Source organism: Rhinoderma darwinii, chromosome 8, assembly GCF_050947455.1.
Source record: "Rhinoderma darwinii isolate aRhiDar2 chromosome 8, aRhiDar2.hap1, whole genome shotgun sequence".
Lineage (NCBI taxonomy): Eukaryota > Metazoa > Chordata > Amphibia > Anura > Rhinodermatidae > Rhinoderma > Rhinoderma darwinii.
The window spans coordinates 81,864,508-81,936,596 of record NC_134694.1 but is presented as its reverse complement, the minus strand read 5'-3'; the positions used below and the strand labels follow the sequence as shown (position 1 = coordinate 81,936,596).

General features: G+C 42.8%; 1 protein-coding gene and 2 long non-coding RNA genes across 3 annotated transcripts; 1 reads left to right on the top strand and 2 right to left on the bottom strand.

Moving 5' to 3' along the window:
* Window positions 1-4,408: 4,408 nt before the first annotated feature.
* Window positions 4,409-7,573, bottom strand: LOC142658736 (uncharacterized). Its single transcript, XR_012850162.1, has 3 exons — window positions 7,488-7,573; window positions 5,572-5,718; window positions 4,409-4,516 (listed from the first exon to the last, which is right to left on the bottom strand). It is a non-coding gene; the product is annotated as an uncharacterized LOC142658736 (long non-coding RNA).
* Window positions 7,574-9,014: 1,441 nt separating this feature from the next.
* Window positions 9,015-13,165, top strand: LOC142659561 (uncharacterized). The gene is made up of 3 exons (XR_012850343.1): window positions 9,015-9,191; window positions 11,241-11,311; window positions 12,122-13,165. It is a non-coding gene; the product is annotated as an uncharacterized LOC142659561 (long non-coding RNA).
* A 4,139-nt stretch (window positions 13,166-17,304) lies between these two features.
* On the bottom strand, window positions 17,305-49,339 carry TMEM164 (transmembrane protein 164). The gene is made up of 6 exons (XM_075835816.1): window positions 48,467-49,339; window positions 31,708-31,757; window positions 30,139-30,205; window positions 25,701-25,779; window positions 25,196-25,296; window positions 17,305-24,453 (listed from the first exon to the last, which is right to left on the bottom strand). The coding sequence occupies exons 1-6, from the start codon at window positions 48,848-48,850 to the stop codon at window positions 24,247-24,249; spliced, it is 888 nt and encodes a 295-aa protein (XP_075691931.1). The 5' UTR covers window positions 48,851-49,339; the 3' UTR covers window positions 17,305-24,246.
* Between the last annotated feature and the right edge of the window lie 22,750 nt (window positions 49,340-72,089).

Sequence of the window (72,089 nt, the reverse complement as noted above, 5' to 3'; positions counted from 1 at the left end):
CTGAGTGTCAACTCTAATACACAGCTGACACCCATAGCGTATGGCGCTCCATACATCACCCCCCACACCACGACATGCTATGTCGTGGTGTGCGAAGGGGTTAATGCGCAGCGGATGGTGCAGTGTGAAAATGACAATTTTCCACTGATATGCCATTTTCGTGCACTATATGTTGTGCCCAGTTTGTGCCACTGAAGTAAAATACCTCATAAAATATTATCCGGGTTCTCCCGGGTATGGCGATGCCAGATCTGTGGGCGTAAACGGCTGTTTGGGCACGCTGCAGGGCTCAGAAGGGAGGGCGTGGCATTTGGCTTTTGGGGCGCAGATGTAGCTTGGTAATAGTTCTGTTTAGCGTTTTGCTGGTATTTCAGTTTATAATGTGGGGGCATATGTAATCTGTGCGGAGTACATCAGGGCATATAAGAGGGTATAATAATGGGGTAAATAAATAATAATCCGCAGATATGTGGCCGGTGTCGCACTGATAAATGGCGCCCGATCTTATCTGCTTTTGGAACACTGCACATTTTGCATCGCCGTATTCTGAGAGCCAGAACTTCTTTAGTTTTTCTTCACCAGAGCTGGGTGAGGGCTTATTTGTTGCGGAACAATCTGTAGTTTTCATTGGTACCATTTTGGGGTATGTGCGATTTTTTTTTTTTATCACTTTTTATTCCATTTTTTGGCAAGCAAGGTGACCAAAAACCATCAATTCTGACAATGTTTTTTATTCTTTTTTTTTATGGCGTTCACCCTGGGCTATAAATTACCATTTTACTTTATTCGGCGGGTCGATATGATTACGGCGATACCATTTGTATATCGTGTTTTTATGTTTTGCAGCATTTGCACAATAAAATCACTTATTTATAAAATAATACATTTTTTGTGTCACCATATTCTGAGAGCCATAACTTTTTTATTTTTCAGACAAAAAAAGCTGTGTAAGGGCTTGTTTTTTGTGGGACGAGATGTAGTTTTCATTGGTACCATTTGGGGTACATGCAACTTTTTGATCACTTTTTATTGTATATTTTGGGAGGAGTGGTGACCAAAAAATAGTGATTCTAGCGTTGTTTTTTTTACTTTTTTTATTATTTTTTTTGCTGCGTTCACTATGTGGGAAAAATAATACTATAGTTTTATAGTTTCAGTCGTTACGAACGCGGTAATACTAAATATGTGTACTTTTTTTTTTTACCTAGGAACGGAAAGCCTATTACGCTGTACCCTGAGTGAATATAATGTGTGACGTTGTTCGCCTATTATGGGTGGACGGACCGTTTTTACCCTTATTTGTGGCAGTATACAGATTACTGAAGGTTAAACTTTTTAGCTTTTTCATGCAATGATCCTCCACCATAGATTGATTAAGTTTATATTTTAACTTACCAACATATTGGCATTCCCTCTTTCAAGATGGCGTTAGTGCATTCGTAAATGGATGATGCACATACGCTGCTGAGTGTATCTGTATAGATGACTCTCGCGAGGTATTCTTGGCTCTGTTCTGTGTTGTCCTGGTGACCATTAATCTCTATTTATAATCACACTTTGGGAGGAGTTCTCCTTTAATTTGATAAGTGCTGCCAACAACAGAAACTACAAGTCCCAGCATGCCATCAGCGTCAGACCGCTGTGCTACAGACTCAAAAGTATGTGCCCCATTTTAATTGGTGGATTTGGGGGAATTAGCCACGCCCATTGTTACCAGACGCATCAAATCCAGTATACAGCAATGTCTATAGACAAATATTAACACTAGGGTACGTTCACACGGAGTGTTTTTGGACGTTTTTCGGGCCGTAAACAATGACGACAATTGAACAAATTCCCCCATATTAAATGTATGAAAAAAATAAAAATGTATTCAATAGATTATTTAACAAACAGGTGTGTTCTGATAGTGACTGATCCTCATTGTGTGCGCAGGCATTGCCTCCTTTTGATTGATTCTTTGCACAACTTCGTAAACTTAGGGAGAATTTCAACAATGCATTTTGGGAAATTGTGCATAACGCATCCCCCCCCCCCCATTCAGATTTGAATAATTTCCTGTGCTACATTGGTTGATTTCTCCCTAACTTAGATAAATGTGCCATGGAAGGTGTCCCTGTCAGAGTTTGTTTCTATGTTATAGGATGTATTGTTCTACACTTGTGGAGGTCCTGCAGCCTGGAGTCTTACTCTGAGCTGCTACTGTGTGTGGTGGTAGGAGGACTTCTGGTATGACTGGTGCCGGTCACGCTAAGGGGCAAGTTGGTTCCTCAACCATTTAATGCAAAAGATTTTGTTATATATTAAAGAGTCCAATTAAGAATAATAAAAAAATATTTGGAATGATGAATTAAACGCCCTAACAAAATTTACACACTCCAATTGTTTTGTTCAAATATTTATGCCCAAATGCTCTGCTGTGCACCCCCACCACCAACCTTCCCAGCAGAATGCCACATTTTCAAGTTTTTCCTCCATTGAATTGTTCTTTTCCAAAACTTTGTAAACTTAGGGAGAATTGCAGCAATGCAATGTGGGAAATTACGCAAATCATGCACATTTCTAATTGTGGAGATTTAAATTATTCAAAATGTCTTCCAGGTAGGCGGTTCATGTATCGCGGGAATGAATTTTACACACAGTCTGCCCCGAACTGACCATCATGAAAGTACTTCACCCTGGTCACTGGCTGGTAGAGGGAATATACATGTTTGCATATTTTTCCCATGGTACATTGCTTGAATATGTGCATATTTTCCCATGAACCTCTCCTTAAATTAAGTAGATTTCGCAGTGTAGGTATCCCTGTTAGAGTGCACTTGTTTAATACAGTGTGTTATTCTGCTCTTGTGAAGGTCTTTCGCACAGATTGAGGCTCTGAGTGGCTACTGTTGACCGGCACCACTATTTCCAGTTTGTTGTATAAATGCTTTATTATAATTTATAGATTAATGAAAAGAAATAAAGAATCTTTCTCAGGTGGAAACAATATATATAATTTATGACATTTTCAGCGAATTTACACCCAGTGAGCGCCTCACCTACTAGAAACCTCTCCAGCCTCAAGCTTTTCCTCCTTGTAATTTATTATTTTTGAAAATTAGTCAATTTAGGGAGAATTTCAGCAATGCATTGTGGGAAATTATGCAAATCGGGCACTTCTCTCTCCATGCCCTGTGATGCAGAGCAGAGTCTACCCCTTACTGACCATCAGGGCATGTCTCAACCTGGTCAATGGGTGGTAGCGGGAGGATACATGGCTGCTTACTGGCAGGGATCACTTAAAGGGGTACTTGATTTTTATGAAATGACTTTAAATAGACTTCGGGTTTGCAAGGCTGGAACCATGTAATATAAATTCTGCAATAGTTTGGTGCCGAAGAAGTAATGCGCATATTTTCCCATGGTGCATTGCTTGAAACTCTCCTTAAATTAAGTAAATCTCCCACTGAAGGTGTCCCTGTTAGAGTGCACGTGTTGTTATGTACAGTGTATTATACTGCACTTGTAGAGGCCTTGCGAGCTGGAGTCTTACTCACTGGTTGATGATCTGAGCAGCTGCTATATGCGGTGGCCACAGGCCTCCTGGTATGAGTGGTGCCGGTCAAGCAAAGAGGCTTATTTAGTTTTTTTTAAGCAAGAGCTGTAAATGCTTTATTGCTTTATTAAAACTTCTATCATTATAACTCATAAAATGGTATCAGGTTCCTTACTCTTGTACATTTAAAAATATAGAAAATAATTATTTATTTATTTTCTTTTTATAATGTTTTCTGTGAATTGAGCGCTGGGCTTCAAGTGTACTAGAGCAGAACTGGACGTGTCCTGGGCCTCGATCCACCAGAATCCCCACTAGAAACCTCGCCGGCCCACAGAAGCTGCATTTTCAAGTTTTTCTTCCATTTAATTTATTCTTTTCGAAACTCAGTCAACTTAGGGAGGATTTCAGTAATGCATTCTGGGAAATTATGCAAATCGTACACATTTCTATTGGTGGAAAGGTAAATTATTCAAAATGGCTGCCAGGTAGGCGGATCCAAGTGACAAGGGAATGAAATTCATGACCTAGTACATGGGATTCTTCTCTCTCCATGCCCTGTGACACAGTCTACCCCTTACTGACCATCAGGAAATACCTCAAACTGGTCACTAGGTGGTAGCGGGAGAATACATGGCTGCTTAATGGCAGGGATTACTTAAAGGGACATTTCATTTTTATGAAATTACTTTAAATAGACTTTGATTTTGCAAGGCTGGAACAACATAATATAAATTCTGCTATAGTTTAGTTTGGTCCTGGAGGGGTAAACTCTCAGAAGGGAGAAACCACAATGGCTAAGGAGGAACTTACTGTAGAAATAAAAATACTGACACAAGTGATAATACGTTTATTACAACAAATGTCACATCAACCCGACAGTCACCAGCGCCACAATTATCATAGAACTTGTCACCTCGAGTCGTTATTAAGAACCACCCTCCAAAGAGTCACATAGAACAGCACCCTCAGTAGAATCTGCAGACGCAAAAAATTATGGATTAGTGATGTCACCCAATGACTATAGGCAGAGATCCTGACCTAGGAATTTTGTAGACTCAGCGCCCCCTATAGGTGAAGCACGTGTTTACATGTTCCATCAAAAGTCAATGAAATCCAAATCTATTACAGCTGGCTGGTGCATACTGGGAAAAGTACGTCACCACATTGTCATTATCTACTCCCCAGGCGCAACTTTATAACCGATCTCTGGCTGTGCGCACTATTGGTTACTGGGAAAGCTGGGTGACAATCAATATAATGTAATTACAGATCCTGATGGGCTTGTCACCCAGCTTTCCTGCAGCACTAAATATCAAATCTACCTAGATGCACTAAATCTGGAACGTAATATATCATTGGACACGTTAACCATTCAGGGGCCTGGGAAAGCTGTGTGACAACCAGCATGACGTCCGTTATAGCTGTTGTCACCCAACTTTCCCAGACTCTTGAATGAATTCTGAACTTACCAGACAAATTGTCTCATCTCGAGTCATAGATGTCGTAATTCTCATTTATACTAGAAAAGCACAAAACTTAAATATAATTAAAAAAAAATTAAAATCAATCAATCATCTGCTCCTAGAAAAGCTGGGTGACCATAAAACAGGGGTTTCCACCCAGATTTCCTAGAGCCCTGAATGGCAAATCTACCTTGTTATGTGTTGATCCCCTTCACTGCAGAAGTGGGAACATTTGCCATTCAGAACTAGGGTGGCACGATGCATCGAAATATCAATACCATTAATTTGTTTATTTAGTATTGTAACACATGAATGTAACAACTGGCAAGATGAGACGCGGCCGGCGCCATGCTAATGAGCAGCGGCGCCGGCCCCGTAGATAGAGAACATGGCGGGTGCACTGCACAGCACCTGCCATGTTCTGTCTTCAGTGCCGGATTGAATTACATCATGCTGACCGCGCGGGCACAAGTGTGCGCACGCGATCAGGAGCACGGGCAATGGCTCTTAGGGTCTGTAATGGATCCCGGTTCTTTATTCCCTTCCCAATGTATGACATAGACTTACCGTGCATCATAGCCAGGCAGGGGAGGCGTGGAGCAACTCAAGGGACAATCCTGCTCCACACAACGCAAGTGTCGGCGCTATACGTTGCATTCAGAAAGTCTTCAGACCCTTTCACTTTTTTCACATTTTCTTATGTTGATCCTTGTGCTAAAAAAATAAATAAAATACAAGTTTTTTTTCCCCCCTCGTTCTGCGCTCAGTACCCCATAATAACAAAGTGAGAACAAAATGTTAGTTTTCTTTGCTAATATATCGAAAAGGAAAAACTAGAACCTTGCATTGACATAAGTCTTCTGCCCCTAAGGGTATGTTCACACGCAAACTCAAAAACGTCTGAAAATACGGAGCTGTTTTCAAGGGAAAACCACTCCTGATTTTCAGATGTTTTTTAAGCTACTCGTGATTTTCGCTGCATTTTTCACGGCCGATTTTTGAGTTGTTTTCTATAGTCTATGAAAAACGGCTCCAAAAACGTCCCAAGAAGTGACCTGCACTTCTTTATCGCGGGCGTTTTTTTTACGCGGCCATTTTTCAAAACGGCCGCGTAAAAAAACGTCCCGTCGGAACAGAACGCAGTTTTTCCCATTGAAATCAATGGCCAGATGTTTGGAGGTGTTCTGCTTCCGATTTTTTTGGCCGTTTTCCAGGCGTTTCCAGCCCAAAAAACGTCCGGAAATAGGCCGTGTGAACATACCCTTACTCAGGATTAGGTGAAGCATCTTTGGCAGTGATAACAGCCTCCAGTCTTCTTGGTTTGATACGACAAGGTTTGTACATCTGGATTTGGGGATTTTCTGTCAGGTGACGTCGGTGGAGGCCATAATCAGGTCTATCCAGAGATGATCAATTGGTCACAAGTCAGGGCTCTGGCCGGGTCACTCAAGGACATTTACAGAGTTGTCCCCCCCGCCTGGTCCCCCTGAATATCCTGCGTTGTCCCCCAGCCTCTCCTGCGTTGTCCCCCAGCCTCTCCTGCGTTGTCCCCCAGCCTCTCCTGCGTTGTCTTGGCTGTGTGCTTAGTGTCATTGTCTTGTTGGAAGGTGAACCTTCGCCCCAAAGCACTCTGGATCAGGTTTTCATTGAGAATATCTCTGTACTTTGCTCCATTCATCTTTCCCTCATCCCTGACCAGTCTCCCTGTCCCAGCTGCTGAAGAACACCCCCTAGCATGATGCTGCCCCCTCCACCATGCTTCACTGTAGGGATGGTATAGGGCAGGTGCCTGGTGTCCTCCAGACATGACGCTTAGAAAAAAGTTCGATCTTGCTTTCATCAGACCCCAGAATCATGTTTCTCACAGTCTGAGGTCCTTTAGATGTTTTTTTGCAATCTCCAGCCGGCTTTCATGTGTCTGTTACTGAGGAGAGGTTTATTTCTGACCGCTCTCTCATAAAGCTCAGCTCGGTGGGGTAATGCAATGATGGTCGACCCTCTGACAGCCCATCGGCCCCCCGCAATGCGATCTCTGGGTGCCAATGGTTGGAAGAGCCCCCATCTTTGTACTCCCATTAAGTCTTGCAGTATATAGTGCTAGTGATCCAATGATCGCTGGTTCAAGTCCCTTAGTATCACTAATAAATATAATTTAAAAAAAAGTAAAAATCCGTTAAATAAAGTTTTCTGTTTTTTTACATACCCAAAAAAATATATATATATATATATATTAAAATTAATTTATTTTTTTTATCCCTAAAGCATTGTAAAAATAAATAAATAATAATATCACCGCATCCGTAAAAGTCTGAACGTTCAGGGTAAGTTCACACAAAGCAGAAACGCTGCGTAAAAGCACACAGAATATCCGCCCTGGTTGCCACTGGGAATTCCGGAAGAAAACCTGCATCAAATTGTGGAGCATTTTTTTGGCCGGAATGTCCGCTGCGGAAAACCACTTAAAAAAAGTGTTTCATACTTACGTAGCCATGGCAAAGCATCCTGATGTTTCATCCTACATGACCGCTGCAGCCTGTGATTGGGTGCAGCGTCACATGGGATGAAAAGTCATCCCAGGAGGCTGGCCTAGAGGAAAAACCACAGAATTCTGGGTAAGTATAAGATTTTTTTTTTCTGAGTTGCAGGGGCTTTGTTTTGCGACGGAATCGCTGCGAACTCTGCGAAAAAAACGCAACATCTGTTATGTGTTGTGGATTTTACCTCCCCAATCCAATTCAACGGGGAAAACCCGCAACACAAAAGCAGCGATTATGCAAATACAGAGGACATGCTGCGGATTAAAAAAAACACGCCGCAGATCAATTTTAGCTTTTTTTGGCATTTTTTTCAAATTTATTACGCAGCGCGTGGAGGAGGTTTGTTCATATCTCACCCGCTCTGCTGCTACTGTATTATGCTGCCAATTTTACACAACTAATTACAAATCTGTAGTATTTACGCTACGTGTGAACTGACCCCTACAATATAATATTATTTAATGCGCACAGTAAACACCGTAAAAAAAAAAAAAAAGTAAACCGCCAGAATCTTTGTTTTTTGGTCACCTCATCTCCCACATAAAATGTTATCAAAAACATGTCTGTACCCCACAATGGTACCAATGGAAACGGCTCGCCGCACAAAAATAAATCAAGGGGGAAATAAAAACGTTGCAGCTCTCAGAATTAGTCGACACAAATTTTTTTTTATTTTTTACAATTCGTTTTTTCTTTGTAAAAGTAGTAAAACATAAAAAAGAATATACATTTGGTATCACCGTAATCGTACTGACCCGCAGAATAAAGTTAACATGATGTTTTAATTGCACGGTAAACATCGCAAAAACATTTTCCACCCCACAAAGAATTTTTCCCCAGTAACATCACGCGGTACAATAAATGGCGCCTTGAAAAACTACAAGTCCTCCTGCAAAAATCAAGCCCTCATACGGCTATTTCGATGGAAATGAAAAAAGTTACGGTGTTTGGAAGATGGGGGAGGAAATTTTTTTAATGAAAATCTGAAAAATTGCTGCCGGCGGTAAGGGGTTAAATAGAAGCGGTCGCCCCCTCACAACTGATTTTCATCCCATTTATTAAAACATGTTCATACGGCTTATTTTTGACCGTTTTGCTGGCCGAAAAATCGGAAGCAGGATGCCTCCAAACATCTGCCCATTGATTTCAATGTGAAAAACTGCATTCTGTTCCAATTTGCCCGTTTTTTTTATGCAGCCGTTTTGAAAAACGTCCGCATTAAATCAATTAAGGTCAAATTTATGTAGAAATATAAAAAATTCTGGAGGGTTCACAAACTTTCAAGCACTACTGAATAAATATATATATATATATATATATATATATATATATACGGTATATATATATATTTATTTTATAGGGTTGCAGTAAATGTAAATCTTTCATTGGGTGAGCGCCACCTTGTGAACTCCAGCTGCACTACAAAGACATTTGGGTTGCTCTGATTTTTTGATGTTTGCAGAGATTATTGTAGCTGCAGCTTCTCATATTCTTCTGCTGTTCCAGGTTACCGGAGACTAGGACAGTCTACCCGGCTGACGTGCTGCTGTTTGGGGGGATTCTAGCGTTCTATAATCAAGAAATCAGGGACATGTTCCGCCTGAAGCGGTTTGTAGACACAGATTCGGACATCAGGTTGTCCCGAAGGGGGTGAGTGTCTCAGAACTAACGCTCTAAATAACGTCTGTTGTATATACTGTATAGGCAGATACATAGAAAACAGGTTTTACGTTATACCTTACAGGAACTTTCACCTGTGCTCATCGTCGCCTCCTACTGAGTAATGTACTTTGTATGTATGACCTGCCATGTATATCAGAGGAAAATAAGTGACAACTGCGGAGCACATTTATGGTTTAGGTTAATGGTACCAAATTTACCATCATTAAGCTTTTTATACAAACAACTAATTAGACATGGAAGGACATAACTACCTACAATACTGCCCCCTATATACAAGAATATAACTAATATAATACTGCTCCTATATACAAGAATATAACTAATATAATATTGCCCCCTATATACAAGAATATAACTACTATAATACTGCCCCCTATATAGAAGAATATAACTACTATAATACTGCCCCCTATATACAAGAATATAACTACTATAATACTGCCCCCTATATACAAGAATATAACTACTATAATACTGCCCCCTACATACAAGAATATAACTACTATAATACTGCCCCCTACATACAAGAATATAACTACTATAATACTGCCCCCTATATACAAGAATATAACTACTATAATACTGCCCCCTACATACAAGAATATAACTACTATAATACTGCCCCCTATATACAAGAATATAACTACTATAATATTGCCCCCTATATACAAGAATATAACTACTATAATACTGCTGGCGTCCGTGTGCAGTCCGTTGTTTCACGGACCAAATGAATGAGAAGGCCGAGACTGTTCCGTCAAACGGAGAGTAGGGCCGGTCATATTTTTGTGAGAATGCCCACACGGTTCCGTTAAATAACAGAAGTGTGCGTGGCCCCATAGAAATGAATGTGTCAGGGGGCTATCCTTAAAAAAAAAACTAAGAATATAACTTAAGTGGGTATGAGGACTTAGGCGATTGTGAAAAAATTTATCGGGTAGGAATGCTTTCAATAATAGAAGGGTAAATATATATATATTTTTTATCAGTCACCAAAATATAAAAAGTGAATGAACAGAAGATAAATCTAAATCAAATCAATATTTGGTGTGACCGCCCTTTGCCTTTAGAACAGCATCAATTCTTCCAGGTACAGTCTTTACAGGAACTCGGCCGGGAGGTTGTTCCACATCTTGGAGGTCTAAGCGGTTACCCTAAAAAGGTCCTACATGCAGCACAATTATCAAACACCCCTCACACCAGGGAAAAACCAAAACGTATCCCTTTCATTCATGTTTATCACCCCTGCGCACACAAGATTCATCGCATTAGGAAACACTGGCCCCTACTTAGAGAGGCATACCCGCAAGTCACAGAATTTAAATCCCCCTTACCATGCTCTAAAAAAACCTCGGACAAAATTGTCAGAGCAGACATCATCAGATCATCCAAAAAAAACATCCAGACAAACATTCCTGAATACACCCAAGATGGGAACATTTCCATGCAGATCGTGTTTGCAATGCTCACATATCATCAAGGGAAATGGAATCCATCACCCTCTATCCGGCCAGAACATCCCGATACGAGACCATTTTAATTGCAATACCAATTATGTTATTTACATGATCAAATGTCCCTGTGGTTTAGCATACATAGGGGAAACCACCCAACGGATCAAGGAGAGGATTGGCCAACATAAGTCAAACATACGCTGTGGCAAAACGCTACTACCCATTCCCGCACATTTTTCCAAATACAAACATAACATCTCACAGTTAATGTTCCAGGTGATCGAACATGTTCCAGCACCTAGAAGAGGGGGGGGGGGGATAGAATCAAACAACTCAAACGCAGGGAAGCATTCTGGATACACAAACTCTAGACCCTGGAACCTAAGGGTCTTAACAGGGAGTACGATTAGCAGTTTTCTCTAAAAACATCCACCAGAATATGTTGACTGTACATCTGCGATGCTTGTATTAACGTATAGTACTGTGACGGACTATTACTTTACTGTATCTGAATGTAAATGACATATCAAGCATAATAATCTGCATTTTCTCCCCATCACAGACCCGCTAAACCTTTCTGTACCGGAAGGGGGACTGCTTTCACGACCATCTGACCTATCCACCATTGACACGGTATCCTTTATATAATAGGGAATACTAGAGCCAACCAATTTTCATCCTGTCTCCACTCTCCACAACAGGTTTACCATCTGTCATGTTTACAGTAGGAGGTTACCAAATTTCCAATAATCAAAATTTCCCGATCCAAAAATATCACCTCCAAGTTTCACCTGGTCTTGATAAGACATTCATCGTTTTTCTACACACACATATTACCTTATTTTTTTTATCCTGCATGGCCGCTTCTGTACCGGAACGGCGAGTCTCTGGTCTGCATCACACGTCACCTTGACAACGCCGGCCCAGATGGCGCTCTGCGCACACGTTCCACGTCTCCCACTGTCTCCACCGTGGAACGCACGGCCATCTTGCCGAGCATTCCAAAGCAAAAGCGCTGACACCACACATGACGTCCCCACAAGCATAGGCGCCATATTCCCTACCTTCAGGGTATATATGGCATGATCTAAGTAGGGAATACTAGCGCCATAGAGAGCGGTGAGTCGCCAATTCTATCATAGTAGCGCCAGCATAATCGCTAAACCAGTTCCTAGTACGGTTCAGGTATGTCTAAACCTTATTTATCAGCATCCAATAGTGTTTCTTTATCTTAAAATGCATTGTTTTTTCATAGTTCTTTTCATTGTGGTTCCATTTACTACTTAATACTTTGATATACGTATGTATTTTTTGTTTCATCATGAATGTATCCGACCTTAGAGTCCACCCGGTCTACATTTGGCGTTTTACATAGGTTTCATATAAGTGTATCTTATAGTCCTTTCATTTTGATATTGACGTATTCCCTTAACTGCCTCCTAGATAACTACTTCCCGCGGGTACCCACATCCACCCTCATGGTGCATATACAATTGGCACATCGACACCCCTGGCCCATTGGTACTATCAACACCCACTTGTTGACCCTGCAAGACCACATTTAGATGGAGCAGATTAATTCACTATTACATACCTACATATATTTGCAGCTACACATATAACACATTGTGTCTTCATAATATGACCTATATTTCATTTGGTGCGCTTACGGTCTCAGGATGCTTGACACCTTTCCTTCCTTTTTTATTACCCAACATTGTAACTGTTTCTTTGTATATATCTTCTTCAATGCAGTCTATGTATTACACATCCTGTATTTTTGTATGGAATTTGTGTAATATGCTATAATTACCTGTTTCTTTTTTTAAATCAATCCGATTTTATTAACACAAACAATAAGACATTGACAATCATACATCATTTGTATCAGAATCATGTACAATAGTTCCATCATGACAGAAAAATCCCCAACATTTCCTCCCCCCCCCCAAGCCCAGCACAGCACCCAACAGTATCTCCAACAGTAACACTTGATACATAAAAGAAAAACAGTTCCATTAGCAATATCCCCCCCCCCCCATCTGCTCTGAAAGTGACCGCTGCTGGTCCCTTAGAGGACTTGCATCCGTATTCTGCTCAGTTCAGAGGACACCACCCCACCACAGGCCAACCATCTGCCCCACTGCTTATCAAATTTCTTCTCATTGCCCCTTTTCGAAAATATTTTATACTCCATCAGAATGTTATGGTTTAGCATTCCCACAATTTCCCTCTGCACGGATGGTTCCACGTCCAGCCAATGTTTCTATATATGTTTCTTTAGTGCCCGACGAAGGTCTCACGACCGAAACGTTGCACATGTAGCCACTGGCATATATTGAAAAAAGAAAAGATTGAAATAAATCTACGCTAAATATTCCAATTGTGTGTCTAATAAAATTCTGTCTACAACTGGGTTGGGACTCTATTTCGAGCACCTGAGAAAACGAGTGCTGTCTGAACAAAACCACACATGTCCACTGCGATGTTGGATTCTAGCACAGGCAATAGCCCCAGATACCCCTACTCCCCACATTAGTAACTCACGCATGATTCCTCATGTGGATCCCTTTGTTGAAATGCTGGGAGGAGAGTCTGTGGGAGTCGCCAGGACAGGACGTCATGGAGATCGCATAGTAGGACATACCCTCAGCCAATGGCCGGACTTCCTCGTCCTCTGCTGTGACAGGTGGCACTTCCTCGGCGATGTTGATTAGAAGCCCCCTGCTGCTCTACCAATCGTCGAGAGTGGGAGGGATATATGCTCCACAAATTCGCTTCACCAATCTATGCCATTTCCCAGCCCTCCCTCCCCCGCCTGAAAAAGACACTGGTTTTTATAGTAAGACTAAGTTTACTTGGCATATTTTACAGGCTGAAAAATACTAGGCTCATATCAAGAGAAATCGGCCTCTGAAAACAAGGCATTTACTAGCGTATTTTTAAAGCGTTTTTTTTTTTTCATTTTGCAAGTGTATTTTGAGGTGAGTTTTTGGAGCGTCAATGGGAAAGACTTCAATGAAAAAAACAGCTCGAAAATAGCTACAAGAAGTGACATATGCTACGTAAAAAGACGCCTAGTGTTTTAATTCAGCAGTGTAAAAATACGCTGTGTAGTTCATACAAGGCGTATTTCCCATTAAAATGAATGGCTAGCTGTTTGCAGGCGTATTTCAAGTGTATTTTGATGCAATTCGAGTGTTTTACGCCTGAAAACATGCTTGTGAACATTTTTTTTAAATAGCCTCACCCCTCCTTCCCGCAAGCAGATCTAATGTGCCTAGTGGTATAAACGGCCCTGCTGACCATTAGAATTTAGCAGAGTCTCCTGACTGATAAATTGTCAAGCAAACATCTTTTGAAATTAAAACTAGAACACATACTTTGTCCACAAATAACATTTTATTTTCAAATATTAACAAAAGTTTTATTTGAACAATTGCAGTAAAAACAAGTTAGAAACCCCATACACATACACCCACTATACAACACAATAGTCAGACAAGGATATTACACTTCGTTGGAATAAATAGTAAAAAGGGAAGGTTTTCTATTAAACACATTATAGAGATTGATGTAGGATTATAAAACAGATACTGTACAAATGTTTCCACAATGACAACACGGAAACTGCCTTGGCTGGGTCTCTCCTCTAATGTACTTATCCCTTCCACTAGATTTAAACTAGGTTTCCTATTTTTTTCATTCAGACATTTCAGATGGTCACATTGGTGGGAGTCCTAAATGGAGAGATGGCAGCATTAATCTCTGCCACGTTACACATGTGCCACTATTCTAAATAGAACTGACTCTGAAATTGACGGGACATCACTGAGGATCCCATCTCCAGAAACTTCACTAATGTGATCTTCTAATATATCTGAATACTAAAAAGTAGAAACCCTCTCGGTGCAGTCACACGTGGCTGAAAATCAATACTATTCATCTTAATGGAATTGTTTCGGCAGCAGGCGCATGGATGTCTGCAAGCTTCATTCAGATGAACGGAACAGATTTTTAGACGCAGAAAATTTCTGCAACAAAATCTGCCGTGCGTGGATCCACCCAAAGAGTGGCGGCACATCGGTTATTGAGCCAGTTCCTGTGATATCTTTAGCATGTAAAAGTTTCTGTCACCACCTAGGTGCCACCACATTTTAGAGGAACAAAGAGGAGTCCCATTAGTCTCCCACTATTTTGTTTAGCAATAGACATGTTTTATGCTTATAAATGCTCCATTTTAGGGTGGAATCATTAGACTACAGGTAACATCAAAGTAGAGATTTCAGGTAGCACCTAGTACCCAAGTTATGTCCCTTTATGGAGTGTTCCTATGAATAAAATTGAAAATATATAAAAATGCGTATATTTTGGCACTGCACTAGATGGCACACCTTTATATACAAAGCTTGTCACAAGAGCTATGCTAACTAATACACTGAACCAAGCTACCATCAACATCTATTTCCAGAGAGATCTCTAATGGATAGCGAGGGGAGGGGGGGGGGGGGTCTGCCTGAACAGGTATTACTCCTTGACCTTCTGTTGAAGTATATCTCAGATCCAAGGAATAAAAAAGTAACTACAATTAAGCAAGGACATGTTTATCAAGTGGGATTTAAAAAAAAAACAAAAAAAAAAACAAGTTACACAAAGTTTTATCCATTTTTTTGTCACCCATTGTATGCTTCGCTTGGACCGCATGGGCATTTAGGAGTGGCATTTGCATCAATTACCATCCCTTTCCCTCTTGTGAAGTCTCAGAATGACTTCCTGACATATTCTATGAAAGATTTATAGGACAAACCATAAAACAAGGATATGCCATCACCCCCACCGATTCTGAGCGACTTTGGCTGTGCAGTCGCCCTGTACGGAAATAAATTTGAGTTGTGAATAATTGGTAGTTAAAAGCAAACACAAACTCACTACTTACTGTAACTGAGGGTCCTGATATTATAGTACATTATGACTTCTGTAAACATGGGTGCAGACTACAATAGCAAAACCTACTAATTGGAAAAAAAAGGCAAGTCACGGTTATTCCAAATTTAATGGACGTATCATCCATTTAATGGTTAAGGTCCTTTTACACGGGCCCATTTTGGCCAGTACTTCGAGCGCCGATCAACGAGACAGCTCGTTGATCAGCGCTCGTTTGCTCCTTTCACAAGGAGCTAGTATGGGGACGAGTGCTCGTTACTCCGATCACTCGTCCTCATACATTTCTATCATGTCGGCAGCGCGTCTCCCTGTTTACAGAGAGATGTGCTGCCGACAACGATAATATTTAAGGCATTTAAAATGATACAATCAGCCAACGAACGAGCGTTTGCTCGTTCATCGGCTGATCGTTGGCCTGTTTACACAGGGCAATTATCGGGAACAAGCGTTCTTGTGAACGCTTGTTTGCCTGATAATTGGCTGGTGTCAAAGGGCCCTAAGGGATTTCCCCAAAAATGTGGAGATTAATCATTGGCTAAGATGCAATGATTCACCTCCAATATGATTGTCATGGAAAACACTTCTCAGAGCTCAACCATGAAGGACAAAAGCCAATGGTTCTAGCCTTGAAAAGGTTAACAACGCCGGCTGCTTTATACCAACCATTAAACACCCAATCCTGTCCTCTTAATATATTTACTTTACTTTTATTTCTAGAAAGAAAAATACAAAATGCTTTGTCTCAATTCGAAAGGCACTCACACGAGAAGTCCCAACACTTCTCTACCAAGAACTGGAATGGGTCCTAGCACAGGGAAGGGGGAAACCATTCTCATACAACGCTTGGAAATGTCTTTTCTGTGCTGGGATTCAATAATATAAAGGGTGTGTGTGTGTGTGTGTGTGTGTGTGTGTGTGTGTGTGTGTGTGTGTGTGTGTGTGTGTGTGTGTGTGTGTGTGTGTGTGTGTGTGGAAAACGCACCGCTGACTCAGCGAGAGTTTAGGTAGTAACTCAGCTTTGATTTTGGTAGCACTTTTTCACTAACGTTTGATTCACAATGCAATTTTACGTGGAGGTATTGGAGATCAGAGATGCCATATAGTGGGCACAATTAGCACCCATTCCATCTTCTAGATGCCCATATTTTTTTTTTATAGTGTACCTGTTTTGTGATGTTCTGAGTCTGGCATATACTTATGTCACCAAATGTTTGCATCAAGGTTTCTCACAAACTGCCATAAAATGACTCCAGTGTAACATATTTCAGGAAATAATACCCTCAGATAGAAAATGTGAATATCGAAATTAAATCTGCAGCTAAACTGTAAATAAGTGTAATAAAGATTTTTCTACTGCAAACAATCTAATTTTACAAAGAGGGAATGGTATGTAAGATTAAGGCTGGATTCACACGAGCACATTACGTCCGTAATGGACGGATCGTATTTCGGACGCTAATCCCGGACCGAACACACTGCATGGAGCCGGGCTCCTAGCATCATAGTTATGTACGATGCTAGGAGTCCGTGCCTCTCCATGGAACTACTGTACCGTACTGAAAACATGATTACAGTACGGGACAGTTGTCCTGCAGTGAGGCAGGGACTCCTAGCATCGTACATAACTATGATGCTAGAAGCCCGGCTCCCTGCACTGTGCTCGGTCCGGTACTTGCGGCCGAAATACGTTCCGTCCATTACGGACGTAATGTGCTCGTGTGAATCCAGCCTAACACTTTTAGGCCCTGTTCACACTGAGTTTCTGTGACAAGTTTTTTGACGCGGAAACCGCTCAGCAAAACTCGTCAAAAACCGCCCGAAAATGCCTCCCATTGATTTCAATGGGAATTGGACGAGTTTTTTTTACCGCGAGCAAATAAAACCGCGTCGCGGTAAAAAGAAGCGACATGACCCATCTTGAGGCGGTTTCCGCCTCCAAAACCCCATTTCAATCAGTCACAAAGGATAAAAAAAAACGACAAGTTTTTTGACGCGTTTTTGTCAAACCACTGTGCAAGAAACGTCTGGAGCAGTTTTTGCAGGAGGAATTTTCCTCCTGCAAAAAACTCCGTGTGAACACAGCCTTACACAGGCTGATGATTGGGGGAGCGGAACGCTCGTTCCTGCTCATCAACCGATGTAAAAGGGCCCAGTGGTGAGCCGATAAACTAGCAGCAAGAATCATTGTCGTCAGAAGCACAGCTCCTTGTGTAAACAGTGGAAGTGCTGCCGACAATGATGCAAACTCTATGGGGACTAACGGCTTTCTACAGTACAACGACTGCTCCATACACATGGAGCTAAACATGCCCCGAGCGATGTGCTATATCTGTTCACAGTAACCTAACAAAGCATTATACACTTTTCCAATAGACTTTCTGTATGGCTTTCAAGATCTCTGCTTGCAGTGACTCAATAGTAACCATCATTGTTTACTTCCAGCGGATAAAAATCTGTCCTGATCATGTGATGGACACACGTGCGCGGTTTGTTAGTTACACTACAATTATAAGAGCGGTCTTGTAATGAACCGCGCACCTGTGTGTACATCACATGATCAGGACAGATTTGTATCCGCTGGAAGTAAACACTGAAGGTCCCTATAGAATGACTGCAAGCTCTGAAAACCGTGAGGATTTGATACAGTAAGTATATTAGAAAATTGTATAACGTTTCCTCATACAAATAATGACATTTATTTGCTGAAACTGGAATACCCCTATGAAGACCGAAAAATCTTAGGGCCCCCCCCTGTTTTTATTGAATATCCCTGCAATAGAAACATAACGATACAGCACATGGCTATATTGATAGAAACACATCACAGGTTGGCACTTTTAAGAATACAAAATGTATAGAAAACTTGTACACGCAAATCAGAAGAGGATTTTACAGGCCGTGTTCCTATTATAAAGTATAAAAAAAAATAGGACATGTCCTATTATTCTCGGCAGGTTTCTACATACGGGATTGTGTCCGTCGGCCATAGGAACAAATGGGCCCGGAATTACGGTCCGCAATTACGGTCGCATGCATGGGGCCTAAAACGGCACAAAAATTGTTGCCATCTTTTCACAATGTGATATATATATACATACATACACACACACACACACACACACACACACACGTATAAATACATACATATAGAGCACATACTACGCACGCAAATATCTACTGCTATGAAAATATAAACTATGTTTCAGATTTCATGTTAACAATTATTTAGGCGAGAGATAGAGGGGTTCATTACTAACCAGAATCCAGCTTATAGTAATCCATTTGGCCTCCTATGGTAATGTCCTATGCAGGTACATCCATACCAGAAAATGAATAAAGTGATGATGTACTCCACTATTCTCATGCAGGTACAGACAAAGGAGACCAATTGGATTAAAGCAGACATATAGCAAGAAATCTCATTTGTAATGAACCCCTTTAAAGCGTACCTTTAGTGATCTACCTAATAACCTCTTAGAATATGCACCTCAGTTTTGAATCTACAATAGAAAAGGAGTGCTGTGTTTTATAAGCTTCATTTACTTGCAGGCTGCACAACCTGCCCCTGATTGAAATGAATAGAGTAGGAGATTCAAATGACTTCAGTCCTTTACTTCCACCCCGCAGGAAAAAAATATACCCGAGAAAGATAAAAGAACTTTAATATCTTACCCAAACAGGGAGTTATAAATGGATACGGTCTCTGTAGAGGGAACTTGCTTGTTAATAAAGTCCTGTGATTACAGCAGCCTCCACACGGAGGCAGTGTGTAGAAGTGCAATAACAGGACAGGGCAAATGGTAATTGCAATGTGAGTTAGCAGCCAGTGACTAGAATCAGGCTGCAGCTCCACTGTATCTGTAACATGGCAAACAATGGTAGTAACTTCCGGGCAGTGAATTAGGAAGGAGAGGTCTGCAGCGCAAAGGACTATATTTGTGGACCATTTCCTTCAAAGCTCACAGTGCATGAGGATCTAAGAGACACTGAAGGTTTTGTTTTTCTCTGGCGCTACGCTTTAAATGGACACTAACTTTTCAAACAATTTGTGCTGATCTAATAGTATACCTTGTATAAAACGACTTTGTAATTTACTTACTGTTACTATTTGATTGTTTTATCCATGCAAATTCTGTGTGAAATTACTGCTACTAGGTGTCTCCCTTCCTGTAATCTGCTGTCCACCTCCTGGTGTAAAGCATAGTCCATCCCTGGTTAGAGAGCAGAATTGATGGGCTACAGAACAGGAGTCCTCACTGCCTGGCAATAACTATCTATGGAGAGGTGAGGGGAAGCTGGAGGAGGGAGCATGCATGTAAAACTATGGAGGGGTGAGCATGGGGAGGAAACAGAATGAGAAAGACACTGCTGGTAGGATTTCTATGTCACAACCATGCTAGATTCTCAGCTACACTGGTCTGTACTGCTGTATAATGTCCTCCATGCCGCTGCAGTGTATACATAGAGATATATATATCAGATCGAGATAGGGGGCACGATTCTCCTCTTCTATGTGTGCAATGTATAGAAGACATGATAGCCGTTAGGCTCCGCCCACTAGCTTTGAGACAACTAAGAATTAGAGAGCCTGCAGAGGGGAAAACTGTGAAATAATGCCACATATAAGTCATATAATGGCCAGAAATAGTGTTCCTATGTACACACATATGGAAGCTTATTCTGAAAAGTGAGGTACACTTCAAGTACTCAATTAAACAAGTTCTATACGTTGTCATAAGTATAACATGTACATCCATCACAGCGGCTCCTCAATCACCACTATATTGCAATATCAACAGATTATAACTAAATTAATAGTAGTTCCCTAAATAATTAACAAACTGTAGCTAAATAGTTTTTTTAGCCACAATTTATAACCAGAGTCTAAAATGTATAAAATAAGGCCAACATGGAACCAATTACAAATTATTCCATAACAGAAAAAATGGTGTATATTAATATTTAACAATGTAATTAATGTGGATATTAGAGATACTATGCATTTCAACTTTAATATAATAAAAACGGAAATATATGTATTAAAATTGGTCACGATGTGATGTTTTGCACCACTACTTATATACATTTATTCTACTTTTTAGTTTATTTTTATACACATTCATTAAATTGCACACACATCTCACACAACTTGTAGGGTTAAAAAAGAAACAATATTGTAAAGGAAGGACGGGGCCCGCTTAATATTAGGACCACATATTTGGTTGTTTGGAATGTGAAGGGTGAAGCATTGGATGTGCTTACTTTTGACACGTAAGTTATGGGGTCAACGCCAACCTGTGACCCGAGAACACATTTAGACTGGGTTCCCACAGGTCAGATACGCTTCATAGAATTATACTGCATAAAAGTATGCAGCGTTTCCGACCCAGAACCCACAGCAAGTTTCATCCAAAATAACCCACCACACTGTGGTTGTTTTTCGGACAGAAATTTCCGTTGCGTAAAGCAATGCTTGAAAAAAAAAAAAAAAAAAAAAAGAATGTTCATACTAAACCTAGGCCGTAATTAGGACGACACATCCCTCCGTTGTCGTGCAGTCCGGCCTCCTGGGAAGACGCTGCAGCCCATGTGACTGATGCAGCCTGTGATTGGCTGCAGAGGTCACATGGGATGAAATATAATCCCAGGAGGCCGGCCTGGAAGGAGAACAGAAGAAAAAGCATCGATATGACAACGCCCAGGCGGCAAGTATATGTTTTGTTTTTTTAAATTCATTTTGAGTAAAAAAAAAAAAATAATTCCCCGCTGAGTTGCAACTTTAGTGGAAGAAACGCAGCGTTTCCCCTGCAATAGTCGGAACACTTGGCTATTTGTTGCGGGTTTTACATCTTCATTGAATTCAGTGGGAAAAATCTGCAACACAAAAGCAACGAATACACAGCAGAAATTGATATGCTGCGGATTTAAATTCGGCACCACAGGTCAATTTATGAACGTTTTGACTGCTGATTTTTTTCTGCATCGTGGGCATGAGGTTTCTTAAAATCTCATTCACTTTGCTGCTACTGTAAATGCTGCGGAATTTCCGCACAGAATTCCGCCGTGTTTACACTACGTGGGAACCCAGACTTAATATATAGTGATCTCAGCATTTAACCTCAAATGAGAAATGGATACAAGCCTGGGCAAAGGGTGGCCGCCATGGCATACAGCAAACCTGGTATCTATTCCTCCCGATATGGATATGTAACACTTGACAAGTTACAATTTAAGGCCAGGATCACACACGCAATGATCAGTTTTTTTTAGCCAAACACGAGTGGACACACAAGAAAGGAGATGGGTCAGTCGGTCTAAAAAAAAAACTGCACCAAAAACAGTCTGTGATCCTGGCCTAAAGGGCCCCACTGACCACCTCACAAGCACCTCAGCAATTGCAATCCCCCTGAGCAGCTGGTGATGTAATACATAGGGCTGTAGTCTAGATGAACTAGGCTAATTTACAGGGGGAAAAAGCCTTTTTTTTAACCTGTTCCTGCCTAGGAGGACGACAAAACGTGAGCAGATGTTTATGCATCAATGTACTGGTAAAAAAACATATTGCTCACAGGAGAAATCTGTAATCTACAGATGTAGCAGGGCCGAATTTGCTATTTAACTATTCGGAGCTTCTTTGTACGTGCCCCTCTGATAAAGTTTTATCTGCAGCCCAATATAAACCCACAGATAACACATTGCTATAACCCCACGAGCCATGACAAAGTCCTAAATCTTTAGGCCAAACGTACACGATGCATATTACGTGCAGATTTGCCGCGTGTATTTTCTTGCGGCAAATTCGCAGCACAATACAGTACTAGCAAAGTAAATAAGATCCGAAGATATCTCACCTACATGTTGCAGATTTTTTTTCTGCACGTAAATTGACCTGTGGTGCGTATTTTAAAATCCGCAGCATGTCAATTTATCTTGCGTTTCTGTATCGGACGAGTTTAAAAATAAAAACGCATCAAAATTTGCATCATAAAACCGCACCTATTTCCACTTCAAAATGTAAAAAAAAAAACACGCACTATTAGGTGTGGATTTTACCTGCAGTTTTAATGTGGATTTTCATGTGCATGTAGCCTTAGATTTCCCCTGGTGAGTCCTGTAACTTGAAAGGTAAGAGATGACGTGACTAGTAAATTCTGGACACAACAAGGAAGCAGACACCAATAAGAGGGAATGGTTAGTGGGATCATCAGATGAGATTAACAACATGCACTATGCAGATTATGGATGGATTAAAGGTGTATTCACACGGTGCGGTTATATGGCTTTTATTTGCCGAGACTTTAGCAAAATCATGGAACGCTGCACCTTTCCCCTACAAACTACAGATAAATGCTTTGTATTAAACCACATAATCCTGGAGATTCTTCCATGCCACGGAGTTTCATTACTGGTCTACCTACCAATAATCTTTACGACCTATCGTTATGATATTTCATATTGCATGATTGGAGTGGTCCAACTGCGGAGGTGGCCAACAATCGCTAAAACAAAGAGGCTGCAATGTCTACAAGAACACTAGTTGGGCCCAAGCAATGAGAAGTCCTTTAAACTGCAAAATAACCATGTCACTTGGGCCATGTACAGATGTTGCAGAATTCGATTGGTCATTCAGCTCTGCGGCTGGACGTGTGTTTTTAAATGAAGTCTTTTCATTGTTGATGACACGACGCCATGCATTAGGAGGTGAGAGAATTGTGGCTTCTATGTATAGGATAGAGGTATATTTTGGCATAACATTATGTAAAACCATAGAATACTTAAAAATTGTTTAGGTCTATTTAAATACAGGCTTCAAAAAAAATCCAGATTTTTAAGGAATCATGCACACGACCATAGTTTTCGGTCCACGTGCTATCCACAAATATGCGGTTAGCACACGGACCCTTTCATTTCTATGGCCCCATGCGGACGACAGTTATGTTCACAGATCCGTGTGGGGGCCACGAATCCGGGCTGCAAAAACTCAGGACATGTCATTTTACCGACCATATTCGAGTCTCTGACATCATCGTGAATGACCGTTCCTGCTTTTTCTTTTGTGGATCCGCGAATACTGATGAGACACGGATGCACCGCGGAAGGTTTTTTTTCGGACAAATGGACTGCAAAGGATCAGTGGTTTTGTAGACCGCAAAACCACTACGGGTGTGTGCATTAGGCCTTGGACCTCCGAGCAATGATCATTCAGATGAACCCTTCATTACAGAGTGGTTTTAATGAGACACATGACTTGGTTTTTCTGTGCTGAATAGCAAAATCTCTAAATAAAATAATTCTTGTAACAGACTATGTATACAAAGTAAAAACCAGTTATGTTCCCTGTCCCTGTGCAAAAGAGATTCAGCCACCACAGCCCTCAGGTAATTCACATCTGCTGCTAGAACAAAAGGATTTTGTCTCAAGGGGCAGCAACATTTTGAGAATAAAAATCAAAAAAGATCTGAAAAAGGTATTCGACCCGGTGGTCCATTCTGTAAGGTCACTTGTTTCGGTCATTGAAAGTCCTTAATACTGTTAACCATCAAAGTGCTGGTAGCCCCTTTTAACCTCCATATGCTTATTTTGGCTCTAAAGAGGTTAAAACTGATTCTTCCAGTAGTGACCATTTAATCCACTTTCTTCCCAGAAAAGGGAATCAGCTCCACTATAAACTTGTATCCTGGCAGACCAGGCGAGAACAGGGCCACAATAAGTTTCCCGTGGATCATGGTCATGAGTGTTTGGTGCCCTGAAGCGTACATACGATACCATGGCCCATAGAAAGGATCTGAAATGGCCGGGCACAACATGTTGTTCAAGTTCACCTCCGTCATCTAAACAGAAGGTACAAAAAGACAATTAGGCCAATACGCAAGATCAAAAGTCTCAAAATGTAAGATTGATTTAAAAAAAAAAAAAAAACCAGTACAAGTGAAATGTGGCAATTTTATAGCATTTTTATCAAAAACACAGTATGCTCTAGGTATGGTGTTTTGGTTTGTTTTCAAACAGGCTTCTCTATAGAACATGAAAAAACGGCAGGAAAAATGCCTGTCTAAAAAAAATAAAATATATAAAATAAAAAATATCCCATTAAAAACATGGTGTTTTTTAATATGCGTTTCAAAGCGCCGCAAAACAACAAATGTGTGTGTAGGAGGACTTCAAAAACTTGTGTCGGTGTGTTCTGCAGGCAGACTAGTGGCATGTCACAAAGAAGAGCAGACGATTGTACACAGTATTTAGGTTGGGAGAACATGAAGAGCTCACCCAGAAAACTTATTTAGGACCCTAAATGGGCACGGAATTATAGGTTGAAGGGGGGAGAGTGCTCCTGAAAGTGTGAGATCATAGCAGCTCCTTCTGAAGCAGAGCACATGAAAAACTGACAATTGAAGATGGAATTTGCAGTGGGGGATGGGCTACTGAAAAAAAGACATCATACAGGTGAGAACGTGGCCGTAAAAACATAGTACTCAAGTAGGCACACGACGTCCAATTATGAAAATTTCCCTGCAAAATTAAGTACACTTGTATTCTTTATTCAAAATCTTTTTACAGATACTTTGTACTTACCATGCCAAGGATCTGCAAAAAGCTGAAATGGTAGAAAAACATGAGTCCAGTTGATAAAATTGCCCACCAAAAGTTACCTAGTGGCTCTGGAGTGTAGGCACCTATAAAGAGAATGCAAGTAGTTAAAAGAAAAATACATATGCAACAAATATTAATACAAGTAGAATTACATACAAATATTTATAATATACAGTAATGGATGGAACCTTTCCACTATTGAACACTAGATGGCAGCAGAATACAGCGTTTGAGAAAGGAAGAAACAAATGGGATCTATTTGTATTCCACTAGGATCACAAAAAACGAAAAAAGTATTGTCAATATAAATGTTACACAATAAAGAAGGAGGCAGCAAACAATATATCAGTTAAACTTCTTGGTATTTTCTGTAAAATACAACTTGAGATAATAACTTATAGTTACAATTCCATAAGTAAAAATTATTTTGTTAGTCCACAAGTAAACAATGTACAATAAAGGTAATCCTGGTAGCTGCGGTACGTACCTCCCTTCCTCAGTAAGTAGATGGGCACAACATACAACAGGATGTGTTGTATATAATACACTTCAATTTCAAAGGGCAACTGCAATGACACATGAAAAAGGTTATCAATATACAAATACTTTTTTCATATTTTACGCTCTGTTCAGACAAAAAAACCTAATTCAGAAGTCTGCTGGTTTGCGGTTCCCAAAGAGCAATGCATTGTGGGAGCTCAGGTGAGAAAACGAAGCTATTCAAAAATGTTAAAAAAATTCTGGCATTTTTTTTTTCCTTTTTTATAGTACAATTTCACGCAGTTGTCTTTCGGATACAGAGCTCCAAATCCCCTGCATAGACATGTAAATGAAAAAAAAATTATGTCTGCTTACAGTCACCACTAGAGGGAGCTGACTGTATGCAGTTATACATTGAACTCTATAGCTCCTAAGCTCCTCCTAGTGGTGACTGTAGGCAATCAAAATGTTATTATTTCACTATACATTTGTTAAAGCTATGTCCACACAGGGCAGATACTCTGCGTAGAAGTATCAGGGCGGCCTGGAGCCCGCAGGGATTTCTGTCCGAAAAACCGCACCAAACTGTTTTTCGCCTGGAATGTCTGCTGTGGAATGTCAGCAGGTAAAAAAAAGCCTATACTTACTTGTAGTCATGGCGACTGGTCCCTCGGACATCCTGCAGCCTGGCCTCCTGCGATGCCTGTGATTGGCTGCAGCAGTCACATGGAATGAAACATCATCGCTGGAGGCCGGGATGGGATCAGAATTCTGGGTGAGTATACTTTTTATTTTTTTCCCCCAGAGTTGCGACTTATACGGCGGAATTGTAGCTATTCCGCCGCAAGAATCGCAACATCTTCTATTTATTAAGGATTTATCTCAGAGTTGAATTTAATGGGGAAAATCCGCAACAGAAAACCAGCGATTCCGCAGCATAATTTGGCACGCTACAGATTTTTTTGGGCTAATTTTTTTACGCAGCGGGTGGAAGAGATTTGTTCAAATCTCACCCACTCTGCTGCTACTGTATTACTCTGGATTTTCCACAATGTATTTACAGGTTGAATGACCTGTGATTTCTGTCGTGCAGTGTTATATTTAACGGCCCATTTTTCAAATTTTCTCCAAATGCTGGGTTCACACGTTGCAGACTAAATCTTACCGACATGAAAGTTGGCGCAGTTTTAAAATTAAGTGCATCTAAATACGGATACCCACAATAATGCACCGCCTTTAACCACCAAACTGCTATTATCTGCACTCAATTTGATAACCGCGCTGACGTGTCGGAAAGGTTTTGTCCGCACCGCTGCTGCAATGTGTGAACCCACCTTGCAACTTTACAGTAAAGGCAACTCTATATATACTTCCCGATGAACGCGAAGATTGGAGAACGTGATAAACGGTCACGTACTCAAATTGTAGGTTTTTAGGAATACAATCAATTACTACAACTCAAGTATCAGCTGCAAAATCCCTAAACCACGGATAATTTATGTATGTATGCAGCGCCCGTCCGATAGATAGATACTGGGGTAAATGTGAGATAGAACACACAAAAAAAATAGACAAGACAATTAAAATAAGAAAAAAAAACAAAAAAAAAAAGCCTGCATTGCACACTGAGCCCGAACCAACACAAGTAAAGAAAACGTCTTGAGAACCACCATTGGCTGGATTATCTGCAGTTCATTTTAAATAATACCTATTGTTACAAAGGAAAATCGCAATCTATCCTTAGTCAGCTGTAAATATAGTCCAGCTTGAAAGGTTGTGTAACCTGCATATTTTGGTTATTTTTGTTCCCCTCTGCCGGTTTCTGTAAATTTACATTTTCCCCCTCCACGCTCGTTGAGTCAGCGGGTTCTTCCTGGTATAATGTATGAGTCAATCAGACGTCTCCTCCCTGATTCTCCTCCTCCCCATTCCCCCTATTTCACTTAAAGAGGCACATTATAAGTGCCCTGTCTCCTACATAATCTGTAATGTAGATAAGTGTTTGTTATTTTGAAAAACAATAAATTTTTTTAGCCAGTTATGAGTAATTTTATGACGCGATGTCTATTCGCACTCCCGACACTTCGGTAAAGTTTGTGTGGGGCTTAATCACAGCACTATGTGATTTCGCGAGATCACGTTGTGCTGTGTGATTAAGTCCAACAAAAACTTTACCGAAGTGTCGGGAGTGCGAATAGACATTGCGTCCTGGCTGGAGGTGATATTCACTCTCAAGACACTTCAGTAAAGTTAATGTGGGAGTATGTGACAGCACAGCGTGATCTCGTGAGATTAAGCAGTGCTGAGTACAAATGGACATGAATGGAGAGAAGTATGACGCTGATTGGTCAGCGTCACACACTTCTCTTTACAATGCCCACTTGGTCAAAAGATAAAAAACACCCAGTTGGGCATTAAGAAACTAATTAGCATAAATCTAAAATTGCTCAAAAATGATCGTTTTTCAAAAAAAGAAACACTGTGGTCATCTACATTACAGTGCCTATCCGATTAAGTAAAAGATAGGGCTTTTATAATCTGGTGACAGAGCCTCTTTAAACACTGACTGAGAAGCTGCATCCCCCTCCTCCGTCTCCATTTTACGGTTTTACACTAGCTGGATTTATGAAGATTGAGTTGGCTTTTGAACATTTTAAAGAGAAACTGCAGACAGTGAAAGGGCAAACAGGCGGCTGCTGGGAGGTGAAGAAGATGCATCTTTCCGGTACTATGTTCATATATTCAAATGTGCTATCGATTTATGAAAAATTAAATTATAACAAATGCTAAGCTTTAAAGTGTATGGATAGCTTTATTATACTTGTGAACACAGTTGGACCGACTACTGGTGTTTGTTGTGATTTAAGGTAATCTACAGTTATTAACCTCTTAAATACCCATGCAATATTGGTGTTGAGGGCCCAAAGAATTATTGTTTTTGCTTCTCAACATCCAATTTTTTTACATCAACATAGCTGTAGGAGGCCTCGTTTATTCAGAGCCAAAACGGAAGAAAGAGGAATCGGGTATATTAAGAGGTTTCACCCGATCCTAGCCTTAACCCCTTCCCGACATCCACCGTATATATAAGGCGCACGCCAGGTGGGGGAATATGGAGCGGGCTCACGGGCTGAGTCCGCTCCATAGAGCGAGTGTGTCGGCTGTGTGTTACAGCCGACACTTCCGGGTTACCAGCGGGATCGCGCTTTAGCGCGATCCCGCTTGTTTAACCCGTTAAATGCCGCGTTCAATAGAGATCGCAGCATTTAAATTACTAAAAACAGGGGGGCGACCCCCTGTAACGTCTCAACGCCCCCCCCCCCCCCCGCGGCGAGATCGGGGGGAGCCGTTGGTTCACACGGCTGCCTGGGGGTCTGACGAAGTCCCCCAGGTCCGCCATCTTGGTACTCCTATGAAGCTCTGCCTCCGGCAGGGCTTCTTAGGACACTGTCAGAATCACGATATACTGCAATACATTAGTATTGCGGTATATCGTGCAAGCGATCTAACGATCGCTGGTTGAAGTCCCCTAGGGGGACTAATAAAAAATTTAAAAATTAGTTAAATAAAGTTGTTTTTTTTGTGTAAAAAAAAAAAATCTATTTATATTAAAAGTTCAAAAAACCCCCCTTTTCCCATTTTCCCCCTAGAGCATAGTAAAAAATTAAAGAAATAAACATAATTGGTATCGCCACGTCCGTAAAAGTCTGAACTATTATAATATATCATTATTTAACCCGCACGGTGAACGCCGTAAAAAAAAAAAAATTGGAAACGCCAGAATCTCTATTTTTTGTTCACCTCATCTCCCACAAAAAATGAAATAAAAAGTGATCAAACAGTCACATTTACACCACAATGGTATTATTAAAAACTACAGCTTATCCCGCAGAAAATAAGCCCTTATACCACTTAATCGACGGAAAAATAAAGACGTTACGACTCTCGGAATTTGGCGAAACAAAATAAATTTTCTTTTTTACACGTAGGTTTTTAATTGTAAAAGTAGTAAAATATAGAAAAACCTACACATATTTGGTATCGGCGTAATCGTATTGACCCATAGAATAAAATTAATATGTTTTAATTGTACAGTGAATTCCGTAAAAATGGCGCGCAAAAAACCATGGCGGAATCGCTGTTTTTTTCATTTTCTACCCCACAAATAATTATTTTCCCGTTTCCTAGTACATTATACGCCAAAATAAATGGTGCTACGAAAAACTACAACTTGTCCCGCAAAAATAAATCCCTCATAGTACTATATAGACGGAAAAATAAAGGCGTTATGGCCTTTGGAAGGTGGGGAGGAAAAAACGAAAATGAAAATCTGAAAAAGGGCTGCGGCGTGAAAGGGTTAAAGCTCAATTTCTTTATTAGACACAAGCCCTTTAATTTTCAACAGGAATAATTCAGCATAACAAAAATAAGTATGGATTTCTTACCATTCGTGTGTTCAGCACAGGGAATAACAATGCAAGTAGGGCTCCATTCAACATATGCATCTGCAACCTTAAAAAAAAACAAAAAAACGACATCGACAATGTTACAAGTAGGTATGTAAGTGGCATCTGTGACAAATTTAGAAGGCACTGGGGAGGACATTGAATTGAGCGGGGTCGAGCATGCCCACTGCCGCTCCATTCAAAGTCTGAAAGAATGACGGAAACAGCCGAGTACAGTGCCTTGACTGTTTCCAACATTCTCGTAGACATTGGATGGAGAAGCGAGCGCATGAACGACCACCACTTTATTCAAGCTCCTCCTCACTGCAGCGGGTGCAGTGGAGGAGGATCTGGGGGTTATGGAGATTATTACTAGAGCTTCTATAGAGGGAACCAACAAACAAAAAAGGGATGTACCTTCTGGATGCACAGTAACAAAAACAAAACAAAAAAAGGTTTCCGGCCTCAGAATGTAAACCATTCAGGTTTGCCAATACTAAAAGCAAGCAGTGTTCTTAAAGGGGTTTTCCGAGTTATAACTTTTATGTGTTAGTGCTTTTAACTTGGGAATGTGCTTAGATTTGTAATGTATTTAGTTTCAAAATTGGCCCCGTTTCCCGATGCTGACGTGGGGCACGACTGGTGATGTCACTCTCTGCCCGCTGTGTTTATCAGCCGTATATCCATTACGTGGTCAAAGTATTCAAATATTTTTCCTGTTATACGACACATCACTAGTGAGGTGACGCGCCATGTATGGGCTGTTCGGTTATACAGCCGGGAATGCGCATGCGCGGTCCCTGCTGGTCTCTCGTTTGTCCACTTGTCAGACGAGAGAATAGAAGGGACAGATCATGCGCGTTCCAGGCTGTATAACCGAACAGCTCATACACGGCGCGTCACCTCACTAGTGATGTGTCGTATGCCAGGAAGAAAATTTGAATAGTTTGACCACGTAACAGATATATAGCTGATAAACACAGCGGGCAGAGAGTGACGTCACCAGTCACGTGCCCCACGGCAGCATCGGGAAACGAGGCCAATTTTTAAACTGTAAATACATTACAAATGTAAGCACATTCCCAAGTTAAAAGCACGAACACATAAAAGTTTTAACTCGGAAAACCCCTTTAAAAATGCTGAAGAATTGAAACACAAAAAAGGGTGAGATTTATCAAAACTGGTTTAAAGAAAGCGAGGTAGTTGCTCATGGCAACCAATTAGGTTGCGGCTTTCCTTTTTCAAAGAGCATCTGAAAAATAAAAGGTGTAATCTAATTGGTTGCTATGGGCAACATCTCCACTTTTCCTTTGCACCGGTTTAAGAAAAATCTCCCACAAAGTATATTAGAAAGTTGCACATTTTCTTATTATACAATGAATAAACTTTATTTAAATAAAACCGCTACACGCTATGCTTTTCTGTTCCGTTTTTAACATGAGTTTTTTTGTTTTGGTTGATTTACTACTGTAGAAAGGCACGGGAGTTTATGCAAGTTAAAAAAACAAACCCCAAAAAAAACCGCACAGTGTGAACCCACCCTTAGGAAAATATATGTAGAACACTCACCTAAATACTACTGTGGCAGCTTTACAGGGGGGACATGACAGGAGAAATATCTGCAATGTAGAAAAAAAAAAAAGTCAATGCTTTCTTTTATTTATGAAGGCACGATTGTAGTAAATACACACATTATAGAGTGAAGACATGAGCAGTGAGGCGAGGGCTTTTCTTCACCATGTGGCCCTATTCAGACGAGCGTCGTTCATGTCAGGGTGCTGTCCGAGTGTAGAACAGACAGCACACGGACTGAACACGGACACATTAAAGCCAATGGGCTAATTCAGATGTCCGACTTTCCGGCACAGACTGTTGGGCCGTGCAGAGACAATCGCAGCTTTCATACTTTGGTCTGATTCTCGCACTAGGCTCACCTATTCAAGTCAATGGGTCAGTAAACATCACAACTACTATTAGAAAACAGCGCATCGATTTACTACACAGGGTATGTCCACACGTAGTGTAAACACTGCGGATTTTCCACAACGGATTTCAATGCGGAAAATCCACAGTGTATTACAGTAGAAGCAGAGTGGATTAGACTTGAACAATTCACTGCATAAAATTGTATTTTTTTCGCAAAACAGTCTAATAAATTGACCTGCGGTGTGTTTTCTTTTTGTGTTGTCAATTTATGCTTCGGAATTGCTTATATTTTTGTTGCGGGTTTTCCCTATTGTATTCAATGGGAGGTAAATCCCTCAACAAATAGCAAACGTTGCGATTTTTGCGGCAGAAAAGCTGAAATTCCACTGCAAAAAATCAAGACTCAGAAACCCCCCCCCCCCCAAAAAACGTATATTTATCTCGGACTCCGTAGTCATGGCGACGCATCCCTCTGTTCTCTATGAAGGCCAGCCTCCTGGGATGACGTTTCATCTCATCTGACTGCTGCAGTCGATCACATGGGATCAAACGTCATCCCAGGAGGCCAAGCTGCCCAGACAACACAGACGCGTCGCCATGACTACGGAGACCGGTGTAAGTATAAACTTTTTTTGGTGCGTTTTTTTTAGGAAATCTGCAGTGGATTACAGTATTAGGCATGTAGTGGAGATTTGAATCTCATCCACATGGTGCAGAACATTTTCCACACGGAAACCAGAGCATGCTGCGAACTATCAATGTAGAAGGGGTCAAATCCGCCGCAAAATCTGCATGTAACGCACATTGATAAATGCATGTAGCCCCTTGTGCATTTTTGAAAAAATATTTGCATAGAGCCTGGGCAAGAGCACCTCAAACCAATTCAAGTGAATGTGGCCTAGTTACTGTACCTGCACTGCTGTGCCTGGGCTAGGATACCCCTTTATATTAATCTGCTAATTATCAGCCATTAATTAGATCCCAGCAATCAAGTATTATGTATATTTGAAGAGCATTGTATAAAACCTAAAATTTCGTTAAAGAAAAAAAAAAAAAAAAAAAAGTTTCCTTTAAACAGATCTCAAATTCCTACAGTAAAATCCTTTTTACAAACAAGTTATGTGGTTGTGTTTAGAGAAGAAATGTTTGTAGCTTAAACAGCAGCACTCAGATTTCAGCCTGCACAGACCAGACCTACTGCTTGTGATCGCCGCGAGCACAAAATATACTGTACTTCACCTTTACCCTGGAATAACAGAACCACGGCAGGCTATATCCCAAACCCGCAATAAAATAGGACCTCCGGTCCCTCCCCGCACAGGAGAGTGTTTGCCACAGTGCATTTCTGCCAATCACATGATAAACTACTATATTGAAAATTATTTGCTTGCAGTTTGTGGTCATCCTTTCATTGCTGTAATAGAAGTTACCTCTACGTGCACTTAGTTCTTTGTGCGGTACGACATAAAAACTGAATAGAACAGGCAGAGCTGCAGTGTAAAGTATGTGTAAAGGACAGAGTTGAAGCTTGAGTCTCTAATGAGACAGGAGGTGGATTTCAGACTACGTCAGATGCCAGATTAACAAATTTAGGCACTTATTGTTAAAATAAAGTACTGACATTACATGTCAGAAGTAGTAGGGTGGGGGACCTGGGTGCAGAAATCATCAGAAGTTACTAAAAGGAAGGGCCAAAAGCACTTGGTTGAATGCTGTGCCGCTTCAATACTCATGAACATATTTACAGGCTATTGAAAAGTATATAGGCTGTACGCCGCGAACGGCAAAAATTACCAAGAGGAACTAAAGGGGCACAGTGTTCAGAAAGCTTCTGCCCTTTATGTCTAGTGATTGGCCTCAAACACCGATATAAACTTCTGACATGTCAATGTTTTTTTATTCGGTATTACGGTTTCAATAGGTTATTCTTCGCTGTACGAAAAGTAACAATTTTCCAACATACTTTCTGTATAAATTAATCATGGTTTTCAAGATCTCAGCTTGCTGCCTTTTAATAGGAACTTTCATTGCTCGCTGCCAGGGTCACACAGGTGCACGGCTCGTTACAGGACACCAGCTCTGATAACTAATCAGTCCTGCAGAACAGATTTTTGGGTTAAAAGGTTTTCATTAAATGACAGCAAGTAGAAACCTTGATAAACTGAGGAATTGATACAAAAAGTATATTGGAGAATTGTATAAGGCTGCGTTCACATCTGCGTCAGGGCTCCGTTCCGTTTGATTGGTGATGGATCCGGTGCAAATGGTTTCCGTTTGTCTCCGTTGTGCAGGGGTTCCGTTGTTTTGATGGAATAAATAGCGTAGTCGATTACGGTATTCATTCTGTCATAACAACAGGACCCCTGCACAACGGAGACAAACGGAAACCATTTGCACCAGATCCATCACCATTGAAATCAATGGGGATGGAATCGAAAAATTTTGGTTTCTGTTTGTGTCAGTCAGGGCTCCTTTCTGAGGGAAAATTTCCACGGAACAGAGTCCTGACACAGATGTGAACGCAGCCTAACTTTTCATTACACAAAGGATGTGTAACACATTCAATGAAAAAAAAAAAAAAGAAGAAAATAATACTTTCCTGGCACGCTGTCGTGTATGGATCAGAGAAATGTTGACTCAATAAAAGCTTAAAAAGGGAACCGGTCATCAGCATGTCACCTATTAAACTCTTCACCCCTCGCTGGCCGTTTCTGTCAAAAGTTCATTGCCGTTATCCCCTCTCCTAAACTCCTCCTCCGACTGTAAATAACGGTCTGCAAACATTTTGCGCCATCTATGGTAATAATCCGACAGCCTCTTTTCGTTCCTCCTCTTATGCCTGCCCGCCCACCACCGAAAAAACTAGCCCGCGCAGAATGCGGTCATCTGAGATAGCGTGCATGCTCCTGTCATGTATAGTCCAACACCTTTCCCTGCTTCATCCAGGCCTCAAATCTAGTTACTGCGCCGCTATGGTGTCCCGTTGTGCGCACGCACCAGAACATCGATGCGCAAGTGCGGGATTTCCTATGTGCTGGGTGGAGGCAAGGAGCGGTCAATCAAAAGTAAGGAGGCGGGGTTAACTCGGAAAGGCTTGAGGAATGAGGATATGATTTTAATGCTCATTAGCATATAGCAAGAGAATACTAAAAAAGACTAAAAGGCGCAGAGCCTAATTAGAAGACAATTATAGGTTACATAAAAAAAAAATTGCACCCACTATCACCGGGTATTGCTGGTTTAATAGGTGAAATGCTGGTGACAGGTTCCCTTTAAATCTTTATTCAATTCATTTATTTCAATAAAGATTTAGGCTTCTTAAAAATCTTTTTTTTTGTAGCTGGAGACGTTTTCCTCGATCCATAGACGGCTGCACTCCAGGAAAGTCGTCTCCCCCCCCCCCCCCATTGGATTTTACACATTACAGTATGTGGATAGTGGGAATATACATTCCAGTCAATGTCCAAAGTCCGCTGTAAGCTTGTAGCTGTCGAAACCAAGCGAAAATGCTCTCTATGTGTACAAAAATCGAGCCGGTACACAACAAAAATAGATGAGCATTGTTTGTCATCTACGTGTTACCACAAGCCTGGACGATATTACCGTCTACCTCTACAGAATCGCAGGCATGCTTTACACTGCAGGTCAGCCTGGTCAGATTAGCTGTTGTAGATCAGCATTAGTCCCACCACATACTTTACCTCTGATCTCCAGTACAGCTATTGTAAAGCAGCTAAACCAACACTATGAGAAGAAAGATTACGAGGAAACTGCAACTCTCACACTCCAGCACAAGTCTTATTCACACGAGCGTATTTCACGCGCGTTAAAATAACAGATGTCACACGGACCTATGCAATTCAATGGGGCAATTCAGTGTTTTTCACACGTGTGTCCGCTGCGTCAAACTCGCTGTATGTCCTATACTTGTGTTTTTTGTGCATCACGCACCCATTGAGATCAGTGGGTGCGTGAAAACCACGGACAGCACACGGACGCACATCGGCAGGTTTCTACAGCATTGACACCCTCCCATAGACATACGGGAAGGGGTCCGTCGGCCATAGAAATTAATGGGCCCGTAATTACGGTCCATTTTACGGTGGCGTGTATGGGGCCTAGCGGTGTGCACAGTTACCGTACTTTTCCATTTGTGTGTAGAACGGACTACCACATCCCTACTGATTAGACTTTGGCCAGTTTCACATGACTTATGGATGCTTTTAAGGTGGCCATACACATTACAGTATCATCTGCTGAACCAGACGATTTCCAGCGGACCGTGTAACTTGTATTACATGTAAAGGCCGTTTTACACGGGCCAACTATCAGGCAAACGAGCGTTCACAGAATCAACTAATAAAAGTGAAGCTTACTAAACCAGCTGGCAAGTTACTGGATGAACTGGAAATATGGGAGAGAACGTAATGATCAGGGGCAAAGACATTGAAAACCACAACAGCCAAACTCTCCCCATTTTGGAATTGCTGCTTACAAATACATTTGCATTGAACAATACAAACAGGCAGGATAGATTTCAGGTTTAGAAAAGCAGTATTGATTATTATTTTTTTTTATTTTGCAAGGCATGCCAATTTTTAGACATGGTGATGTTCAAATTAGAGGTCAGATTCCAGTGCTGTTGAGGACTTAAAAATAAACTCCCGAGAGTCAGGCAGGTAGGGGATTTAGGCAACTCCCGGGAAATGTATGCAAAAAACTCTAACCTGTGGAGGTGCCAATCGTAGCGGACTAGAAGCCTATCAGACGTGTATGGGGGTGTCCTGACTTTCCACTAAGGCAGATGTCGGGGGAAAGAAGGATCAGGGATGCTGGATTTCAACATGTCCAATTCTTTGTTCCAGCAGGAGATAAGCAGCTGCCCGCGGTGTCTGGCAGTTGCTTATTCCCCTCTCCCCAGCATGAATGTTTATGAGTAGGGGGTAGTATAGCTTTCGGCCGAGCGAGCGCTTAGCAGGCAGCTATCTTTGGGGTATGTTCACACACAAACTCAAAAACGTCTCAAAAAACGGAGCGGTTTTCAAGGGAGCCGCAGCCGCAGCCTTCTCCTGTCCTGTTGAACAACAGGATCCAGGCGAATACTGGGGTTTTTTTTGGTTTTTTTTACACAATAGAAGTACATGGCAGCAGAATACAACAGCATAACAATCCTATTGCAAAGGTACCTTATTTGTAAACTCCTGTATTTACCAGGATACAAAAACGTAATGTGAACAGAGCATAACAGCCCAGTGTTAAACTTAGGCCATAAAGACTTTTCAGCCCTATTAACAGATCACATCGTCCAATAGTTGTACAGAAAGGCTCCAATGATCCCTAGTCCAGAGATTCAATAAAAAAAAAAATTACACAATGGCATCATCCCCCAAGAGGTTTGGATGAAGACGAGAGATATAGTTATGCTCATATGAGGAGGTTGTGCTAGGAGTACAATGGTTGGAGCTGCTGAGCTCGAGCCCTTCCAGGCAGATTCAATAGCTACAAAATGCGACGCTTTAATGGCGCTGCTCCCTTCGTTTGATCAAAAAATACAATAGGTCTAATTAAAAGTGTTAAGCTACGCGTTTCAGAGCCGTACCGACTCCTTCCTCAGGCATTTACACAATGTAAAATCAAACAGGTCAGTATTTAAGCATAAAAAAAAAAACAAACAAAGTGATAAGATCAAAGGTTACAATACATTTTTTTCTTAGAAGACGACCTATTCCTTGGAAGTAGCTTTAATGCCTAAAAAGCTCCCATTGAGCCTACGTAAAGAAGAAACATTACTACTGGCTACTGGTATATAGTGAATGTATGCCGTTTCTATGGCTTCCTCAGCAGTTACATTTACACGGATAACAGAAGCCTCTCCAGAACGAGATTGAGCTCTGTGACGTCTCCTTAGGTTGCCATGGTAACCCTTCACTTTCCATACAAATTCACTATTTACTAATAGCCTTACACTTTACATTTTGGTATTTCGTGTTCCTTACAGATCGCTGTAGAAGTGAGAGATTACCAAAATGTAAAGCTTTCCCTATTGGAATAAAAATGTGCCACGTGACCTTATAAAAAAAAAATCTGACCACGATTGCCAGGTGGTTTGCAACTTTTTTCTCCATAGGGTTGCATTGAGATGGCATCCCAGGTTTTCCATGAATCATGGGTGATGCCATAGACTGAAGAATTTTTTATCCTTCTCCCACTCTGGGGGGGGGGGGGGGGAGGAAAGTGCCAAATCACCTTCAGGTGAGGTGTTTACAGAGATTACATTGCTCTTCACTGTAGCATCAAGCGGTTTGCATGTCGCAGGCACGGTTTTCTTTTTATCCATGTGTATTTTTGTAATGAAAACATTTAACATCTCGAGACATAACTAGCTAAACGTTTCAGCTGCCTCCACACATGGTCAGTACTAAAGAGAATTAACCGCATGTTCTGGCTTCTGGTCTGGAATGATTCTGACAGCTTGAGAATGGCTCTTTCAGATTACAATGTGAAAAGCCAGAAGGGGATGATACAGAGTCTCACACATTATGTTAGAAAGACACTGATAAACAGTCCTTATAGGAGACAAGAATCTGTCAGCAATTAGGTCAGGCAAATTATTTAATAGACCTTGAGGAATCAGAAGACTGTAGGAAGTATACTACCTTGCCAGTGATTTATTTATATTATTTTTCATTTAGACCAATCATCTTACTAGGTTTTCTTAAATTCTATAAAAGCAAATATCCAGATAAATATGAGAAAATCATAAATTCAAAAGATGCAGTGTAATGTTCTCAACCTAAAAACAATGCAGGATAGTCACAGGTTGCTAGATCTCCAAAATACGACCCTGTACTGAGCACCATATGGTGGGACATGGATGGTGTACGGCTCCCTAATACAGTTAACAGAGGTTGTACGGAGCCATAATACACTTGTGTGCATGAGCCCTTAGAGCAGATTTCTCTATAGGTTCAATGGCATATGTAAATGCAGTCTGAAATCCCAAAAGATGCTAGATTACACAATAAAGTATCATGGGATGTACCAGCATCCTCCCATCAGACCTTACCTGGCCAACAAATGGTGAATCTGCATCAATAACAGGAAAGTCTCAGTATATCAAAAAACGTTATAAAACTAAATACTGCACAATGTAAAATGTATCATTGTTGAAGTTTTACTGTAATACACAAGTCAGTTGCTTAGCAACAGCTGATAAGATTGCTACATATGGTAACATATCAGTGAGGTTACCAAACAGACGTACAATATGTTAGGCCTGAAGAGATTCAGCTCTACCATACAATAAAAGAGCATACATGATCCTTTAATTGGAATAATAGTTCCCAGTGCTACTACTGTTCTGGTCTCCCAGCAGTGCACACAAACAGAAAGACATCTGGGTACAATGTAGGATGACATTTTTTCTGGGAAAGAAAGTTAGGAACAAAAAGGCCCTACAGTGTACATAAAAAAAAGAAATTTAAAAAAAAAAAAAAAATGGACAATTTTGATATCTGATGTATGATCACTTGAAGTAATGGTTCCCAAACCATGTAGAGACAGAGGATCCCCAATTTGTTTTCCATGGGGATGAATTCACCAGACTGTGAATCAACAAGTAAGCATGTTTATAAGCATGCCCCCAATAACTATTTATATAAAATTATATCGAAGGTTTGTTCACGTCTGCGTCGGGGCTCCGTCTGAGTTTCCGTCAAGGGAACTCATGGACGGAATCCATAGGTTCCCGTTTGCATCACCATTGATTTCAATGGGGACTGATCCGATGCTAATTATTTCCGTTTGTCCCTATTGTGCAAGGGTTCCGTCGTTTTGACTACGGTATTTATTCCGTAGGAACCCTTGCCCCCACAGATTGCTAAAACAGTGGATCTCTGTCCAGAATCCCCCCCCCCTATCATATCAACAGAACTTCCGTTATATAATGCTGTGGCTGAGCATACACTGCTGCTCCAAACAACTTTATGGACAGCAGGAATACGAAGAAAAAGGCGGATACCTCTCTGGCGCAGCCGCCTTTTTCTTCGTATTCCTGCTGTCCAAATATAGAGGCTTTTTTTAGCTCTCGAACCGGATCTCAGGCTGCAACTGGACCCAAACAACTACATCCCAGAGGAATATTAGAATTTGCAGGGCAAACAGCAGGGCAAAATTGGTTATGAAAATAGTTTGTAGAAAGGAAAATGAGGGTATGTTCACACAGGATGGACACGCTGCAGTAAGTTCTGCAGCATTCCTGACCCAGAACCCACAGGAAATTAGGCCCGAAAGGCTGCATCAAATTTGGTGCAGATTTTCGTCCAGATTCACCTCTGCTTTCAGCATTAAGTCCATACGCATCTACCTGGCGGTGCCATAGTGACGTGTCCCTGCTTCTTCCCACTTCTGATCTCTGTAAAGACTTCCTCCTTATGAAAACGCTGCATCCAATGTGACCTCTCCAGCAGTGACGTTGGATGACACATCATCCCAAGGAGGCCAGCAGCATGGAGAACAGCCGGGGGAGGGGATACCTGTAATTTTTAGTTAAGTTATTCCACAGCGAAAATCTCAACATTTTCAATGTGTTGCAGAATTTCACTTCTTTATTAAACTCAATGGGGGAAAATCTACAAAACAACAATGCAACGATTGTGCCCCATCTATGGACATGCCGCGGATTGAAAACAATTAATTTATGAATATTTTCTCAGTGGGTTTTTTTGCTCAGGGTGTGAATGAGATCTGTCAAAATCTCATCTACTTTGCTGCTACTGTAATTGCAGCCAATCCGAGTAGTAACCAAGTCGGTCACTGGTACCCCACTACACCACAGGCCAATGAACCCGGACAGCCTTCACTAAGAAGCCACAGGTAAAGCGCACACACAATACTGACAAAGTGAATGAAGAACACATTCCAGCCAATGACAGAACAATACAGGTAGATTTGAGTAAATAGGACACAATACATAAATGTTTTACCATTCAAAAGACATTTAACATATGCCAAAACAAATGTCGCCTTTATGCTCTATATACACACCTTATTAAACATTGGCATTGTAAGGGTAAGTTTGACACGTTTTTTGACGCGGAAAACGCGCCAAAAAACAGCCGAAAATGCCTTCCTTTGATTTCAATGGGAGGCCAAGGAGTTTTTTCCCCGCGACCGGAAAAACCATCTCACGGTAAAAAGCAGCGACATGCCCTATCTTCGGGCGTTTACGTCTCTGACCTCCTATTGACATCAATGGGAGGCAGAGAAAGCGTATTTTGCGGCGTTTTGAGGCAGATTTTCTGCCTGCAAACAACTCAGTGTGAACCCAGCCTTAAAGAGGATCTGTCACCGTGTCTCTAGACATGTCTGTTTTAGTAAATACCTGTATTCCCCATGAAAGGACGGCAGAGAATATTTTCTTAGAACTCTGCGTTGTGCCACTCCTGTTGTTATTCCTCCTGGAAATGTATGAATTGACAACTGGGTATTACCATTCTCCTTCAAACGTCTCCAATCATCGTTCCAAGTAAATACGTGCAGCGAGTGAATAAGTGATAATTTGCGCGCATCTAACATGAAGATTTAAAAATTATTGTTTGGCCGCACTACATCTACTCAGGTAAATAGGCATCTGCCGGTCTTTATAGGGTAACTAAACATTCAATAAACTTCTGACATGTCATAATGACATGTCAGAAGTTTTGCTTTCGTGGGGTCTGAGCACTGAGAACCCCACCAATCGCTAAAACAAAGCAGCAGAATCGCTCGTGTGAGTGGTGTACAGGCTCATAGATTTTCTATTGAGCCCGTACACCGCTACATTGATTTCCGGAAAAAGCCAAACAGAAACGAAGCGGCTCCGGGCTCACACGAGCACTTCTGCCGCTTCGTTTTAGCAATTGGTGGGGGGTCTCAGTGCTCGGACCCCCACCAATCAAAACTTCTGACATGTCACAAGTTTCTTGAACGTTTATTTACCCTTTAATAATGAAAACAGCTCGAGAGGACGAAAGATAAACAAAATCGATCGTAGTTACGATATAAACACACGGTTATTGTAACAAATACAAGTCTCAGGAATATTAACAACTTTCTCTTATCGGTGATTCTCGCTCGTTTCAGCAATCGCACTGTGCAAAAAGGACTCAAGACTGAGCACTGATTGGACAATGTCAGACTGTGTAGGGACACACCCTCAACTGGTCATCTACATATTTATACCTTTCTAGTAGGAATAGATGTACAGTACAACACAGTTTTAAAGAAAAGCTTCAAAGTGGTTATAGGATGGGAGTATTTACTAAAACAGACATGTGATGAGAGCGGACCGATCCTCTTTAAAGGGAATGCATCAAAAAAGGACAGGATTTAAAACACATTTCTTAACTAAATTCTAAATCAGTACCGAAAAGGTTTATTTATGTCCGACTTTTCCAAGCAAAATTATATATATTATATATAAATGTATGTACTTACTATGTACTCCTCTGAAAACTTTTTTTTTTTTTTTTAATACACCCTCCCCCTATTATACTCTTTAACTTTGGTGTCCTTACTCCTGTCCCCCCACATTGGGGTTTTATATTTTCACATCCTCAGGCTTCATGCACACGACCGTGCTCGTAATTACGACTCGTAATTACGAGCACGGGCGGGCACGGCCGGCCGCTTTTGCGAGCCGTGCTGTCATTATAAAGTATAGCAGCACGGCCCGTAAAATAGAAAATGTTCTATTTTTTTAACGGCACGGGCACCTTCTCGTGAGAAAACGAGAAGGTACCTGTGGCTAACAAAAGTCTGAGCCCGTTATTGCGGGTCGTAATTACGACCCGCAATAACGGGTGTTTTTACGGTCGTGTGCACGAGGGCTCATAGTGCACTTTATTTTCTTGAAACTCTTGGTTATGTTTTCTGGTTGTGATGCAAATGTACCTATGTAACAGGTTGTTTTGTTTTTTTTACTTACTGTATCTTATTCAAGAAGACAAGTTTATAATGCACTTCTGTTCTGTACCAAATTACAAAACGTTTTGCCCTAAAGATTTCCTACCATTTTGTGTCTGTGTCACCATGGTTTCAGACTACAAAAACTCTGTGTAGTCTGATCCTGCAATCCATCTGTCCCCTACTTCTTACTAACCTACTGAATGTATGTAGCAGACAAATAGGTAATATGACAATCAGATTACACCGGGTTTGTTTGTTTTTTTTATCATTGATCACTTTGCAACTTACACACAGTAAAAAAAAAAAAAAAAACTGGTCCGCTGAGCTGAGCTCTCAGGAACAGAGAGAGCGCCCTCAGCTGCTGTAAGGTAATGTTAATTTACATATGGAGATCAATATGCACTATACCACGTCTCTCGACTAATAGCGGAGGACGGATCTATACGTTTTACCTAAAACACTGCTTAAAGCGGTTTTCAAGGACTTTAACATCGATGCCCTATCTTAAGTCTAGCCCGTTATAGTTTTATCAGTGGAGGTCCAACCGAAGAGACCTCAGCGGGCTTGCAGAATGCAGGCAAACACCACACCTTCATTGTTTACAGTGAGCCATATGATAACACTTAGCAGCCACATTTTAGTAACACACTGCATTGGCTTTGTAGATCTGTCAGGTCTCCTGGTCCTCCCCATCTGAGCTCAGCATCTCCACCTCTAACCGTGCTGCCCTTAGATAGGGTAGACAAGGAGATCTGACAAATAAAATGTAATATACATCTTCTGTGAGTTGTCCTTGATTGCTAAGAGAAACTCTAGCAACACTGCCATGGGTACCCAGCAATCCCATGATCGCCATGTCCAATAGAAGTAGCAAAGTTCAAGCTAAAACACCGTAGTATCAAGCACTGCGTCTCCTTTATTGCTTACATAGGCACAGTGCCTCGTACAGACAATCCGCTGTGCCTTCAAACAATAAAGGTGACAAAGTGATCTCAGGAGCGTGGCGCCACGCCTTCAGTCAACGTGGGGTCCCCGAGGTCAGACACCACCGATCCAACATTGATGGCATATCCTAAGGATACACCAGCAATATTAAAGTCCCAGAGATTCCCTAGAATTTAGGGAAACCTCCAGATCCTCCTCTTATTATGATCAGACTTTAGCAGAATTGACATAACCTGCTCCTCTTTACACTGCCAAGACCACATCAGAATACTGAAAACGCAAACAAACCAGCACGGTGGCACGCCAACAATACAGAGAATTTCAACATCGAGCGAGGGTTTAATCACGACCTATTAGAGAACTTGCTGCCCATCCTTACATTGCATCATCTTACACAGGAGAATAAACACAGAAATATGTGGTAGAGCTGCCAACTGTCTGTAACCCATTGTATTTCAATCACCTACAGTCTTTGCTAATTGATATTCAAATGTATATTTAAAGAACCCAGCGAAAAGCTAACAATTAGTAGGAGTCTATGAAGAATAATGCAACCAGATGTCCGCTAACACTGCCTTTACACACAGATTTCTGTCTAATTTCTATAAAAGACTAGTACAATCTAAATTGATGTTTCTAACTGGCCAATTGATCTCACGGAAATTTCTCATCTGCCAGAAAACTGATCAGACAACAAATCTTTGTCTGCCAATCACCACGATCGCAGCAAGTATACAGCATCTGTAAGACCTCAAAGACAATTGCATGATAAAGAACAGGAAGGTCTTATTTGACCAAAAGGTGAGGAACGAGACGGAAATTGGTTCTATCCCAATAAAATATCGGTGTGTAAATGAATGACTCAGACCAATCTTTGATATCGAAATTAGTGAGATTGGTCAGAAATGTGTGTGTAAAACCCCAGCTTAAACCATGTAACGTAAAACATTATTTTCTGGGACTTTATGTTATGATGTTTTCTGGATTAATATTTAGGATTTTAAGATACATTTATTATAGCCTGTGGGGATTCTGCCCCTGCTCCCAGCTGTACAAAGGCCACAATCTATATAAGCAATGAGGGTGACATGGCATCATTCTTGTGAGGTTACATCAACGTGGTCATATGATATAATAATGTGCCCGCATTATCCATCAGCTCTAGTCCATACACCCATCCAATGCTTTCCTGCTCTAATAGAAGTCAATAGGGTATCTGTTGAATATTGCACCAACGCTGCAGCGTTAAGTTGCACAAATAGCGCAACTCCATTCATTTTTGGGTGTCTCAGTTTCAGGACCAGTGTAGCCCTAGAATAATATGTGCAACTTCCATGTACATAGCAGCCACGTTCATGCGCCCAGCCTCAGACAGCTTAGTGTGCAGGAACAGACAGGTTGTCACCACTTCAGCCTCCTCTACGTTTAGAGATACAAGGCTAAATAAGCCACATCTATGTAATAGAGGAAGTGGTCATGTTGTTATTGTTTTATAGATCACATGATTAATGGGACACCATATATCAAAATGACCTACAGGAAGGCAGTCCAGTTTGAAAACACAGACCTGCGATTTATACACGGACTCATGGAGCTGCCGAGTGGTCAGACTTCAGTCACGTGACTGACTTCACTGATCAGAATAGGGAGAGTGTTACCCCTAAGAGTATTATAAGAAAAATCACCGGAGGGCTGATCACTAAAAGGATAGTAAAGACAACCCCTTTTCAGGTATATATGGACAATAGAGAGGGAGATTCTCCACCTGGGACCCATCTGTTAGCCAGAGTGAAGAGCCCCCAAGAAAAGAGCAGTTTCTAGTCTGTAGCAGTTAGCCAGACTGTGTATTACCTAGTCTGCAATTCATCTGAATGGGTCCTGAATACTAAAGCAGTGAAAATGTAGACAAAAAGAAGAAGACAGCCTCCAGCTCACCTTGTATGCTAGTTCATTAGGGTTACCCCACACGGATCCTCGTGTTGGTTCACGATGGTGTACAACAGTGAAAAAAAGAGAAAGGTGAATCCAGCGTGGATGCGTTTAAAATGGAACTGGTTGCAAGTTTAATTGGTCAAAAAAATAAAAAGATAGGACTTGATAAGAAGTGTAGAATCCTGAGGTGTAAGGAAAATATCCAATGTAGAAGAAGCCTACGCGTTTCTGACGCTAGCTGCGTCCTTAGTCATGGCTGATAAATTATTATAAGCCATGACTAAGGACGCAGCTAGCGTCAGAAACGCGTAGGCTTCTTCTACATTGGATATTTTCCTTACACCTCAGGATTCTACACTTCTTATCAAGTCCTATCTTTTTAACCAATTAAACTTGGAACCAGTTCCATTTTAAACGCATCCACACTGGATCCACCTTTCTCTTTTTTTCACCAGTGAAAATGTACATCCAGTCGCAACTTCTCACAGCAATATCACCCAAAGGGTTGTGTTGATCAGCTGGTTGTCGGAAAAACTTCCTTGCAAAAACAAAAATTAAAAGCGGTGGTCTTGTTAAGACAACCCAAAGCACACTCCTATAGCAGCTCTCCTCAAATCACTGCGTGATCTTTAGTCCCGCCCCCGAGGACCTCCACATTCAGGAGAAAGAAGGAGCTGCCCCCACACTCACCTCCCAGTATAGTGCTTTGTGCTCCTATTCCATGCAGTAAGCATTCCAACACTTTTCATGTACGAGTTTTGATATATACATTGAATTCAATGGATGCGCGTAATACAAAATATTCCCCCATTGTACAGCTTATCACCATGGATTCAGGAAGGTGCTGCAGAATGAAATGGGGTGGTCTTAAAGCAGTCGTTCTCAAAGCTTTTACAATGAGCAAACTACTGGTAGATTTTTTTTCTACCCCTAATGAACCCAAACTAACATGGATCAGTCACTCCTATCACGTTGGCAACATGCACCCAGAAAACACACACGCTCCTCAAACACCGACCTCGGCTGCTGTAGAATATAATATTGGGCCAAACGGACCACCCATCTAAGAAAGAGCAGAGACAGTCAATGTGAGCAGAGAAATGGCTCAGACTAGCTGAATGTTTTATCCATACCTTGCCCATGCATCTTTGAACAACCTTAGACATGATATTAGGCTTTGTTCACATCTGAGCTGTATTTTTTCTAGACGGAAAAGCCTGGTATGCTGCGTTATTTTGTCCTGCAAAATAACAGACAGAAACGTGACATTACCAATTAAAGTCAACAGGTTACATCGGGCACCGTTGGTCTAGCGGCTCCAGTTTTTCGTTCTGCTCTTATAACGGAGCAGGACAATGGAAAGCCTTGACGCAGATGTAAACCGAGCCTTAAGGGCCTTTTACACCTGCCGTTATTCGACTGATGCAGCGAGCGCCGATCGAGACATCGTTGACCGGCGCTCTCTTTGCTCCTGTCTATGATGGGGACGAGCGGATGTTACTCCGATCGCTTGTCCCCATACATCATCATTTCGGCAGCGCGTCTCCGTTTACACAGGCAGATGTGCTGCCGACAACGATAGGTTACTTTTTTTAAACTATACGCTCAGCAGATGATCGAGCATGAGCTCATTCATCCGCTGATCGCTGCCCTGTTTACACAGGGAAATTATCAGGAACGAGCGCTCTATGAACGCTCGTCTGCCCGATATCTCCCAGTGTAAAAGAGCCTTAATCAAGCTTTCTGTTAGGGAACCCGACTGGTTTCCAGAAAATTGTCATAGTAATCGGCCAGTCTAACACCTTATTAACTTGTGTTGGATTTGACACAAATTCCAGTTAGGACTCTGCGACAAATCCGACGACAATCAGCACGTGAATGGGGTTTCCGCGAATCCATTCACATAATGCAGAACATTTTGCAAATAAACATCCGAAGGATTCTGCACAGAAAGACTGCAGCTATCCATGCAGATTAGCAGCACATCAAACTGCACCTCGGCAGCAGCAATCCAAGAGAAGTCTTGGATTTTCGCTGTGGATCCGGTATTAAATACGTGACGAATGGGCCTATTGAAAATCCAACCCCTGTGAATGCAGCCTCCACATGCTCTCTCTGGATCACATCAAAGGGTGCTTGCTACGATCCCCTTGGGCTCTACCGAACTGTGGACAAGTAGAGACACTCCACCTGTCAAGCTGAGGCGGATTCATGTGCAGAGATATTTTTTGACATGTGTCAATGACAGGTTTTAAAAGCCCCCCCCCCCTTCCCCCTCCAAGCCAGACAAACCAATGAAGCAATAAATGTACAGAACTGCTGAGAGCTGGTGTCACAATCCGCTTGTTGCACCGCACCCATGTGAGAGGTGTCCGATGCTCTGGTCATTGTGGACTAATAAGGTATCTGTGGCTCTCCAGCCGTTGTGACCACAACTCCCAGCATGTCCAGAGACAGCCGCTTGTTGAGAGTGTCAGTTCCATCACAGCTGCAGAGCTCCAGGTTGCATCACTGACGCAGAGTATAAATGAGCATGGATGCGATAATACAAGTAGTGATGGCAGCAGCAGAGAATTACCTGTAGCATGGTGACCACATGACAGGGGTTCAACAGGTAAATGACAGTCCTGGTGGCAAATTTAAAGCCAACCTCTACCCCGAACGTCAGGCACAGCGCCACCAGCAGTAGGTTCTTGCCCAGGCTATCCGGGCGGGCAGTGACTGTGGGCAAGTCCCCCCCAACGATCTTCTTCAGAGACACCCCGACTTCCAGGACGGATACCACCAGCAGTACAAGGCTCTCCACCAGCCTCTGGGTAGAGGGCAGGAAGGCGGCACACTCCTGCCCCCCATTACCAGCCAGACTGGGGTCCACACCTCCGTATAACCAGTCTGTGTAGCGGGACATACTCCGGTCACTCAGTAATCCCAGCACACCACCGCTGCCTTCCTGACGAAACATCAAATGCACGGCCCGGATCTCCGGGGAGGGAGGAGAGGGACGGCCGGGGTGTCTCAGGGAGGGAGGAGGAAGATGGCGGCAAAAGGAGGGCACACGTGTGGGCTGATAATGTGAGGAGACGGCGGCTGGGGTACACCCGGTTACATGTATGTATAAGACATGTATGTAGACGTATGTTCTCCGTATACGTCATGTACACCACAGCGCTGAATGACAAGAGGAAAGATGTGTCCTGAAACAGCGCGCCCTCAAGTGGTCGCTTCTCCTTACAGCACACCCAGAAACCAGAAAACACAAGGGGCTCCCGCGCATCACCCCACCTAACCGCCCGAATGACACTGTGCCCAGCTCTGAGACTCTTCCGCTTGGCCAAGATACTTCTCCTGATCCCCGCCTTCCTTTATGACTAAGCCCGCCTTCCTTTATGACGTCTGAAGCCGTTCATCTTCACAATCAATGCTTTACGGCATTTGAGCCAAACGTATTCAGTTATTTGCCAGGTTGTGTGTGTTCATCTGACAAACCTACAAACATAGGGGGAGATTTATCAAAACTGCTGCAAAGGAAAAGTCGCCCATGGCAACCAATTAGGTTGCTGCTTTTATTTTCCAAAGGCTCTTTATAAAATGTGAGGTGAAATCTGATTGGTTGCTATGGGCAACTACAATTTTCCCTTGCACCAGTTTTGATAAATCTCCTCCATAGTGCAGACAAGAAGTTGAGCAGTTGCCTATAGCAACCTATTAGACCAATTCTTATATTTTCTATACTGCACTGAAAAAAAATGAAAGATGAAATCTGATTAGTGTTATACGAGTAGTGCTGCCCCCTGAGTCACAGACACAGATTTTGGCGGCATTAGTTGCAGCGTATCGTGCTGTGAACTAGGAGTTCAGCGTGTTTGTGAGATGCGGGCTCCACCTGCCGCTGATTGACATCTTTCTCCAAATTACTCTGCATAGGAAGAAAGCTGACAATCAGAGGCAGGGTAGGAGCCTGCAGCTCCTGAATACTACGGACTCCCAGGTCACAGCACCTGCACCACGCTGGAACATAATAAACTATGTTTCAGAAAAATAAACAATAGTCACACATAACTAAGTCCCCATGCACACAACCGTAGTTTTTATCTGGAATTACAGTTCCGTTATTACGGATAATCTGCGAACCCATTCATTTCTATAGACCGCCTTTCTGTATATTTATGGATGTGTGTCCAGGCCGTGGAAATGACCTGCAAAACATGTCCTATTCCTGTCCGCAGTTGCAGCACGAACTCGCCCATAGAAGGGCATGGTCGCATGTAAAATTGCGGACGGCTACGGATGTGTATCCGTAGCCGTCTAATTCCTGAAGCATTGCTATGCGACGGTAGGGCTGGGCAATTGATCGAAAAAAGACGCCGACGCCTCCCATTGAAATCAATGGGAGGCGTTCTCGGGCCGTTTCTGCCGAGTTTTGCGACGCGGTTTCCGCGTCAAAAAACTCGGCAAAAGACCCCGTGTGAACATAGCCTAAGATTTTGGGAATTTGGAGTCCTCATTAAACTCTTTGTCATGTTCCTTAAAAACCATTCCTGAACATTGTTTGCAGTGTAGCAGAGCGCATTATCCTACTGAAAGAGGCCACTACCATTAGGGAATATCATTACCATGAATGGGTGTACTAGGTCTGCAACAATGTTTAGGTAGGTGGTACATGTCAGAGTAAGGCCCCATGCATACGACCGTAATTTTGATCCGCAATTACGGCCCGTAATTGCGAATCCAAATACTGATATATTCATTTCTATGGCCAACGGATATCTTACTGTATATTTACGGGAAGGTTTCCGGGTCGTAGAAAGCATCCATAAAAAATAGGACACATCCTATTATTTGATTTTATGGATCAGGCTCCCATACTTTATAATGGGAGCATAGCCCGTAAATGCGGGTGACTGTCCGCGGCCTGCCGTGCCTGTAATCACAGGCCATGCACATTTTGAATTGTGTTTCCTTGCATAAACTCGTAATTGGATTGCTCAGGACTGTGTAGCGTAGTGCCAGCCTTTTTGCTTCTATTTGAAAGTATTGTATATATATATATATATATATATATATATATATATACACACAAACGTATATACACTGATCAGCTCCCCGTGCCTTCAAAACAGCTTTGACCCGTCAAGGCATGGACTACACAAGATCTCTGAAGGTGTCCAGTGGTGTCTGACAGCAAGGCGTTAGCAGCAGATCCTTTAAGTCCTGTAAGTTACAAGTTGGGACCTCCGTGGATCGGACTGTTTTTTCCAGCACATCCCACAGATGCTCGATCGGATTACGATCTAGGGAATTTTTGAAGCCAGATACAACATAGCAGCAGCAGCAGCCTAACATTATCAGGGTGGGAAGGCCCACTGTTTTTGGGCTTTCCCAAAGTAATAATACCAGCCTGCGGCTGCCCCAATACCCGACCATCACTACAGATGGTGGGATACTGGATCGTACCCGATTCTTCCCAGCACCCCTGGGGGTGGTGGGTACCAGGGTAATAATTGGCCATGTATCTAAGCTTAGCATGTGGTTATGATAAGATGCTTAGATACAGGGCCTCGGCACACAGTAATTTTATACAGTATAAGATTACTGTCTGTTGGGGCCCTGTATCCAAGCCTACCATTTGTCTGTTGGGGCCCTGGATCTAAGCCAAGCAGGGCCCATCAGACAGGATCACACATGGGCCATGTATCTAAGCCTACCATGTGGTTGGCTTAGATACAGGGCCCAGCAGACAAGATCACACAATGTATGATCCTAACTGATAGGCTCTGTATCTAAGCCTACCACATGATAGGCCTAAAGAGGCTCTGTCACCACATTATAAGTGCCCTATCTCCTACATAATATGATCGGCGCTGTAATGTAGATAACAGCAGTGTTTTTTATTTAGAAAAACAATCAATTTTGACCAAGTTATGACCTATTTTAGATTTATGCTAATTACTTTCTTAATGCCCAACTGGGTGTTTTTTTAGCTTTTGACCAAGTGGGCATTGTAAAGAGAAGTGTATGACGCTGACCAATCAGCGTCATACACTTCTCTCCATTCACGTACTTAGCACATAGTGATCTTGTAAGATCACGCTGTGTTGTCACTTACTCACACATTAACTTTACTGAAGTGTCTTGAGAGTGAATAGACATCGCTTCAAGCCAGGATGCGATGTCTATTCACAATCCAGACACTTCGGTAACGTTTGTGTGTCACTTACTCACACAGCACATCGAGATCACGCTGTGCTGTCATGTACAGCGTGATCTCGCGAGATCACGCTTGCTGTCATTAAGTCCCACACAAACATTACCGAAGTGTCGGGATTGTGAATACGCATCGCGTCCTGGCTGGAAGAGATGTCTATTCACTCTCAAGACACTTCAGTAAAGTTAATGTGTGAGTAAGTGACAGCACATCGTGATCTCGCAAGATCACTATAAAAAACACTGTTATTATCTACATTACAGGGTTAATCATATTATGTAGGAGATAGGGCACTTATAATGTGGTGACAGAGCCTCTTTAAAGGGGTTGTCCACTCCCTAAAAATTGATGGCCTATGCTCAGGATAGGTCATCAATAGCTGATGGGTCGGGGTCCGACTGCCGGGACCCCCGACAATCAGCTGTTTTGAAGGGGTGCAGCGCTCGTACGAGCGCTGCTTCTGCTTCATTCCCGTCACCTGCTCACACTGTGAGCGATTCACAGTGTGAGCAAGTGACTGGAATGAATGGAAAGCAGAACTCGTAAGATCGCTGCACCCCCTTCAAAACAGCTGATTGTCGGGGGACCCAGCAGTCGGACCCCGACCCATCAGCTATTGTTGGCCTATCCTGAGGTTAGACCATCAATTTTTCGGGACTGGACAACCCGTGCTCCAGCAGACTACTTACCCTCCTCTTCGGCTCCGGCTGCAGCGGAGGTCTCCTGACTCCATTCAGCATCGTGACATTATGCGTGGTGCACAGCGTTGTGACGTCATGTCGCAGAGAGTTATCACAACCTCCGCTGCGCTTCGGAACAGGAGGGTTAGTATACTATCAGTTACTATAGTAACAGGGGCCCGTGTAGTTTAGTACATAGATTTTTAAAGATGTGGTGCGGGGGCCGTGGGCCCCCCTAGCTTCAGGGCCCCTGGCTTCGGGGACCGCTGTGACCCCTAAAGTTATGCCACTGAAAGAAGCCTTAGATGTGGTTGCAGTTTTGTTTCACAATACAGGTTTGGCAGATTCTTTGTGTGCAGAACCACTTCACAGTGAAATATTTACTCTTTGATTGTAATCTTTTTCAATGCACTCTAAAATACAGTATTTTATTATGAGTACATAAATAAATTCTGCATTATGCTAGATATAAATAACAATGTACAGAACTATTCCACGGGTTCACACATGGCCAGGGTTTGCGAACCATCCGTAAATTTACGGACAGTCCGCAAAAACCCAGTGTTTTTTTCTGCCGTCCGTAGCGTCCGGCAGAAATAAACACTGTCCGGGATTTCTTCTGTTCCCTCCGATGATTTGCACTGCACATGCGGCAAAGTTTACACACGCAGACACAGTGGATAAGAATAAGAAGGGAAGCGCAATTAGGAGGAGAGCGGCTACGGAGGAGGAGCCTATGACGGTCTGTGACTGTCTCTGACTGGGGTTTCCTCAGTCGGAAACAGACAGACCGTCATTGGGTCGGTGCCGGGATCAGTAACGTGTGAGTCACCTGGTCCTGACCTCATGTCCTGAGACCAGGTAGGGGGGTGTGGGTAGATTGAGCGTCGGACTCACCCGTCACAGCCCCGCTTGTAGCTTTCCCGCGCTTAATTAGCGTGGGAAAGCTACAAGCGGGGCTGTGACTGGTGAGTCTAACAGTCACTACTAGTGCATACTGCATGCAGCAGCCAGTCTGACTTTGAGTCTCTGACCAGCTACCACCCCCACGCAGAAGACAGACGTTGCCGGCCCGCCGTTATTGAATTGACCCTCAACTACTACTGCTTGTCAGGCATTGAGTATTGTGGTTTCTATAGTGTAGTGGTTAGATTATTAGCCTTACACGTGAAAGGTCTTTTTTAATATATATATTTTTTTTTAATATTATTAATATATTAATTGTATTAGGCTAAGTTCACACTAGTGTTAATATACGTTTACCTCTCTTCTGTCAGAGGAAGAGAGGATCGATACATTAAACAGAAAGCAACGGTTCCATTAGAATTAGAATTACCATTGAATTTAATTATTTTGTATCAGTTGCTTTCCGTTTGTCTCCGTTCGCTAGGTTTCCGTTTTTTTGAATAGAAACAAAAGTTCTGCAGACTACACTTTCGTTTCCATTAAAAAAAAACGGAAACCTAGTGAACGGAGACAAACGGAAAGCAACTGATACAAAAGAATTATCATTAAATTATATGGCAATTGTAATAGAACCGTTGCTTTCCGTTTAATGTATCGATCCTCTCTTCCTGTGACGGAGGAGAGGTAAACGTATAGTAACGCTAGTGTGAAAGAAGCCTAATTTAATAGTTTTTTAATTCAACTGCAGTTGTGCCCATACTCTTCTCTTTACTATCCCACAAGTGTGATCACTTATAAAAGGTGTTATTTATGCTCTTTATAATCACTTAGGCACCATGCACATGACCGTGCCCGTAATCACAATCCATGATTACGGGTACGGCCAGCCGCGGACGGCTGCGGAGAGTTATCCGCATTTGCAGACTGTGCACCCATTATATAGCATGGGAGCACGGTCCGTAAAATAAAAAAATAGGACATGTTCTATTTTTTATGGAAGGTTTCTACGGCCATAGAAATGAATGGGTAATTACAGACGAAATCTACGGTCGTCTGCATGGGGCCTTACTCTTGATTTTGTAATGTGTACCAGCCTCCTCCAACTCTTGCGGATGTGCGCCATTGCCTTGCACTCCCCCGGCATGCGTGGCGAAGCAAAGAAACTGGGCAGAGTACACCTTGCTGCAAGGTGCGTGCCCATGCAGTGGCGCATCCAGGAAAGTTGGAGGAGACTGGTAGTGATGTAGAACAGCCAGGGTGGTGGCAATCAAGAATGGAAAGGTGGGTTTGGAGTCAGGACTGTGACTCTTCAGAATAGCGGAATTGCCGCATGACCCTTTATAGAGTAATTAGCATATAGTGTGCACCATTTTAAAAGTTGATTTTATAGATTTTGCTGCATCTGGCAAAACATACAGGGGAATGTTTGGAAATATTGTCAGGTCATATATTACCGCATGGTGGCGGTTCAAGTGGTTAAAACTACCTGACAGCTTCCTATTAAATATACAATGATTTGCAACAATTCCATCTGCCCTGCAATTTTGTTATTATAGATATATCCTATATAATTACAGCACCAGAACAAAGCTCTGACATACACTCCTCAACATTGAAATTGCAACACCAAAAAGGAAAAGTTTTGGAATTGTCGAAATTACAGGATTGATAAACATGTTAATGATATGGAAATTATAAAAAATTGAAACAAAATATTCCAAACATGGAATTGATTTATTCAGTATCGCGTATGAGCGCCAGGCGCAGAAATACACGCATTTACACGCCTTGGCATGCTATCAATGAGGTTATTAATGGTTGTCTGAGTAATGGTATGCCATCTTGAATGCAATTGGGCGTGCAAATCATCAAGATTGGCAGCTCCCTTTGCAATTGCAAACCAATGACGTCCCAGATGTGCTCGATTGGAGACAAGTCCGGAGACACTGCAGGCCATGGTAGCACGTTTAGGCCACGCAGGCTGCTCACATTAGCACAAGCAATATGCGGCCTTGCGTTGTCCTGTTAAAAAACTACTTCTGGGATACTTTGGAGAAATGACCAAATCAATGTAATGCCGAGATGTTAGTGTACCTGAAATGAGGACTAGAGGAATCCAGCTACTGTACATAATTCCGCGAGTAGGACCGGTGTGACGTTCCCTTCTGAACGCCTCTTCATGGCATTGCCCATATGGTCTCCAGACCAATTTTGTGATGTTCCTTGTGAAGGCCTATTCATGGCATTGCCCATGTGCTCTCCAGACTAATCTCCAGCTATCATTGCGTCCGAGACAAAAGAGCGACTCATCGCTGAAGAGGATAGACCTCCATTCCAGCCTCCATTGCTGTCTTTCTGTGCACCATGATAGTCTTTGAGAGGTGTGGCGTGTGGTCAATGGAACATCTGCAGCTGGATGTCTGTCCCATAGAACAATGTTGTGCAAACGGCTTCTCATGGTTTGTGTAAACACTGGTTGCCGACCTAGGCTTGGGATGTGACGTCCAATTTCACTTGCAGTACAGAATAGATCACTACGCAGTGGTCTTCCAATCAGACGATCCAACGACGTGCGAGAATGTTCAAGGCCTGGAGGAGTTGGTCCTGTTGAGACTGGAGGTCTAGCATATCCGCCCGCATCTCTTGTGATGTTGTCATGGTCTTGGATCGACCAGCGGGGTCCATGGCCTGAGCGTACTGTCACGTAGGGTACGTGGACCCACTGGGCCATACCGCCTTGGCCAACAGGGCGCAGCAGGTCAGAGTCTATAGTTCATATAGGGTACCTGTGGTAGCTCGGACAGTAGCAAGGCAGGCTTGGCTGGGACTAGGCAGCAGGTAGACGTCAGGCGTGGAGTAGCAGGACAGGCGTGGTATACAGCACAGCACGTCAACAGCTCAACACGGCACTAGATTAAGATACAGGAACAGGGAACACTGGGAGCAGGAAACACTAGGGGACCATTTGCAAGACAAACTTATGATACGACAACAACGCTCAGGCGTGGGAGGAAGGGGCTGAGACCTTCTTATAGCCCAGGGTGCTCTGGGAGCAATCAGCTCGATCTCCAACGTGCGTGCGCTCTGGCTTCTTAAGTCTGGACTGAGCTTGCGAGTGCACCCTGGTGGTCACTGTGGAACAGGACGGCCGTATGTGCAGACATCTCTGGAGAGAAGGGCGTCGACTGGATGGAAGCGACCACGAACGTTACACAGTACCAGCACAAATACGGCTCAGTATAGAGATCATTTTCAAATTCAGTTTAACCCCTGCCCTATAGGTTTGTACAGCAAGAATTTACAGCTCCCAGAATGGCCCGAACAATGGTAAGGATATGCTGGGAGTTGCTGTTTCACAAAAAATAAATCATACCACCCATCATCTCGCTGCAAATCATACAGTCACTACAGTAATGATTAGAGGCAGAATAAACATTTACATTGAGTGACTCACAGGTGATGTTTTCTCAGATACTAGTTGTTCTTTTTCTTCTCCTTCCGGTCCAGACCTCTATGAGGACTTCTCCCGGCCACGGTCCATTTCTGTAGTTTGGCGCTCAGATGTCTTCATCTTCTTATTTTTCAAACATTTACGCACCTATAAACAAAGATAAAATTCTCATGGTGCCACATACTACACCCCTAAATATAATAGCACCATACACTGCGCCCCTAAATATAATAGCACACACAGTGCCCCCTGTAGATAGAGGCCCCTGTAGATAGTGCCCCACAAAGTGCCCCCTGTAGATAGTGACCCACATAGAGCCACCTGTAGATAGTTCCCCCATAGTGTACCCTGTAGCTAGTGGCCCCCCATAAAGCCCCCGTAGATAGTGCTCCCATAGAACCCCCTAGAGATAGTGCCCTACATAGATCCCCCTGTAGATAGTGGCCCCCTAGATCCCCCTGTAGATAGGGCCCCACAAATAGCCCCCTGTAGATACTATCTCCCAGAGTCCCCTGTATATAGGGCTCTTTGTAGATAGAGCCCCTTTTAGATAATGTCACTCACACTGTTAACTAAAAAAAAAACAAAGACTTTACATACTCCGTTCCCGCGCCGTCCTCTAGTAACGCAGGCCTGGTCTCTTCTGAGCAGGTCTGCTGGAGCTGAACGACACAAGTGGCCCGATAATGTCATCGCGCCGCCTGCATCATTGAAAAGTGCTGAATGGCAGGGCAAGGAACTAATGTTTGCCAGCGCTAGTAATTGTATCTGCGTCCTAGTAATTGTATCAGACCGCCACCTGAGGCCAGAGGCTCATCTTGCCTCATGGACGGTGCGGCCCTGGCCAACATATTCTGCAGTGCTTTACAATTCAGAGGAAACATGTACAGACAATTTTAGACATTACATAGTGACAAAACTAATTTACAATTTAAACAAGAGGAGTAAGGACACTGCTCGCAAGAGCTTACAATCTTATGAGGAAATAATGGAGACACGAAATGTAAAAAGTGCTTGTTAAGTACAATGTTCCAGCCATCTTTTATACACATGGGGTAATACACATAAAGCTGCATGAGCCGGTCACCAGCCAGTATCTCTTTATGACAGACATGAAGTGCATGGAGGATACTGTTGAATGAAGGGATCAGGTTCTGATGACCAATGTAAATGGGAGGCCAAGGAAATATGCAGATTAGGGAATGTTATAGGCCTGTCTAAAAAGATGTGTTTTCACTTAAAACTGTGGCTGTTGGGAATTAATCTTATTATCTGGGGTAGCGCATTCCAGTGGACCGGTGCACCACGAGAAAAGTCTTGGAGATAGGAGTGGGAGGTTCGGATTATGGAAAATTTTAATCTAAGGCCGTTGGCAGAACATAGAGCACGGGTACAATCGTAGACAGAGATGAGGGAGGAGATGTAAGAAGGTGCAGCACTGTGGAGAGCTTTGTGGGTGAGATTAATATGTTTGAATTTAATTCTGAAAAGAATCGGCAACCAGTGCAGTGGAACAGAGTAGAGGCATTGGTGTATCGGTTGGTCAGAAAGATGAACCTAGCTGCTGAATTAAGGATAGATTGGAGAGGGGAAAGTTTAGTGTGGGGAGACCGATTAGTAATGAGTTACAGTAGTCAAGAGGACAGTGAATCAGAGCGACAATGAGAGTTTTGGCTGTTTCCACAAAAATATAAACAAAAATAATTTTACATGTGAATATAGCCAAATTACTTTATGTCATCTATTTCATAGATAAACCCCTAAGTTTGCAATACACATCAAATAACTGTCGGCCAACAGCTATTTCTTCTGACTCCCCCATAAACATGCACATTCAGCTCAGACAAGCGTGGATGTTTCTTTCAAGGGGGAGAGGGTTCTGTCAGTGAGTTGTCTCCTACAGCAGCAAAGGACCAGGCATGTTGAAATCCAAAATGACTGATCCCTCTTTCACCTAACATTTGGTGTCGGGGGGAGATCACATAAAATCGTTAGGTTTAACTGACTTTAATCTTGTGTATGTACGGCCAGCTCAAAGTAGAAAGAACTGGAACTGCAGAGTGAAAGCCGCACTGAAAAAACGCACCAATTATTATTATTTTTTGCCAAACTTGTATTAGCAACATTACTTATAATAATAATAATAATTCAAAGTGGTAATATGTAACATGTGGTAACATGTAAAAGCCATAATTCTGAAATATAGTGCAGCCATCTAAACAACTCTTGTCTATACTCCCTATTCGGACAAGCGGATGTCAAAGACGAGGGTCTCACACTCGGGACCCCTATATGAACTAGAAAGGAGAGCCATTGACAACAAGCAACAGCTCTGGTGGACTTGGGCCATTCATATAAAACACAGACAGTCATTTATATGAACGGCCACATCTAATACTGAGCAAAAAATGAGCAGCTACTGTTAATTTCCCCTGGCAAAATCAGTTGTTTGCCGAAGTCTCAGAAGCCAGATCCAAGCAAATCAGCTAAGCTCTAATATTAAAGGAATTTTTTAATTGAGACAATCCCTTTAAATATCCTTTATTACATTTGAATTTGATTTTGCTTATTTAGTATATAGTGATCATTATTAAATGCTCAGTTAATGGACTGTTTACTATCAGCTTAAAGAGGCTCTCTCACCACATAAGTGCCCTATCTCCTATATAATGTGATCGGCGCTGTAATGTAGGTGAAAGCAGTGTTTTTTATTTAGAAAAACTATCTATTTTCACCAAGTTATGAGCGATTTTAGCTTTATGCTAATTACTTTCTTAATGGACAACTGGGCGTGTTTATATTTTTGACCAAGTGGGCGTTGTAAAGAGAAATGTATGACGCTGTCCAATCAGCGTCTTACACTTCTCTCCATTCATGTAATCAGCGCATAGTGACCCTGCGTTGTTCACTATGTGCTGTCACATACTCGCTCCTTAACGTTACTGAAGTGTCTTGAGAGTTAATAGGCATCACCTCCAGCCAGGACGGGATGTCTATTCACAATCCCGACACTTCGGTAATGTTTGTGTGGTACTTTTAGAACAGCAAGTGTAATCTTGCTCTAAGATGTCATTTACAGCGTGATCTCGCGAGATTATGCTTGCTGTGCTGTAAATCCCACACAAACGTTACCAAAGTGTCGGGATTGTGAATAGTCATCCCGTCCTGGCTGGAACGAATGTCTATTTACTGTCAAGGCACTTCAGTAATGTTAATGAGTGAGTATGTGACTGCACATAGTGAACAACGCAGGGTCACTATGCGCTGATTACATGAAGGGAGTGAAGTGTATGACGCTGATTGGTCAGCGTCATACACTTCTCTTTACACCGCCCACTTGGTCAAAAGTAAAAACACGCCCAGTTGTCCATTAAGAAATTAATTAGCATAAAGCTAAAATAGGTCATAACTTGGTGAAAATAGATAGTTTTTCTAAATAAAAACAACACTGCTGTCACCTACATTACAGCGGTGATCACATTATGTAGGAGATAGGGCACTTATAATGTGGTGACAGAGCCTCTTTAAATATTCCAGAAGCACTGTTATGTGCATTTCCTAAAGCAGATGCCCAACCAGTGGCGTAACTACCGTCGTAGCGGTTGCTACGGGGCTCGCGGCATAAGGAGGCCCGCAACATGAGGGGGCCCATGCCGCCTGCCATCACGGGCCACCCTATGCCTGGTGGCGCCACTAGCAGCAGCAATGGCTGCTACAGTGATAAAGATGCCACATTTAATAGTATCTGCGTCCCTAGGATGCAGAAACTGTTGAACGCTATGGTAGAGCTATGGTAGAGCTCCCTACTCTACCATTTACTAGGCTACAGGCCACGTTTGGCCTGCAACCTATCAGGCCGGCGTGATGATGTTAATGGATCACACCGGCCTACGCAAGGATCCCGTCGGCGTTGTGGAGCAGCTCCGTTCGTCGCGGAAACGGGGCCTAGGCGAGTACAATTTTTTTATTTTATTTGTCTGGGGGGTGCTATCTACAATGGGGAGTTGTGGGCAGTATGGCACTATCTACAAGAGGGAAAGGAGGGCAGTATTGAACTATCTACAAGGGCCAGGTTGGGGGAACTATCTACATGTCGGGCTGTGTGGCACTATCTACAAGGGGGAGGTGTGACACTATCTACAGGGGATGTATAGCACAGTCTACAAGGGGGGCTATATGGCAGTATCTACAGCGGGGGGCTGTATGGCACAATCTACAGGGGGCACTATCTATAAGGGTGGCTGTGTGGCACCCAGGAGGGGCGGGACCAGTCAAAAGTTTGCTATGGGGCCCAGTCTTTCCTAGTTATGCCCGTGTGTCCAACTATGGGTGTAAAAATCCTCTTACATGGCCCGTTTACACAGGGAGATGTGCTGCCGATAATAATAATATTTTACTTTTTTTCAAAATACGATAAGCAGATGAAAGAGCGTTTGCTCGTTTATCTGCTGATCTCTGCCCTGTTTACACTGGGCAATTATCGGCAACCAGCGTACTATGAACAATCGTTTTCTCGATAATTGGCCCTTGTAAAAGGGCCTTAAGTCAATACCTTTAGGATATCCTTATCCTTAGTAGTAGTAGTAGTAGTAGTAGTAGTAATAGCCCTTATCTGCTATTTACTTTCTTATAGGAAGTCTATCACTTATTAGGAGCATATTAGATGGGATCATATAAATTGGTGACATTGTTGTACCATGGTAGCATCGGGTCTGCCGGAGTAGGAGCCGCTCTTTGCAGCTGCTGTTTGCTCTGGATTATATGTAAGAGGTCTAGCGCAGGGAACCTTTGCTTATGACATCTATATACCCTATGTCACGATCTGTGGGTATGGGGACCCACTGGGCCATCCCATCGTAGCGGTATACCAGCTACCCAAACAGGGTACAAAGTCAATGTCTATAGTTCGGATAAAGGTACCTGTTGCAATTCAGACAGTAGCGATGGTTTAGGCTCGGATGGAACAGGCAGACAACAGGTGCGGTGAAACACAGCGGGTGTAGCAGGCGACACAACACGACTCCAACACTGTACAGCACAGGAACATGGAAGAACGGGATACAGGTAGCAGGAACGGGAACACTAGGAAATGGAGAACACTCAAGGGACCATTTGCAGAGACTGACATGGGTAAGTACAAACAACTCTCAGGCAATGAAGGAAGGGGCAGGGCCCTTCTTATAGTCCAGGCTGATCTGGGAGCAATCAGCTCAATCTCACACATGTGTGCGCTCTGGCTCTTTAACCCCTTTCCGATATTTGACGTAGCAATACGCCAAAGTCGGGTAGGGGAAGTATGAAGCAGGCTCACGGAGTGAACCCGCTCCATACGATGCGGGTGTCAGCTGCTTGTTACAACCAACACTTCAGAGTAACGAGCGGCATCGCGCTCGAGTGTGAACCACGCTCGTTTAACTCTTTAAATGCTGCGGTCAGTAGCGACCGCAGCATTTAAATCATTAGAAACAGGGGGGTGACCCCCTCTAACAGCTCATCGCGCCCCCCGCAACGCAATCGCGGTGGGGCGATGGTTGCTATAGCTGCTTGGGGGCCTAATGAAGGTTGCCTGTCAGAATCACGATATACTGCAATACATTCGTTTTTTTTTTGTGTAAAAAAAATTTAAATATTAAAAGTTTAAAAAAAAAAACCTTTTCCCATTTTCCCCCTAGAGCATAGTAAAAAAATAAATATATAAACATAATTGGTATTGCCGAGTCTATAAAAGTCTGAACTATTACAATATATCATTATTTAACCCACACGGTGAACCGTAGAAAAAAAAATTGTAAACGCCAGAATCTCTATTTTTTGGTCACCTAATCTTCCACAAAAAATGAAATAAAAAGTGATCAAACCGTCGCATGTACACAAAAATGGTATTAAAAACTACAGCTTATCCCGCCAAAAATAAGCCCTCATACCACTTAATCGACGGAAAAATAAAAAAGTTATGGCTCTCGGAATTTGGCGACACAAAATAAATTTTTACACTTAGGTTTTTACTTGTAATAGTAGTAAAATATAGAAAAAACTATATATATTTGATATCGCCGTAATCATATTGACCCACAGAATAAAGTTAACATGTTGTTTTAATTGCACAGTGAATTCCGTAAAGACGGCGCGCAAAAAAACATGGAGGAATCGCTGTTTTTTTTATTTTCTACCCCACCAATAATTTTTTTCCCATTCCTAGTACATAATATGGCAAAATAAATGGTGCTACGAAAAACTACAACTCGTCCCGCAAAAAACAAGCCCTTATAGTACTATATCGACGGAAAAATAAAGACGTTATGGCTTTTGGAACGTGGGGAGGAAAAAACGAAAATTAAAATCTGAAAAAGGGCTGCGGCGGGAAGGGTTTAAGGCTGGACTGAGCTCGCGCGTACACCCTATTTGTCACTGTGGTCACTGTGGGACAGGACGGCCGCATGTGTTGGCATCTCTGGAGAGAAGGGCGTCGGCAGGATGAGAAGAGTTCGTGGTCAGCAGACGTTACAGTATCCCCCCTCTTACGCCCCCTTTTCTTGGGGCCAGAATGAGAGAGAAACTTCTTAATGAGGGCAGGAGCATTGAGATTCTCTTCCCGCTCCCAGGACCTCTCCTCTGGACCGAACCCCCTCCATTCTACTAAATAAAAGGTTCTTCCTCTTACTTTTTTGGTGTCCAGGATCTCCTTAACCTCAAATATCTCGGTAGAACCGGTGGGGGCAACTGCAGGGCTAAGAGTCTTAGAGTAGCGGTTCAGGACCACAGGCTTCAGAAGAGACAAGTGAAAGGAGTTAGGGATCCGAAGGGATAGCGGGCCTCCGAAGCTTATAAGAGACCGGGTTGATCCCCTGCAGGATCTCAAAGCGTTCAAGGAACTTGCATGACGGCACCCTCAGCCGGATATTTCTTGAGGACAGCCAGACACTGGTACCCGGAAGAAACTGAGGCGGCTCTCTTCTCCTCGTATCTGCCTTTCGCTTCATGCGATCGACCGCCAGCAGAATAGGGGTCCGGGTTTGCTGCCAGATCTGTAGAAAGTCCCGGAATGCAGCATCAGCTGCAGGCACCTGAGACAAAGCAGAAGCAGGGAGAGGAATACGTGGATGTTGGCCGTAGACTATAAAGAATGGTGGTTGTTATAGGAGAACTCGGCCCAAGGAAGAAGCTGCACCCAGTCATCATGCTGCCTGGAGATGAAGTGTCATAAGCAGTTCTCCATGATCTGATTTATCCTCTCCACTTGGCCATTGGACTGGGGATGGTAGGCTGAGGAAAAGTCCAACTTTATATCGAGGAGTTTACAGAGAGCCCTCCGGCACTTTGAGGTGAACTGAACCCCCCGATCAGATACGATATGCTGAGGTAAGCCGTGCAGGCGGAAGATGTGTTGGATGAAGAGGTTGACCAGTCGAGAAACAGAAGGTAGGCCGGTCAGTGGAACAAAATGAGCCATCTTTGAGAGTCGGTCCACCACCACCCAGACCGCACTGCATCCAGCAGAGGGAGGCAGATCCGTGACGAAGTCCATTGCAATATGATGCCAGGGAGCTTGGGCACAGGCAGCAGCTGGAGCAGGCCAGTCGGTTTCGAGTAAGCAACTTTGTTTGCTGCACACACCGTGCAGGAGGAGACAAAGTCTGTGATGTCTTTGGGCAGCGTGGGCCACCAGAACTGACGGGCAATCAGGTCTCGGGTCTTACAGACACCCTCGTGACCTGCCAGTTTAGAGCTGTGTCCCCAGCAGAGGATTCTTCTTCTATCTGCCAGATGCACAAAAGAGGGTTGACAGAGATGATGCAGGATGGGTCAATGATATTTTGTGGAGACTCCATGGTGTCCTTTGTCTCGAACGACCTGGACAAGGCATCAGCCTTCACATTCTTGTCGGCAGGGCGGTAGTGTAGCTCAAACTGGAACCAGGCAAAGAACAGCGACCACCTGGCTTGACGGGGATTCAGCCGTTGGGCCGTCTGGAGATAGGTGAGGTTCTTGTGGTCAGTGAATATCAGGATGGGATGAGCTGCGCCCTCTAGTAGGTGTCTCCACTCCTCCAGAGCCAGTTTGATGGCCAGTAACTCCCGATCCCCAATCGAGTAGTTGCGCTCTGCGGAAGAGAAAAGCTTAGAGTAATAGCCACATACTACTGTCTTGCCTTTGGGACCTCTCTGGAGCAGAAGTGCTTCAGCACCAACAGAGGAGGCGTCCACCTCCAACGAAAACTGTCAAGATACATCAGGATGATGGAGGGTTGAGGCTGACGTGAAGGCACTCTTCAAGCTATTAAATGCGGATTCCGCTTCTGGAGTCCACACCTTGGCGTTCATGCCTTTTTCGGTGAGAGTGGAGATAGGAGCTGTCAGTGAGGAGAAATTTGGGATGAACTACCGGTAGAAATTGGCGAATCCCAGGAAACGCTGTATGGCCCTTAAGCTTTGAAGGCGTGGCCTTGAGACCTTGATCCGAGATAATGTAGCCCAGGAAGGGTAGAGACTTTCTCTCGAACACGCACTTCTCCGGCTTGGCATACAGGCGATTCTCCATTAATCGCAGCAAAACTTGACGGACATTTCTATGATGAGTCACTGGATCTGGGGAAAAAATCAGAATGTCATCGAGATAGAACTCAAAACAGACATAGAAAAGATCTTGGAAGACGTCATTGACGAACTCTTAGAAGACCGCAGGAGCGTTACACAGACCAAAGGGCATTACCAGGTATTCGTAGTGCCAGTCTCGAATGTTAAATGCCGTCTTACATTTGTCACCCTGGCAAATTCGGATTAGGTTGTAAGCCCCCCGCAGGTCTAGCTTAGAAAAATTTTTTGCTCCTCGTATGCGATCAAACAGTTCTGGAATCAATGGCAACCGATATCTAGTTTTTACTGTGATCTGGTTGAGACCCCTGTAGTCGATGCAGGGTCGAAGAGATCTGTCCCTCTTTTTGACGAAGAAGAACCCGGCCCCGGCTGAAGAGGAGGATTTCCATATGAAACCCCTCTCCAAATTCTCCTTAATATAGGCGGACATAGACTGAGTCTCTGGCAAGGAGAGAGGGAATCCCCTTCAACGGGGAAGGGATGAATCAGGAACCAGATCAATAGGGCACTCATATGCCCGGTGTGGAGGCAGCGTCTCAGCCTCCCTATTGCTAAAGACATCCGCAAACTTGAGAATTGAGAAGGCAATCCTGCCAATGACTGAGACTGAGGAGACTGGGCCGGATGGATCTGACCCAGGCAGCAGTTGAGGCACTCAGAACCTCACTGGAGAACCTCTCCAGAATCCCAGTCCAGAACTGGGGCATGTAGTCGGAGCCAGGGCAAGCCCAGCAGCACAGGGTTGCTGGCCTTGGACAGGAAAAAAAACTAGATGAGCTCAGTATGAAGGGCTCCCACTTGGAGCTTCAGTGGTTTGGTCACGGCTACAATAGGATCAGGCAGAGGCAGTCCATTCATCGAGGCAATGATCAAAGGCTTCTCCGGGGGGGGGGGTTGTGGGCAACTGGAGAAGATCCACCAGGTCTTTCCGAATGGAGTTTGTTGCGGATCCAGAGTCCAGATAGGCAGAGACGCGGTGCGTTCACTCGCCGGACACTATGGTCATGGGGGTGGACAATTTGGAAGAAAGTCCCTCCTCACCCAGGGTTGTCTCTCCAACCAATCCTAGGATCTGGGGCTTTTCGGGGCACAGGCGCACAAGATGGCCTCAGAGGCCGCAATACAGAGTTCCGAAGTGCATCCAGCGGTATAGCAGCTGGCCAAACAAGGTACAAAGTCAATGTCTATAGTTTGGATAAAGGTACCTGTTGCAATTCAGACAGTAGCGATGGTTTAGGCTCGGAAGGAAGTCTGGCAGCAGGCAGACAACAGGTGCGGTGAAACACAGCGGGTGTAGCAGGCGACACAATACGACTCCATCACTGTACAGCACAGGAACACGGAAGCACGGGATACAGGTTGCAGGAACGGGAACACTGGGAACTGGAGAACACTCAAGGGACCATTTGCAGAGACTGACACGGGTAGGTACAAACAACTCACAGGCAATGAAGGAAAGCGCAGGGCCCTTCTTATAGTCCAGGGTGATCTGGGAGCCATCAGTGCAATCTCACACATGTGTGTGCTTTGGCTCTTTAAGGCTGGACTGTGCTCGCGCGCACCCTAGTGGTCACTGTGGTCATTGAGGGACAGGACGGCCGCATGTGCTGGCATTTCTGGAGAGAAGGGCGTCGGCAGGATGAGAAGAGTTCGTGGTCAGCGACCGCGGACGTTACACCCTAATATGGCATATGCTAAGGGATTTTCCAAATGGAAAAACCCCTTTAAAGCGGATCTGTCACATGTATATGCTAGCCAAAGGGCTAATAGTGCAGCATGGATTATTGGCTTCTTTTTTTTTTTAGCACTTTAAAATGACAGAGCAATGATTTGTAAGTGCAGCTTATCTTCATTGTCTGTTGGGAATCCATGGCAAATTATTTCAGGTTAGGGGTAGCCCAGAGTTCCACTTCAGGAATCTTTTTTTTTTTTCCTAGTTTTGATATTTGTACACTCACAGTCATTCTAGAATTGCACTTCAGTGCTCTCTGTGTACTTTAGGAAACTATGTGCCTACAGAGAGGTCTTAAGATTTGCAAGCAATAGGTGTGGTTTTCCTACGATAGGGGAACTAATATTCTGCCCATGTAAACAGATAGCTTATCTACAGTATAAATGCACATGAACTTTAGTATGCGCAGAGTTCTGGGAGGATCATATACAGTATGACTACTGCAAGTACCATACAGTTTCTCATATAAACTCAAAAGGAAATAAGGCTCTGTTCACATCACATTTAAAGGGAATGTGTTGCCAGAAAAACATGTTTTTTTTTTAAAAATGAAACATTTAGTGTGTGGGTGATTAAACATTGTTCAAATTTTTTTTATTTTTTTGCACGAGTCCAGGAAATATTATAAATTATTTCTAATTTATAATACTACCCATTTTTGGTCACTAGATGGAGCTGTTCCCAAAATTGCAGCATTGCAACATTGGGTTAAAAGCCCTCGCTCTAGTGAGCTCTCAGCATCCCCCCCTCCTTTATCCTGGCTAGTGCCGGGATAAACGAGGGGTTTGAACGATGTAACCTCCTACACTGTGTGTCGCCATTTTTTGAGCTAACCCACAGTGTAGTAGGTTTACATACAGTAGTAAACACACACAAACACGAACATACATTGAAATCTCTTACCTGCTCCTGCCGCCGCGGCTCCCTCCGGCCCGTCCGCTCCGTTTGCTGCCGCTGGTGCAAGTGCACAAATCCGGAAGCCGCGACCGGAAGTAGTAATATTACTGTCCGGCCGCGACTTCCGGTCCACAGGAAAATGGCGCCGGACGGCGCCAATTTCGAATAGGACTGTGTGGGAGCGGCGCATGCGCAGTTCCCACACAGACGCCGTACACTGCAGTCAATGGGACGGGAGCCGTTCGCAGTCCCTATGGGACTGTGGCTGCCGTATTCCATGTCTGTATGTGTCGTTAATCGACACACACAGAAATGGAACAAAAAATGGCAGCCCCCATAGGGAAGAAAAAGTGTAAAAATAAGAAAAAGTTAAACACAAACACACAAATGAATATAAACGTTTTTAATAAAGCACTAACATCTTTAACATATAAAAAAATAATTTGTGATGACACTGTTCCTTTAAACCTTCAATTGGAGGTGTATGTCGGGAAGATAACCAGATGAAAGGCTGTGAGGTATGCCACTGTAAAAGCATACAGTGTCATATCTCACCCATAGGACCCCATAGTAAAAAAAATGTATACTGCATGGTATATGTTTTGTTTTTTTTACTGTGTTACTCTGTATAGGATAATGTAGTCTACTTCGCTATTCTATATAGTAAAGAAGAAGAAAAAGGTATATTGACACCATTTTACAGTTTACATACAGATTGAAAATTAAATACATTGTATTGCTTATCTTGTACTGATCCTGCGTTACAGCTGCATTTTAGCCCAGAGCTACATTCACAATTCTGCTGGTTGTCATTCGGAAATAGTGAACAAGCTTGTCGCCAGACATCTTGGCTGAACTTTTATAATGTTGTAGGACAGCATGTTTTTCCTACATTAGATTAGTGCACAGAGCCTGATGTAAAGACAACACTTCCCAGAATGCAAATCACCAGAGCAAGCTCTGTGCAGACACTGAGCCAGCAAGAAATACTGGCGGATTTCATCTGTGAACCCTGCGGAATTCTGTATACAGCTCTGGACTATAAAACATGATGTGACACTATACAATACATAGTATGTATAGTCTAAATACTATTCCATATCTTAATGTCAACTGTGGCTTATGGGCCACTCCCAACCTTTGAATATAGTGCCATGTTCCATTCCGTCAATGTCATGTTGCCTGGCTCATGTGGTTTGTTTACTGTGCCAGAAATATATACTGCTCACTGCTGTTTCTTCATGATTGATAGTACTATGTGTCACACAGATGCTAAAACATCCATCTACTGGTATTTTTTCGAGCAGGATGATCCTGTATTTAAAGTTCTTACCCTCACCACTTCCCTATTAAAGCTGTATAGTCCGTAATTTACTTAAACAATATCTGTTCCCACATATCTGTGAGCACAATATCTTTGTCTAATATGAGCTGTGGCACCGTTTTCAGATACATTAATTTTGACTAGCACTATATTTACTTTACAAGATAACGCATATAAATAAGATAGACATAGGTACACCGTGTTCCAAATTATTATGCACATTGGATTTAAGTGTCATAAACATTTAATTATTAGTTTTTCAATTAAACTCATGGATGGTATTGTGTCTTAGGGCTCACATTATTAAGCAGGCCAAAGGTTTCACGCAATATGGGAAAGAAAAGGGATCTCTCTGCTGCCTAAAAGCGTGAAATAGTGCAATACCTTGGACAAGGTATGAAAACATTGGATATTTCAAGAAAACGTAAGCGTGATCATCGTACTGTGAAAAGATTTATGGCTGATTCAGAGCACAGACGGGTTTGTTCAGATAAATGCATAATGAGGAAGGTTTCTGCCAGACAAATTAATAGGATTAGGAGAGTAGCTGTAATGACGGGGTAGGGAGGAAGACAGGTGAGCCCTAATCTACCCGCCACTCAGTCCCTGCCTATTTGCAACGGCCCGTCCTAGGCGACGGCGTACAACTGGGCGACAGTCCCTACTCTCACTATGTGCACGACAGACAGACAAGGGTACAAAGAAGCTAAGGGAAAAGGGGCAGATGCCCACGGCAACACCGTGAGCCACAAGAGTAGTGAACGAGCCGAGTCAAGCCAGGAGTGTACGAGGTACCAAACGCAGAGCAAGAGAGTAGTCAGTACAACCAGGGTCAAAATGAAGTAGAGGACAAATAGTACAAGCAGCTGCAGCAGCAGAGCCAGGAAACAAACAGAATCACAGGCAAAGGAGAAGCAGGAAATGAAGGTATAAATAGACAGAGAGCGGGAGCTAGCTCCGTCTGGCCAGGCTGTGATAGGCTCTCCCACTCCTCAGCCTCCCAGCCTGAGTGATAGAAGAAGGAGTCACTCTATCAGACTTAGGAGCAGGTGCAGACTGACTAACCACGGGCGTCGACACAGAAGCTGTGTCTGGCAGATCCTTTACAGTAGCTGCTAAAATGCCATTGCAAAGCAGCAAACAGGTATTTAAAGCCGCTGGTGCCTCTGGAGTCCCACGAACCTCAAGGTGTAGGATCCTCCAGAGGTTTGCAAGTGTGCATAAAGCTATTATTCGGCCACCCCTAAACAATGCTCACAAGTAAAAACGGTTGCAGTGGGCTCAGAAATACATGAAGACTAATTTTCAAACCATGTTGTTTACTGATGAGTGCCGTGCAACCCTGGATGGTTCAGATGGATGGAGTAGTGGATGGTTGGTGAATGGCCACCATGTCCCAACAAGGCTGCGACGTCAGCAAGGAGGTGGCGGAGTCATGTTTTGGGCTGGAATCATGGGGAGAGAGCTGGTAGGCCCCTTTAGGGTCCCTGTCGGTGTGAAAATGACCTCTGCAAAGTACGTAAGGTTTATGACTGACCACTTTCTTTCGTGGTACAAAAAGAAGAACCGTTCCTTCCGTAGCAAAATTATCTTCATGCATGACAATGCACCATCTCATGCTGCAAAGAATACCTCTGTGTCAAAGGCTGCTGTCGGCATAAAAGGAGAGAAACTCATGGTGTGGCCCCCATGTTCCCCTGACCTCAACCCTATTGAGAACCTTTGGAGCATACTCAAGCAAAATATCTATGAGGGTGGGAGGCAGTTCACATCAAAACCGAAGCTCTGGGAGGATATTCTGACATCCCGCAAAGATATTCAAGCAGAAACTATCCAAATACTCACAAATTCAATGGATGCAAGAATTTTGAAGGTGATATCAAAGAAGGGGTCCTATGTTAATATGTAACTTGGCCTGTTAAGTTTTTTTGATTGAAAGAGCTTTTGATTTCTGTAATTATGACCACCTGATGCTGCAAATTCAACAAATAACCATTTTACTTCTCTTTACAACCTTTAAAATGTTTTGATCTCTGTTGTGCATAATAATTTGAAACAGTGCATTTTGAGTTTTTTACTTCTAAAAAAAAATCTGTTATCATTAGGAGATTTGTTCAATAAAATTCGCATTAAACTCCAACAGTTGATGGCTTGAAGATTATACTGACTGTCATTTGCATCGACTATTTAGGAAAATCTGCGAAAAATAACATTTGCATAATAATTTGGAACGCAGTGTATTTATATAAAACAAATGACTCTTGATCATGATATGGATGTTTAAGAAAGGAGTGAGTTCAATTAAGTACCTTGATCATTAGCATTCACAAAGGAGTATTCTGCAGTTTTGGAAACCCCAAGTATAAGCTGCATATGGGTAAAAAGAAAAAAAAAGTATGGGCTTGAGAAAAG

Coding starts and splice junctions, on each gene's coding strand:
- TMEM164 (XM_075835816.1), bottom strand. CDS start 48,850: ATGTTTCGTCAGGAAGGCAGCGGTGGTGTGCTGGGATTACTGAGTGAC. Junction 25,297..25,700: donor CTACTTACTGAGGAAGGGAG/GTACGTACCGCA, acceptor TTCTCTTTATAG/GTGCCTACACTCCAGAGCCA. Junction 24,454..25,195: donor TTTTGCAGATCCTTGGCATG/GTAAGTACAAAG, acceptor CCTTCTGTTTAG/ATGACGGAGGTGAACTTGAA.